The 71261-nt window shown below is 42.8% G+C and overlaps 2 protein-coding genes across 6 annotated transcripts; both read left to right on the forward strand.

The window, feature by feature from the left end:
* Nucleotides 1-13557: 13557 nt before the first annotated feature.
* On the forward strand, nt 13558-37504 carry ZFX (zinc finger protein X-linked). 5 transcript variants are annotated; one of them, XM_048288205.1, is made up of 8 exons: nt 13558-13624; nt 19365-19453; nt 19899-20465; nt 29166-29315; nt 29508-29651; nt 29742-29876; nt 32096-32236; nt 33667-37504. In XM_048288205.1, exons 2-8 carry the CDS (start codon nt 19393-19395, stop codon nt 34851-34853), a joined length of 2385 nt encoding a protein of 794 aa, XP_048144162.1. In that variant the 5' UTR covers nt 13558-13624; nt 19365-19392; the 3' UTR covers nt 34854-37504. The 5 variants fall into 5 exon arrangements, with proteins under 5 accessions (XP_048144162.1, XP_048144172.1, XP_048144152.1 ...); XM_048288195.1 differs by lacking the exon at nt 13558-13624 and adding an exon at nt 13766-13833; XM_048288215.1 differs by lacking the exons at nt 13558-13624; nt 29166-29315 and adding an exon at nt 13765-13833.
* Nucleotides 37505-58318: 20814 nt separating this feature from the next.
* On the forward strand, nt 58319-70037 carry LOC125317947 (organic solute transporter subunit alpha-like). Its single transcript, XM_048288247.1, has 8 exons — nt 58319-58539; nt 59989-60140; nt 60262-60335; nt 61751-61909; nt 64598-64709; nt 65607-65753; nt 67113-67218; nt 67701-70037. Exons 1-8 carry the CDS (start codon nt 58461-58463, stop codon nt 67886-67888), a joined length of 1017 nt encoding a protein of 338 aa, XP_048144204.1. The 5' UTR covers nt 58319-58460; the 3' UTR covers nt 67889-70037.
* Nucleotides 70038-71261: the final 1224 nt, after the last annotated feature.

Raw genomic sequence — 71261 nt, forward strand, 5'->3', positions numbered from 1 at the left:
CGCCTCGATAAATATTTCACAGAAGGCTTGTGGCATCTAAGAAACCTACCAGACCAGCACAAGTTAACAGCTACTACTGAGTCTGCTTTTATTCTTTGTTTTTATCAACATTGGCTTTCAAGGCCCTGGTTTCATGAAAATGTGGGAAGAGTAATCAATTAATACTGAAGTTTTCTCTAAGGCATTAGTACATACACACATTACTTAACAGTGTTGCATATAAATAACAGTACCTCAGCAGAAAATGATCAGTAAATGGCTGAGCAGAAACTAAAAAAGAGTAATTCTGTGATAAAGAGATAAAACGAAGAGCTTATACTTCTGCATGATGCTTATTGAGGTTCATTCTTTGAAGAAACAGCTATAAAATACCAAGAAAGATACAGTCTTTCAAAGGATGGGTAGGCTTAGACTCAACAAAAATTGTTGCACTGTACACTTTTAAAAGAAGAGGATTTAGGAAAAGTTGATTTGTAATCATACTTAAAAAGGCAGAAAGATAATGGTCCTTTAACCACTTTGGCTCTACCATGCATTACTTCAGTATTTAGGAAGGCAGCATGATGAATACATTGTGCTGCTTTAACACAAAGATGTAGGTATTTTGTGCAGTGGTACAAAGTTGAAGTGTGGTGTCAGTAGTTATTTCTGAGACTTCAGCGTGATTTGGGAAATGCCGTTTCCAGCCAAATACCAGATTTTGTTCTGAAAGGGTGAAGAACAAACTTTCGGTTAACACCTTTGCTGATTTGGTCCTAGTATATATGAAATCCAGAATCATTTTAAAATTACGTTTTTATTGCACTTGTTTTGTAGCACTTTCAAAAGTGCTTCCTTCTAGCTCACTGCTGCAGAAGGGGTTCCTACTGTTGTTCCACGCGGAGTCACGTGGATGAGCCTCCACACTGCCTGCAGGAAAGGTTTAAACTTCTGCCCCGGCCCCGTTTCCCATCAGTGCTTCTGCCAGTGTAAAGTCCCAGCTCCGCCGCTCCTGCCGTTCTGGGTCACTTCTTGCTGCCAGGCTGGGGCTAAACATTTATAAAGTTTCAAACACCTGCCCTCCCTTAATCACACCGCCACCCCAGAGCACCGACTGCTGGTTCCCAGCCCTCGCCCCCACCTGGCCGTGGCACGGCCCATGTACATCCACAACACCTCTTGCCTTTTACTGACATCACCAGAGCCTGTGGACACCACTCCTCACTCATCAGTTCTTCCATTACCACAATTCTTTTGGCAGAGTTGGCTTAACGGCTGATGTTTACTATGTTCACTTACCATAGTGCTAAAATTACTAATGTGCTCTGGCTTTGTGTAGCTGCTTTTGTTTCTGTAAAGCTACAATCTGTACATGCTCATCAAACGTTCCATACCTCTCCAGTCCATCGCAGTGGTGTAGTAAAAGTGCTCGTTTTTTACCTTCCCAGACTAAACCCAGGTAGAATAAGCATTTTTACAGAGACTTGGGTATATGGTGAATAACAGAACAGCTGTAACAGTTGAAAACTGTATATAAGTGATACAAGTATGTAAATAAGTTCTCCTTTCTTACCCCGAAAGGATTCAAAGCCAAACAAACAAGTCTCCTAACATGGGCACTATATATGCAATGAAGAGAGAACAAGTAAGCAAGAGAATTTTGTTACCAAGGAAGAGACATCTTGTTCAAGCAATTACCTCAAATATTTAAATAAATACATATCCTTCAATGTCTTTTATAAAACAAGGAACTAGAACACTGTGCTCAAACACATACGAAAACTGTTGAAATATTTTAGTTGCAGTAATGTTATATACATATTTACTTGTGTTGAGGAAGGCTTCATTAAGAAATTGCAGGCTATGTATTTATAAAACACCAACTTTCCAGTTCAAACAGTTTATTTCTAAAGCCTAGTATACTTTTTTGAATATTTCAGTACAGTTGGGGAAAAAAAAATCAAGACTCAATTAAGTCTCATGTTACACAATCCTAAGGATTCAAATGAATCAGGGCACCAGCTCTCCCTTTTTGCCTCTGTGTGGGCATTTGTAAAGAAATCCAACATACTAGACTAGATTCATTATGTTATTTAGAAAGCCCCTTTCCCTACCAAAAATTACACTTTTCTATGTTTAGTTATTTTGGTTTATTTGGTGTTCAATGAAGACCTGAAGAGTGTTTTCTCCTGCAAACGCGCCTTAAGGTTCTGTGAACTCATTTCTCTTCCTGGTTTTGCTTAATCATCTATTTCATTAGGTAATCTATTATGTATCTCAAAATACTTTGTTTGCAACATCATCCTAACTACCACACAACAAAGTCTCAGCTTTTGCAAGTTTGCACTAAAGCAGCTTTTTTTAACCTTGGCGATTAGCACTGGGCATACAAAAATAGAATAACTTTTTGTGTTTTTTCTTGGCTACAGCCAAAATGCTGTTGATATCAAAGTTTAGCAACAAGTATTTTTATTTCTTTAAATTGTCTCTCATTTATTGTTTTGGCAGTAATTGTATACAACTTAATCCTTTCAAAATCTAACATGGAGCCATACTTCACACCAGAAAGAGATATGGGGATGTAATTAGTCCTTCCACAGCAATCACAAGCATTCACATATTCTCCATATGGTTTTGGCTCCTTGCCTCTTGCCTCGTTGTCTGTTAGCACACATTAAACACCTCAGCCCAGCAAACACTGGTACAGCCTGCAAACCATGTGCTTGTGTGCTTCAGGCACACAAATTCTCCTGTTAACACTGCTGGGACCATTATGCACTTGAAGGTGAGCTTGTGCTTTGTTTTGGAAACCGAGGTCTTAAATTACTTTCATTTTTTTGAAAGCTTAATTCCTTCTTTAAATTCCTTGCTACTTCACACTGTTGCTGTTCTACCAATCTGTGTTCATGCTGGGAATTTATTTTTGCAGTTAAAACCTGACATTTGTCTTTGAAAGCATTTTGAGCCTTTGGGGAAGGTGTCTGTTTTGACACATAACATCACACGAAAGTGGACTCTTGGTACATTCCAGAGCAACCTGGCAGCTTTATGGACTGGTGAAAGCTGCTCCAGGTAGAAGCAGATCACCAGCTCCCATCCATTTAAGGGGAGTACAGTTAAAGTAGCAACAGAAGAGTTTTGCTGGAAAGAGCCCAAATAACACAGGTTTGAACTGACAAACACTAAAAATCAGTGTTGTCCCATTAAAGTCTCCCCAAAAAGAAGGTTGGTCCCTCAATGTAATGGTTTGGTTTGTAACGTCCTGCTCTCTTGTTAAACGATTTACTAGAGAAACAGGGAGGGGCTGGCACAGTCCTATTTCAAAACACAGCGCTTATACAGTCAGAGCAGAAAAGCCTCAGGGCCATCTGCAGCTCTATCAGCCAAGAGAAAAGGAACTCTTAACACTTTGAAACTTCTCTATCCTTTCTTTTTCAAGATCCATCAGTGCCGACTTCCAACAATGTATCAGGTTGAACATTTACCAGTCCTTTCACCTTTGTTACACGTATTCACCAACAATTCTAGGCCTATCTTCAGTTCAGGAGCAAATTAGGCAAATTAAATCTGATCTTACAGAATTATAGAGTAAATCATGGATCTTTTTTACGTCCGTGTCTCACCCCCCCCACCGCTGCAACCAATGAGAGTTCAAACTAAGAGATGTTATTAGAAATTGTAGAATAAATAATTAACTGTCCTACCTAATTAAAAATTCCTTTAAGCTTGCACAGCACTTAATCAGGAAGGACTAGAAATAAAATTGCCTGTGAAAGCCTTCCTTTAACAACTAAGTACTAAGAAGTCTGCTGAATATTTGTAAACCTAGACATTTCAGAGATTTCAATGCAGACAAATAACTTCTCAGTTCTCCACAGGATGCAAGGGACTCCTGCTCAACACAAGGAGCACCCTGCTGTTTAAATAGAAGATCTGTTTTCAACTTTTTTTAAGTTTAGTTTTTCAATTTACAAAAAATAAATCAACCCTTGTCTTACTTTTTTTCCTTTTTTCTTTTCCTCCTTTTTTCCCCCCTTCTTTTCCTTTCCTCTTCTCTTCCTTTTCTTTTTCTCTTTCTTTCCTTTTTTCTTTTCCTCTTTTTCTTTACTTTTCTTCTTTTTCTCTTTCTTCTTCTTTTTCTTTTCTCTACAAGGGCAAATAATCTGCATTTTGATCTGAGGCAGCTGAAAAAACTGTGTCTGGAATCTTCCAAAAAAATTCAGTTTGAGGCCAACACCCCTTAGGGAAAATTTCAGACTTGTGAAAGCTGGCAAAGTTTTACAAGCAACCGAAAACCTGCACAATGCAAAATGTCAGACAGCTTCAAAGTAAGTGACACTACACTGCACAATGCTGGTATTTTAAAGTAGAGAGGTTAGCTGAGATACATGCAGCTGTAGAGATTTCATATTGGCCTTACAACATTTTCACTGATTTAAACCTATAAGGTCAGTTCCAACCTATTGACTTTGTATAACAGAAAGAGAAAAGACAAAGAGTGAATATCTGGACCCTCTTCTGCTCTTTCTCTACAACTATTCTGTGTAGCACAGCACAGACAGACCAAACACAAGAGCCTTGCATTCCTCTTCTGGGTCCCAACAACCATGGGATTCTTTACATTGGACTCGGTTCTCTAAGATACACGATAATACTGGAATAAACAGCATGTCAGTTGGTTGTCAGCCTGGTATATCTGAACACATTTTTTAAATACTCTTTTTTTATAAGTAGGAACCATTAGAAAGTTTAAATTCAAATACATTTTTCAGACCCCAAGCAACAAATAAGATTGTCAGATCATGTTTCACTGTTCAGTTTGTGTATTTCCCACTCCTTTGCTATCCAATATCCCACCCTTATCCCATACTTGTTTCACAGATATTCCTCCAATACCTTATTTTTCAGTGTTACACAGATCTCAGTAATGTCTATGTTGAGGTTTAGTAAAATTATGTTTTATAATGCCATGAAAACCTTATTTGAAAGACTTTTGCTTTATTTAATGAGCATTTTTAATGGTAATTTCTTCAAAAGAATTTTGTGTACTAACACACGATTGTAAAGGTCAATCTTTGTTTCATTACTTCATTCGTTGCAACTAGTTTTCTCATCAAAAGGAAGTATTTCTTACAGCTTCATTCATCTTTCTTTCCCCTCAAGCCTTTGGCTCCCCAGCATTGTGGCTGCCTGTATGCACAGGCAGTTCAGTGAGCATCCCAACTCTGGTTGTCTAAATTCACCCTAGAATTGGAGACAAGGGCGTATGGCACTTTTGTCCCCAAGCAGCATGGGCTGAAGGCAGTTGGTGGATTTGTCTGCATGTGTAGTGTTGGCTGTAACGTGCCTGTCTCAGTGGCCAGCAATTTGTTGTGACAGACATCAGGCCAGATGCTACCCAAAACACAGGCACTGTGACAGCTGGGCCCCTTTCCAAGCCTTGCTTCCCAGAAACTGTATGAAGCTTCCTGACAACCAAGTTCTTTCTTCAGTTCTCTCAAGGAGCATCCTGAACACCAGCAGTAATTGGAAAAGTGCAGATGGACAGGTCAAAGCCCCTTCACAGGCTCCCAGGGGACAGTGATGGGCAGCACACCAAGCCACAGCAGTCTTGTGCAGGAGCTCCATGGTGAGGATACTGCTTGGTGGGAGCAGGTCTTGCAGCAAACCTAGGCAGTTGCTGAAGCCAGGGGACACAGCAGGTGACTGTCCTGGAGTTCTGTGTCTTCAATGAGGCAGGTAACAGAGAAGGCTGGAGAACATGCAAGCCTCTACTTGGGAGCAGCCTGCCACCAGTAATGACAAACAATGGTGTAGTGAAAGGTTCCCTGCCCATGGCAGGGGGTTGCATCCAGATGATCTTTAAGGGCTCTTCCAACCCAAGCCATTCTGGTTCTATGAAGCGTGCCTTTGGAGAGGAATGTGAGGTTATAAAGCACTTGCTGCTTGGTGCCTATGGATCACATACACTGATCAATACCTGGGCAGTTTTATAGTCTTGGGATCTCCTACCCACCAGAAAGATTAATCACGCAGGCTTCTCACTCTCCTGTCCAGCATGAATGCCAATCCCTGATTCCTCATAACATTGCGTCACAGCTTGGAGCACCTCGTGTCCTTTTGGTCTGACTGCACCTCTCCTATGCTGTGATTTTGCTTAATTCCATGATGTTGGTTCCTTGGCTATAACATGATGCAACGCTTCATACCGTGGATAAAACATCCTGTGAATTCCAGATGACTTGACCTGTTTTCACTTTTCTGTAGGGGATTTCATGGGGTTCTGCTTCACTCACTGAGATTTTGTGCATGGCCACATGCCTGTCACAGCAGACAGCAATAACCAGTGCTGCTTTGGGAGGTTCCAGCAATTCTTTTCTCACCATGATTTTTCCCCCAAGTGAGAGGAGTTAAAGAACCTCCTTTTCAGAGCCATTTCAGGCACAGAGGCTGTGATTAAATAATTTCTGATGCATTTCCTTCTGTGGGTCACAGCCCATTCATCACTGGTCTTGCATGGAAACCCTTGAGACCATCTAGCCTAGGGACATCTTTTGTGAACAACCAAGAGATAAGGAAGGACTAGTGATGGCAATACATGCTTGTGGTGGCCATAGAAAAGACCCCTTCCTAAACCAGTCAGAACAAACAACCAGGAATAGGGTGTCAGTCTGCCACTAAAGTCTTGGCAATATTTGGAAATATCAATTTATTCCCATATCTGAGAATGAAAAGAGAGAAGAGAAACAGGCATTGCTGTCTGAGAGCAAGCACCCTACCATGGACACTAGAGAACTCTACAGAATTCACCGTCTCTACAGGTTTGTACCGGGTAATTACGGTAATTTAACTTACAAACACAAACTAATGTCTGGACAATTCTTGAGAAATTCTGAATGGCGCTACAAAGACTACAAAATGGACAAGAAAATCTATTGTCTATTAAGAGCAACTAGGCCTGGGCATGTCTTGACAGAGCAAAAGAAATTATTTGAAACTATTCTTAGATAGAAAACATCAGTCCACTAGAAAGTGGGACTCCAAGAAACTGTGTTCTTCTAGATACCTCTACCTCCTTCCACTTGTGAAAGGGCAGGGGAGGATTTAAAAAGATGGCCTAATATTAATCTCTCTATGGCATAAGCCATTAAATTTCACTCACTCCTTTTTGAACCAAAGGACCTGGGCAGAAATACCAGAAAGCACCATCCAATTTGCAGATGAAGGCATTGAGGGGAGGAAGACCCATCCCATCCACTATGTTTTGCTTGTGGTCATGGTAATGGTTGATCACCATTTATCATTTAGGAAGTCAAGTCTGGTTTTTGATTGAATCTATCTTGTTTAAACTTCAGCTATCCATGTCTGTCTAGACGGAACTGAACTCCTATTACCAGGAAAGCACTATATGATTCATGTCTACTTTTTTGTTGTTGTTGGTATTAAACAGCTAAAGACTTTTTAAGCATCCAAATTATTTTATAATTCTTTGTGGCCTCTCCAGTTTTTGGTCTGTTTAAAAAACAGGACCCAGCAGATACAAACTCACTTTATTTCTACTACCTACTCCACTGTGAGCATCCCCAAAGAATACCAGCCCTTTTTGTTCCATGTGTATATGAGGCTCTTTTTGAGGAGTCTTGTGATTGCATTCCTTTTATCTTTTCTGAAGTTTCTGCTTTCCAGGATTCAGAAATATCCTCTAGGTACATTCTTTCCATTCATTAATCCTAGACACAATTTTGCACTTGGATAGATTAAGACAACTTATTTAAGTGGTTCAATTCACAAAGTAATCCACTCTGTGGAGAAACTATGGACAGTTTCTGCATTACTGTCTTTTCCTCATCACCTGTATGTACTAACTCCAGCAGCTTTGTCACAGCCACAAATAAAAACAGGAGTGACTCTACAATGACTTTTAGACCACAATGGAAGTGTTGGGCCATAACTAAGGTTCCACCTCTTTGAACAATCCAATTGTTTGGTTATTTCTGCAATGTTATATATTTCTTCACAACTGTCAGTCCATCAGCTTTTAAGCCATTTAACATATGATACTGAAAGTAAGGGAGACTTGGTGTTTGTAGTATGAAGCACCTTACCCAAGCCTGTCCATCTATACAACTCATGTGCTGAAGCTTCTCACCTACTCCAGTAATGAAGTTTGGTGTGTCTGCCAAGATCATTTTTCCCTAAGCCACACTTACTGGTACTAGTTCTAATTCTACCCTTTCATTCCTTATCGAAGAAATCCCATGTTTTCTTTTCCATTATTTTTAAAGGACTGACTTTAACATGACAGCCAGCTTATTACCCAATTCATCTTCCTCAGACAAATGGGCACTGGCTGATATGACCCTTTCTGAAGTGGCTCAAGCCTTTTGAGATTTATTGTTATAAATGAACTAACCACCTCCTCTGTGACAAAGGCAGGCAGGAGTGCATTTTAAAGCATGTAACTCTACATTTCCCTATACTTTTACTTCTCACTAGGCATTTCCTACTGATTAGTGACCTTATGAGGTCTAACAGACTTTTGCTCTGACAGCTTTTCCTTTGTTGCGCTCAATTTTAAGACTCCAGGGTTATCGAGACCTGCAGATTAAACTATCAATAGAAAGACTGCTTATCCCTCATAGTTCCTTTATTTTGGGACATATTTTTACAAGGATTCCTTTTCAGTGTAACTGTCCTGAATACACTATGCATGAAAGTCAGCAGCTACTACAGCCATGAAGTAAACCTTTATGCCACTGCTAGGAGCAATCTTGTTAATCCTCCTTATTCCTTCCTTTTTAGTTCAATGACTGCAGGTAAATATTGGTGCTCTTGCAATATTATTAACAACCAAAAGAGAACATTATGGAACATTAGATCCTTGGGTAAGATGGCAGTATTTCCTTTTTATAAACAAGTTTCAAATAAAAGCTAGAAGACAGAAAAATTATTCCAGAATTTCCATGAGAATATATTAACAGAGGACTATTCTGAGAGAAATCAGAACAATCCCCCTTCACTTTCTTTCCTACCCAACTTCCATCACTGTGGCTGCATAGGAAAACCATGAAAAGATTACTTCAGCAGGCTCATGTTTACTGTACAGTGATGTAGCCAACTCACAATGAACTCTGATTGCCAGCAGATGGGTTTGTCAAGGTCAAAAAATGGTTACTGAAACATGATCAGGTAACTGGACGGTAAAATAACTCTATTTCATCACAGATCAAGAAGCAAACACATCTCTACTTAAAGACCTTCAGTCACCAGAAAGCTGATAAACCTCAAGTTACTCTCTTATAACCTGGGACTTAGCAATACAGGAGCTACAGCTTGAGAAATGTGGGAGTGTTACTCAGCACAGTGGTGTTTGCTATGCATGGTGTAAATACCTGGAAAAGGATCTAATTAAGACACAAGTTTAAAAGGAACTGTGATTGAAAATGACTTTTACAAATTTTTATAATTTACTGACAAGTAAATTATCAGTAAGATGGATGAAAACATCAGCCATACTAACTTGGAGCTGTACCCATTTTTCATGACTCGACAGACACACACACTAACCACTTTTAAGATTGCGTAGATGGAACCTGATCACAACATTGTAATAGCCACTGTGATAAATAAATGTCCAAGTATGAAATTAGCAGCACGTATCTCCAGAACTAATTCAATGACTGCTAAGTTCAAGCATTATTTTAAGAGGACACTCAGCAAAAGCCACCAACTTAATTTGTTTTTGAGAGGAAAAAGATACAGCACAGTACCTACTCCTGAGTGACACCAAAACAAACTCCAGGGAAAAATACAAAGGAACAGTAGATCACAAGTAAAATTAGAGTTGGACTGCAAGGGCTCTGTTCACTGTACTGAGAACAACTGAGCTATTAACTTTTATATACAAGCTGTATTCTCTCTCAGGTGTACCACAACCTAACCACCAATCAAGGTCAGAAATCCTATTGCTTACAATATAGTTTTACCCTTTGCCTACTGAAGTCCAGGAAGTGCAAGTTACAATAACATTTCTGCAGGTAAGTTAACCTGTGTTGCTCCAAAGTGGTAGCAGCACACCTACGGTACCTGCAGTTTCCAAGTGTGTTCTGCCCTTGGATACCTCTGTTGGCTGTGGGAGCAGAAAGGGCTGTGAATATCAGCTGCAAGCATGGCTTCCTTCCTGGCAGCTGCACCCATGGGAGTTACCCCATTTCTGATCACACCAGCGTGTCTGTGGCCGACTGGAAACCAGAGCGGCTGGGGACAACGTTGAGGTAATGGCTTCATCAAGACAAAAATTACACAAATGACTCAAGATCTGCTGGTATCTTGCTCCCAAGTGGTAAAGAACAAGGGGGTAAATGTGAAACAGTTATATAAAGACAGGATGAATGGCTAGCCAGTCAAGAAGTTAGGATTCAGGTCTTGCAAAACATTCAGCCATTTGCCTTTAATGGCATTACAGTTTTCTGAAGATCTTCCCCTGCAATGACATGACAATTGGCTATGCTGAATCTTTGAGAGCAGTGTGCCCTGTATTCTGGATTTCCATTGCCTATGTGAATGAAAAATTGAATAAAATGTCCTTGGAACCAAAGACCTTACAGAATATAGTGCTGTTCACTGTCACTTTCTATGCACTTTACATTTGTTGGAAAACTGGCCTAGAAATTGTAAAATCATTCAAGCTGGAATTGTTCAATCAATTCTGCAGATTGTCTTGGCCAACCCTCCTACTCAGAGCACTGTCACATACAAAAGGTTGCTCAAGGCTGTGTCTGGTTGGGTTTTGAGTATCTCCAAAGTCAGAGGCTTCACAATCTCTATGGGAAACATGTTCCAACATTCCAAAGAAATTCAGAGTTTCTAAATTTCAACATAAGAACAAAGAAATAAATTTTCCCATTTACTTATCTATACTAGAGCTACCCTGCTGTTGATTATGAACTAACCATCATCTTTCTCTGCTCTTTCCCTTAACCTCTTCCATCCTCACAAAAATATTTACTTAAGACTATTTTACATTAATATCCCATATACGGTCAAGCTCAGAAAACCTTGTGAAGGTTAGTATTTTAGGACCCCTTCCTGAAACCCAGGGCTGGGCTGAGTCTACAAAAGTTTAACTACAACCTTCATGGAATTATATAAAATAAATAAACTTCTGAAATATTATGGTTCTCATTCTGTTCTCCGTACCATGGTGTGTTGGGTTCATGTGGCCAGCTCTTGCTAGCAGGGGTACTACAGGGGTGGCTTCCATGAGAAGCTGCTGGATGTCCTCCATGTCCATCAGAGCCAATGCCAGCCAGTTCCAAGATGGACTCACTGCTGGCCAAGGCTGAGCCCATCAGGAATGGTGGGAACACCTCTCTGATAACGTATTTGAGAATGGAAAAAAAATTTTTTTTGTGCAGGTGTAATTGCAGGCAGAGAAGAGCAGGGTGAGAACATGTGAGAGGAACAAGTCTGCAGACACCAAGGTCAGCAGAGAAGGAGGGGCAGGAGGTGCTCCAGGCACCAGAGCCAAGATTCCCCTGCAGCCCATGGTGCAGCCCATGGTGAAGCAGCTGTGCTCCTGCAGCCAAGGGAGGAGACCCAGGCTGGAGCAGGTGGATGCCTAAGAGGAGGCTGAGAGTCTGTGGGAGGCCCATGCTGGAACAGGCTCCTGGCAGGGACCTGTAGACCCATGGCTCAAGAGAAGCCCACGCTGGAGCAGCCTTCCTGGTAGGACTTGTGACCCTGTCGGGGACCCACACTGCAACAGGCCGTGTCTGAAGGACTGAACCCTGTGGAAGAGTGATCCAAACTGCAGCAGTTTGTGGAGAGCTGTTGCCTGTGGGATGAACTCATGCTGGAGAAGTTTATGTACAATGTCTCCTGTGGGAAGAACCCCAAATTGGAGAAGGGGAAGGACTCCTCTCCCTGAGCAGTGGCAGGAAAAACACGTGATGAACTGATCATAACCCCCATTCCCATCTCTCTGCACTGCTGGGGGAAAGGAGGTAGAGCTTGGGAAGAAGAGAGGGGGAGGGGGAAGATATTTTTAACATTTATTTTACTTCTCATTATCCTGCTCTGATTTTGTTCGTAATAAATTAAATTAATATCCCAAATTCGAGTCTGTTTGCCCTTAGGTATTTACTGAGTGATCTCCCCATGTCCTTACCTCAACTCATGAACCTTTGTTATGTTTTCTCTTCCTTGTCCAGCTGAAAAGGGGAATGACAGATCGGCTTTGGTGGGTGCCTGGCATCCAGCCAGGATCAACCCACTGCATACGGTTAAAGTTTGCAGGGTGCATGTTTATCAAACACTATACTGAAATAAACTCCAAGCATCGCCCAACTTACGTTTTATGCCTGTGTGTTAAGATACAAAAGACTAGTGCATAAAATTAGAGCAGAGTCAAAGCTGAACCAGAGGCTCATTGGCAACATAAACACTACACATTTACTGTTCACAGCCAGGTAAGTCACATTTGCATCATTTGATAAGCGCACCAGCCAATTTCCTTCCAGTTTCCTTAAACGTTAAAAACGCCTCTTGAAGAAACCTCCTCGAGGCCTGGCCCCACAATTATGCAACCTCTTTGAAGGTACCTCCTCACATCCATGAGGCTACTCACTTAATTTCTAATGCCTCGAAAACTTTAGGGTGCATCTTTAATGGATCAACAGCAATACTCTCCTTAAAAAAAACACCCACCAGCATTCTTAACTTGTAGGACAAGGATGAGAAAACACCTGTAGGCAGGGCTTGTGTTTCAACGCCAAATTATTTCCAATTTTCCACAGTCCACAAAATGCGACCCCCCCCGGCCTGGTACTGTTGTTACGTGAATGGCAGCGGCCCCCGCGGAGCGCCGTCCGTGTTCTACGTGGGGACCTGGGGTCCGGCACCGCACCCCGCTGCTTTCCGCTGTCCTTGTTCCCAGCAATTCCGGCCGGCAGCCGCGCTCCGCGCCGGGGTGACCCGAGGCCGCGCAAGCCGCGGCCCTCGGCCCGCGTCCGCCCCAGAGCGGAGCCCCCGCACCCTAAAAGCCGCTCCCCGCCGCGCAGACCCGAGTCCAAGCCCGCGGCGGGGGCGCGGAGCCTGTGGCCCGCACTCCGTGGCCGGGCCGGGCCGGGCCGCGGGCCTGGCGGCGCGCGGGGGGGCTCGCCCGGCATGGAGGGGTCGGGCGGGGAGGGGGCCCCGGGGCACCGCTGCGCTCCGGGGGCGCACGCCGAGCCCCGGGCGGAGCAGCGCGGCCGAGCCGCGGCGGAGGCGGCGGCAGGAGGAGCCGCGGGACCGAGCGCCGCCGCGCCGCCCCCGCCCCGCCACCCCGACCGCCGCCTCGCCCGCCCCGCACAGGCCCCCGGCCCGCTCGGCCGCCCCGGCCCCCGCGGGCGGGCGGGCGGCCCGAAGCGGCGGCGGCGGCGCGCTCCCTTCCGCCTGCTCCTGGGCTCTCTCGGGCAGTGACGTGACGTGCTGACGGCGGGCCCGGCCCGGGGAGCTTGGCCGCTTCCACTCAGCTCCGAGCTCGGCCCCTCCCTCCCCTCCCGCCCGCCCGCCCCGCCGCAGCCGCCGCCGCCGCCGCCGCGCTCGGCCCAGTCGCGCTGAGAGAGGCCGCGCCGAGCGAGCGCCGCCGCCCGCCACCCGCACGGTAAGAGCCGCGGGCCGGGCCCTGCCGCCCGCCCGGCCCGGGCCTCCCCCTGCCCGCACAGGCCGCGGCGCAGGCCGCGAGGAGGCCGCAGCTAGGCCGCGCCAGGGCTCCGCCGCAGGAGCGGGCCGCGGGCTCTGCGCCGGCGGGTTCCGCACGCCCGGCACGGCCCGGGGCGGCCGGGGAGGTGGTGTGAGGAACGCGGAGCGGAGGTGGGTGGCTGCGGGCCCGGGAGGAGGCGAGTGGGGCCGGTGAGGGGTCGCGGGCCCGGCCGGGGGGGGCTCGGAGGTGTCTGGAGGAGGAGACAAAATGGCGGCGCGCGGGGGGGGCGGAGGGCGCCGGCGCCATCTTGAATTAATCGCTCGCACAGCCGGGGCCCCGCGCGGGCCGGGCCGGGCGGGGCGGAGGAGCCTCGGGGCTCCGGCAGGGACCGCCCGCAGTCTCCACACCCTCCCCGCCTCCCGCTGCCACACTGCGAGGCACAGCGGAGCGAGGCGCGTTCCGGCCCGCGGCGGCTCCCTGCGCGGCCGCGCCGGGGCTGCCGGCCGGGTCCTCTCCTGCCCCGCCATCTCCTTCCTCTCCTCCGGCTGGGGATTCGGGCGGCGAGGGCTCGGCAGCGCCGGGAGCTCTCCCGCAGCCGCTTTCGCCCACTCGCCCCGTAAGCAGCCCCCTAATCCCCTTGGGGCCCCCCTTGGTGCTGGTTCAAAGATGCGCCTGGGATCGGTCATTTCCCTAATTTACGTTTCGTTAAGAATTAGTTTATTTCCTTTAGAATTACTGTCGTCTGGTGCACAACATCCCAGTGAAATCTGGAAAAAACCCGTTTCTTTAACCGGTTTCTGCAAATACCCCACTACTGAACTACAACAAAGAGGGGAATGACTTGAGGGGGGTTTTTTACGGAATTGCAATGAAAACAGCAGCACTGATTCTCGTGCCAAAGCTGAGGGAGATGCATCAAGAAATTAGCAGCTGAATGATCGCATAGTTACATTAGTAACATCGTTTTTATTTTTCTATTTCTCCACCTAGTAATAACGAGGGTTATTTTCAAGGCAGGAGTTAAATCCTATAGGAGTATTTTTTTTTTTTTTGCCTTTCGTGTGTGTGTGACCGAGAGCACTGTGCTTGTGTGTGCCTTGAGTCCCCCCCAAGTGGGTCACGTCAGGAGAGTTGTGACACTGCAGCAGTGGCGTGGACTGAGCCCAGAGCTGCCTCAGGAGCACCGCGAAGCCTCGGTGGCTCGGGGCTCTGACCCAATTGGGACATGCCAGGCGTGCCGCAATTTTTAATGGGATGCAGCAAGGCACGACGGGAATATGGTTGTGGCTGTACACTAAGTCATCCCAGCGTGGGTAGGGGCCAGCACTTGCACGTGGGGAACTTTGCTGTTTTATACCTTGATTTGTCGGAGTTTTGCTGCCTAGATATTTGGTTTAAGGCCTTATCGCAAATTAGGAGTAGGCAAAAGACTATGTTATGTATTTCTTTTTCACAATGATGACTTTTCTGAAGTTTCCCCTTTTTCTCCTTTTCCTTCCCCCCCCCCCTTTTTTTTTTTTTTTTTAACATTTTTTGGTGAGAGCAGAGAAACGGAGAGTTTCTGTGGAATATTAAAGCTGTTTTAAGGAACTCTATTTTTAAAGTTGCTCCTTCTTTAAAACATGACAGCTTGTCTATTTCTTTTTATTTTATCTTGATTACCTTGCTAGGTCTATTGAGTCAAGGATCTGTAATGTTGCAGGACTAGTGCACTGTCTGCATTGCTTCTCTTGACTGATTGTTGTCACGATCATTTTTATTTTGGAATATTATTGCTAATATAGTAATACCATTTCTTCTATGAATATGTAATTTTCCATCTGTCCTTCGGCTTGGAAATGTTACCTTGACTCACATCAGGCCAAAACCAGCCAAGTCTCTGAGTAAATAGGTAAAAATCAGTTTGTAAAAACTAACTGTATGGATGGAATTAAGTGTATTGCAGAGTTGTATTAGTTCTCAATCCATGTTAAGCTGGCATGTACCCAAGCCAAGTAAAAGGTGGAGATGCTTAGTTCTTTTCAGAGATATAAAATCTGATTCTGTGTGCCTCAGGTTTTTTTGTCACAGTGGTAGAAGAGTGTTACTGGATTTCCTGAGATTTGAACAAAGAGCCACATAGTTGAGAAGAAGTAAGTGTAGGGACATGGCCGGGCACATGCTTTTCTTTGAGAGGTTGGGTTCCCAAGCTGGAAGTGAAAAATTCATTCTGTTGGCTTCAGTGCCAGAACCGGGTCCTGAGGTAAGTGTCAGCTATAATGTTTTGGAAGGACTGAGAGGAGTTTCTGTCCTTTCTGAAATCTTGCAGGAAAATGAACTGCTGGAATTGCTTCTCAGCCTTTATGGTATGAGCTTGGGGTGCTTGCCAAGGAATTGAAGATGTTCACTGTGGTGCTTGCAAGAAGCAGCTCTGGTATTTCTCATGTCACGGAGCTGCTGTTGGTGCGCAGCCTTGTGGTGTTCCTTCCTTTGTGTGGCCTCATCTTGTGCCCCTGTGCTCGCCCTCTGCTCAGAGAAGTGAGCAGGAAGGAGCAGTGTTTTCTCATCTCCTGGTTAGAATGCTCAAACCTTGACGTGATTTCCGGAATCTTTTTGTATTTTTTTTTACTTCAACCGTAGACAAATTACTTCATGACTTTTTGGACTGCAGATTCTGATTTGGGCACTTTTATTATTTTAGGTAGTTCAGGTAATTCCTGTTTTAAATGCCTGCATCCTCTTCTGGTCCTCTCCTTGCAGCAAATTTCTATGGATGTGGGGCCTGTGCCCTTGTAGAGCATGTTTAAACTCTTTATGGTCCTGCACAGGGGTAAGAATTGAGGTACATTGATGTGTTGGCTGGGTCTGGATGCAAAAGCACATTATGAGAAACGTTATTTAGTAAGAGATTCACTGAGTGAAAGCACCAAAGTTTCTTTCTACTCTGGAACAAGCACCAAAGCAAATATTGGTTGCCTTTTTAAGACTCATACTTGAAAGCCCATGTGCCCAGGAAGTGTCTTTGGTTTGTGTGGAGCCTGAGCCTTTGTTTCAAGCACGTTTTGTCAGTGTAGATGAGACCTGGCCAGTACCGAAGAGGCCAGAGTTACACAGTGTGCAGGTGGAGGGTGTGCTGGGCTGTTACTGCTGTGAAACTGGACCTCCTGAGCACCATGGGGACATTTTGGATTTAGCATCTGTTGCCTGGAATCCAGGCAGCAGCAAGAATAACAGAGAAGAGATGGTGTCAGTGGGCACTTCCAGGAAGATGGAAAGTAGTGATGGAGACCTGCATCTAATGGGTGAAGAGGATGGGGAGAAGGACAGTGAAGGAGTGCATCCCTCACAGAGACAGTGAGGAATTTAGGGAGAAGATAGGCTAGAGAAAGTACAGGCATGAATCATAAGAAGTAGGAATTTGTGGTGGTGATGGTCAGGTGGGTGGTGAAAGCAGGAAGCAGAGAAAACGAATGCCAGTTCTTCCAGTAGCTACTGGTGAACTGACGCTTCAGGCTGGTCAGGTCGCAGCAGATCAGAGGCTGATGTGTATGATAATACAGCTCTCAAAAGCACAGGCATGAAGGGCATCTGAACTCTTCAGAGAGTTCCATCTTCTTATATGTGTATTGTCTGAGGAGAGAGGCAGTTTTATTTCTGCCAACCCTTAGTCCCCCTTTGCCTCCTACCAAAAAAAAAATCTCCTAATTGCTGATACAATCTTTGCTACAAACTGATGAATAGCAGAGGTTTGTGTGAATGATGGGAGTGTACTGTAGTTAGAAGCTGGAGGGATGAAATGAGCAGATGAGGTAATGAACATGATATTGGTGCAGGCACACAAAAAGTTGGAAAAGAAGCAACAGAAGAGAAGAAACTAAACAGTGAAGGCAACACAAAATATGACAAGATGAATAGGAAGGACATTGGTAGTAGACTGGCTGGGTGTATACTGAATAGATGGAAGGAAAGCAGGGTATGAATAATTCTTGCTTGAATTACTGTATGGGATTTTGTTATTCTGCTCTTGTTTCTGTGGCATGGCAGAAGTTGATTGCCATCAGTCAAGCTATTTCTCGCATCTGAGGCTGAGAAACAGAGCCTTTTCTTCTGCTCTTGGTTGTCAAACAAGCATTGGGTGAAGAGCTGTTCCTCTTAATAGTGGGCACTTCTGATGGAAGTGCTTGACAGTCAGAGTAATTGGAAGGCGATTTATGTCCAGTTGGATACCACAATGACTTGTTAGCACAGCTGTCTTTAAAATACAGAGGCCTTTCAGCTGAGCCTCACACAGATGCAGAACACCTCAGAAAATTATTAGTGTGCCACTGTTTTTTTTCCAATTCAATGTCTGGCTATACTTCTCCCTCAACTTCGGTAAGGGACGAGGTCCGAGTGACTGCACTGGAGTCTGGACAATGCCCCAAGGGAGAGTTCCAGAGGTGAAGAGTTGAGAAAATTTGAGCTAAAAAGTGGAGCAAGTTTAGAAAATACTTGTCCTAGATTATGGGTTTAGATTTGTGTTTTGGACTAGTTAATTTTTTCTTTTGTATAGCAGTTTCCCTGATAATGAATGTAAATGTTAGTTAATGTAATTTGGAAAGGTTATGATTCTTATGGAAACCTTGGGTAGAATCTTGATATTTTGTTTGTCTTTTGTGAAAGTATCACAGAAATGGGGAGCTTTCTGCCTGTCACTGTGAGAAATGTTTGGAGGAAGAAAAATAACATCTTCCACTTTTACAGAAACACAAGCAGAAACGTGAAGGAACGTTGTTGCCTCTTGCTCGTTCTGCACTTAGGAAAGTAGTTGGACTTAAACTTGTACTACTCCCTTGCACTTATGTTAGACTGCATTTTACCTAACTCGGTTTGCCTGAGCCTAACTGTAATGCACATATGTAAGCAGCAGAATTTAGATTGCAGTTTCACTTTTTTGCAAGTATTTTAACTTTGTGGTCTTGTTTGGTTCTTTCATTAAGAAGATTAAAATCCTAAGTCATTATGCATTGAAGAGATGTTGTTGATAATTCTGTTCAAAAATTTTGGTAGAACATGACATTTGGTAGTTTTCGAGAACTAACTTGTGATACTTACAGTACTTTGTCTTGGGGCAAGAATTTTGAAAATATTCACAGATCTAGGTTTGAAAACATATGATGTTATGCTCTGAAAGCAGTTTACATTGATGAATTCAGTTGCTGAAGTGACATAATAGTGAAGTCTTCATGACTGCCCGAGTATGAACATCAGGACATCAGAACTGGTGTGCATTTCAGATAGTGAGCTTTCTATGTTTAACTTGCCATATTGAGCCTTAATGGTTTGACAGTTCTGTATTCTTCCCCGTCCAGTAGGGACTTGAGTATGAACTTGTCTAGGCTTTGTCTTAATTTCTTTTTTTTTTAAGATGATAAGGAAATTGTATTTTCACATTCCTTTATGAGCTGCTTCTGTGTTTGTGAAGCCATACGGTGTTGAGAAACGGACCCAGAATGTTGGCCCTCACACTCTTGTTCAGACACTGGGTGTTTGGTCATCCAGAGTAGTATTGCTGGAATCCCAGACTGAGGGACCCTGACTGAAATCTGGTTCGTCTTAAAGTCCATGAGGTGCTGTGTGTTAACTTCCATGCACCAAAAATTTCAGATTTTCAGTGCATAGGCAGAGGCAACCTTCTTCATCTAATACAAGTGAAATAACCTTTCTTCTTTACCTTCTACAGACACTGTGACTGATGAGAGTTAAAGGCCATGGATGAAGATGGGCTTGAATTGCAGCCACATGAGCCAAATGCATTTTTTGATCCAACAGGTCTGTAAGGAGATAATATGTAGATGAGAGTGTTCACATTAGATGCAACTGACTGTTGTTTATTCTGCCTTTGCTTAGAAGTGCTGTGCTGCATCAATGCTTTTGTATAGAGTAGTTGCTTTTGAGTTTGGGTTGTTTTTATTACTCAGAGCAATATGAATGAGCTACTGTTCTTTCAGTCAAGTAATAGTTGTTTGGGTATTGGGGGAGAGTCTAAAAATTGCAAATCTTTTCCAGGAGAGAAAATCTTGTTCATCTTAATTATGTTAGCATCTACTGAGGGCTTGCTTTATCTACCTATCTTAATAGCTCATATGCTGTTATGCCTGTTTTACTAAATTGTAGCGTAGTGTAAAAGTTGAAGTGAAACAAATAATTTCAATTATTAACCACCTCATGTGAGACAGTTTTACCATTGAAGTGCTATTTTAATTGTGTTTTTCAGGAGCTGATGCAGCACATATGGATGGAGATCAGATTGTTGTGGAAGTACAGGAAACAGTATTTGTTTCAGATGTAGTCGACTCAGATATAACTGTGCATAATTTTGTTCCTGATGATCCAGACTCTGTAGTAATCCAGGATGTCATTGAGGATGTTGTTATTGAGGATGTTCAGTGCCCAGATATCATGGAGGAGCCAGACGTGTCTGAAACAGTCATTATTCCTGAACAAGTGCTGGACACAGACGTAGCTGAAGAGGTTTCTTTGGCTCATTGCACTGTCCCAGATGATGTTTTAGCTTCTGACATAACAGCAGAGACAATGTCTATACCAGAACATGTACTGACAACTGAGTCAATGCATGTGCCCGAAGTTGGACACGTAGAACATGTAGTTCATGATAACGTTGAAGAAGCAGATATTGTCACTGATACTCTGGGAACAGATGTTGTTTCTGAGGAAGTCTTGGTGGCAGACTGTGCATCAGAGGCAGTGATCGATGCCAATGGAATCCCTGTGGAACATCAAGATGAGAAGAGCAACTGTGATGATTACCTTATGATTTCCTGTAAGTGTGTGGGTAAAGCCATCAAAGTTCTTATGATATGGGCTTGAAATATCTGAGGGAGGGCTTAAGACAATACCCGGAGCAGAGTTTCTGTGTTTATTATTGAAATGCAGATCTCACAAATGAACTCACATGGAGGGATTTTTAGGAACATACACCAGCTAAAAGTTCTGGTGAAGCTAATGGAGAGAAACACTGGCAAATGCACATCTGATCATAAATTATTTCTGTAGCAATTTATAGCATATGAACAAAAGAGTAAGAATTCCAGTAAACCAAATGCCATATACTTAATAAGAACTGAAAGAAAATTAATGTGACAATGTTTAAAAATGCTTATATGTCCAGGTTACTAAGGTGACTACCAAGACATTAAGGAAACAAAAATATTTCATGGAAAAGAAAGAGTAAAAAACCGTGGTTTCTGAAAATCCAGTCCTTGTCTTGTTTTTTTGCTAAACCCCTGCCTCTTGCACCCCAGTTATTGTTGGATACAGACAACAATATGGTTTTCTTTGCTGTTAGGATGTGTTTTCTTCTCTTGATTAAGCAAAGGACAGAGAGATGCAGCTAACAAAAAGAGTAGCTATTGCTGCTCATAACTGGGAAGTGAATATCTTAATCTCCCTTAGGAACAGTGGCACAATGCATTTGAATTGTATTTCAGAAGACTTAAATAGAGGGTGGAGAAAAATAGAGCATATCATCAATCCTTTTTCTACTGAGGATATCCATTTGTGTGTGAACTAGAGCTTACTCTAAGTATGTTACTTATTATAGTGATTACTCAGTGCAGCACCTAGGAACATCACAGTGTCACTGCTGAACATTTATTTATTGTAGAAATAGAAAAGCCTTGTTAGGCTGGTTTGTTTAATTGCCATTTCAGGCACTTCAGTTTTGTGTGGTGTTAAACAATTCCATCGATGAGGTGTACTTCGTGCTCTGCTTCAATTACCTTTTTTCTTTTTTGGTTTTTTCCTTTTTTTTCTCCCTTTTTTCCCCTTCTTTACTTTTGGACACATTTTTGAAATGTATAATAACTTGTTTTAATTTTATGTTCTGTACTTACGAATTTTAATGTTGCTTCTCCTTACCTAGGATCACTGCATTTCTTAATTTATCATCTCTTGAGTTCCTTGAGTAACCTTGTTGCAGCCATGTTTTGAGTTTATATGAGGTACAGTTAATTCTCTATTATCTGGGAAAACAATGAAGTGGGATAATGCAAAATATGGATAACACAAAATATTGTAAATTAAACTGCAGGATTGTACTGAGGTGAAATAGGTCAGGGGATCTGTTCTGAGATTGTATTGATCCAGACTGATAAATGCACTCTTGTCTAGTGTGGTGCAGATAAAACTTTCTGATTCTGGGCCCAAGTTAAATCAGATGAAAGCAGCTCAGATGCTTCTGCACCTGCTGCATGGTTAGACAACAAACTGGATAATCTGCCTATGGATAGTTGAAGTCTGATGCTGGTGGTGATCCTCACGTCTTCCATATCCCTGACTGTAGCTCTTCAAGGCGCTGTTGCTCCTGTCTGTGCTCACTCCTGTGCAGGTTTTCCTCCTGCAGCAGAGCAGGGCCTCTGGGGCTGCTGCCGTCGAGCACTCTGCAAACCATGCCTGTGTAAATGCACATGAGAGGGATGGGTGGATGTGTGTCCTGTTCATCACTGGCAGTGGCTGAATGAGGACACAATGTCTTGGTAGAGGCATTTTGGATGATCCTTACCTAGCTGGGAAGTCTTCTTAGATGTGCCAGTTGTCAACAAGTGGTGACTGGCAGGAAACATAGGAATTTAGTTGTCACTTGTGCTGGGATACTCTCTGTTTTCAGTCATGTATTTCTGCAGTTTCATACTTTATTATTAAAGATTCTTGTAATGTACTTTGTTTAGATTCAGAACCTTAAATAAGCCAGCATTTAAAATAATCGTTACCCTACAAAATATGCATTCTTTGTGTTTAATGTTCTACAGTTCATTTTAGAGGGAAGTCCCTACTACCACCTACTGTGTTTAAAGCCTGCATAACAAGTTCTTCTGGTTGTGAAGGCAGAGTCTGGTGCTTTTCCATCAAGTAAAGGCTGTCTTGCCAAACAGTTTCTTTGTTGTATGAAAAATATTATTCGAATTAATTTTTTATTATTTTTTTTTGTTTGCATCAGCAGTGGAGGTGTTCACTGATCTGATGCCTGCCTCAGTTCTTCAGTTGAACTTAGTTTTAAAAGGTGGTCACATCAGCCAATCCTGTTTTGGATTTTTCATCCCAGCTTGTAAATTTGTATTTGCTTCTGGCAAACCTCCCTGAACTGCAGGGGCAGATGTTGGAATGTAATCTTGTCTGCCATTACAGTAGCCAAATGTTGCTGCTTCCCAGATCTGGGAGCTAGACTGTGTTCTTCAGAATGCCTTTGCCTGTCTTATTTGAAAAGCAGGGGATGACACTTCATTTTCTTTCTGTCATAGGTTTCTCTGTCTGTTTTCTTCAGTGGAAGCTGTTGTCAAAATCTTTTTGTTTTTTCCAATTTTGTAGCTCTCTTTAAGCATTTTCATTTTTGTTCCTAATGAGCTGAGTATACATAGATTTTCTTAAGATCATTTTCTTAGCTTTTTCCTGAAAATACGTGATTTGAAATGACTAATCTATGTGTACTTTTAAAAAATATTGTGTTTCTGCCTTCTTTCTTGGTTTCAGACTGGTTTGTCTTTTGAAAGAATACAGTTCTGTGGGTTTAATTCTGTGACTGTGCTTAAATGAACTCAGTATTTTAATACTTCTTTTCCCAGTTAGATTTAATTTAGCTTTGGCATTAATATGCCTTTGCTTTCTTCATTTTCAAGATAATGTTTCTTGGCGCAGCTTTGTATCACCAGTTACTTTTTGATGTACTTAAGTTTTTTCTTGGATACTTTGTCTTTGCCCTCAAGATTCATTTTTGTTCCATGATAGATTTGGGGCACATAGAGCAGAACAGAATCAGATATTCATTCAACTAAGAATGCAAACCTACTAGTTAGTAGCTTGAGAAAGATGCAAGGAGGTTCAAGAAATCTTTTTTTTTTTTTTTCTTTTACATATTCCATAACAAGCCAGTTCATGAGTTGAGTCAGGAAAGTATAAATTGTGCTGTGACTCACACTGGTACTAATTGTTTGGTAGCTTGGAAAATCATTTTTCCATAAGTGAAACAGTAGTGGTGAGATTAACTGGTGTTTGTCAAAATAAAGCAAACATCTTGCATTTACTAACCAAGGAAAGCAGTGCCCTGTGCCTGGCAATAAGATGGAAATTGAGATTTCTTTTTTTTTTCATCTGATTTCATTCCATTTGGCAAAGATAGACACCTCCTCTGGCATTAACTGATTCTATAAGATGAAAAGTTGCATTGTGATATACTCTTATCGCAGTAAGAATTGTGAGGCGCAAAAGTTTGACAAGAGGAGTCTGGAAAAAGTGAAGGGCAGCCTCACAAGGCTTAAACTGCAGCATTAAGAATTTAAATATTGGCAAAATGGCAGCTGTGTTATATCCATCCATCCATCCATCCATCCATCCATCGCCTTGCTTTTCTCTGAGTTAGACATGTCTCTTGTTTGTTTTATCTGAATTAACACATTTCATTACAGGAATCAGAACCCAGGGTAACTCAGAGAGAGAGAAAGGTTTCACCTAGGCCTATGAAAATCAATCTTTTTTTTTGTCCTTGTTGGATGTTTAAGTTGAAAGCAATGGATCTGATGAACAAGCCATGAGGTTCATGCTTTTCCTTTGGGCCACCCGGTAGCCTTTGAGTCAAGAAAGCAAAATGCTTTTAATTGCTGTCTTAGCATAAATATCTCTCTCTTTTCCCCTGGAGGTTGCTAAAGATGCAGGAAATCACATTTTTCTTTCTCAGAGGCAGAACTTGCTGCCATGCCTATGTCTGACCACTGGAGTGGCACCAACAGTTTTGCAGCTCAGGCTGCTCAGGAGGCCGCCATGAGAGGTGATGGAAATAAGAGTTACCTTGAGTGATATCTCAGAGCTGTGGCAGAGGACAAGAAGGACAGGTGTTAGATCCCAGTTTGGAGCTCAGGAATTGCACCTCTACTAGATTACTACCCTGGAGGGACCTTTAAATGCATAGGATATACTCATGTGTAAAGGATTAAAATGAAAATAGAGCAGATTTCTCTTTTCTCACAGATTAGGAAACCTGGTTTGCCATTCAAGAAGTAACTGTATGGTAAAAATAACTTCTTCAGTGGACTAGGAATTGTCTGCTGTTGAATGAAGTAGATGTTTCTATCACAAATAACTGAACAAAGTCAGGGGAATACAGAATGCTTTTAATCTATTTTAGAGAGAATAGTTAGTAATGGCCTTTTTCATTAAGAATGCTTAAATAGGGTTGTTTATTTTGTAAGCAGACAAGTATCCCATGATACACATTTTTTAGCAGCTAAGAGAACCATTTGGGAACATAAAGGCTGACATAATAGATGATTCTTGTCTAATTGCTCCATTGACACATTTTTAAGATCTGTTAAACTGGTATAGGGAGACTTTTCCTTAGGCTGTTTGTTTGGTGTGTTTTTTAGCAATGAGCAGTGGGTACTTGAAAAAGATGGAAGGTATCTTTGTGCTTAAGTGAATTTTATTTTTTTACAATCCTTTTATTTTCATAATTATTCCCATGTAGAGGAGAAATGGTAGGAAAGAGTAAGTTTAAATAGTTACAGAATCCATTAAAAATAACGGCAGTTGTATTTGCATTTTTAAATTAGAAGTTAAACACTATAAGAGTACAAAGTCTTTATCTGCCTATCCATCAAATATTTGATACAAAAAGCTAAAAACAACATTTTGGGGAAGATGTATGTATTACAGTTAAACAAAAGATGGGTCTATTTAAGCAAATCAGGATCTTGGCTTAACATTTATGCTTCTGTATGGGGAAACTGACTCCAACAGTGTTTTAAATATAGGGTTATTATCAATGCATAGGAGCTTGTTTCTGTCCCAAAAATGCCGTTGGACATGTTTTAATAGAAGGGTAGAGATACTGGAGATAATTATTCTTTGGATGTTACTAGTTTATTATATGATTTTAAAAATTAAATTTAGTATTTTCTAGGAAACAAATGCTGTCATTGTGATAGAACACATGGAATCTGTTGTTATTGTTGCCTGTATCTTTTATTTCTTTGCTTTATTCTTTATTCCTTATTCCTTTTTTTACCTGTTGGTCTCTTGTTGATTTCCTTGGAAGTGGTAACTAGACAGGTTTTAAATATGCCACTTCTTACATGTTGTGTGACAACTTTTCTCATCTGTTTGTGCTTTTAATAACAATCGTAGCATTATTTTTATATGGAAGCAATTATTGAAGTATTGGAGAAGCACATACTTATTTAATTGTTTCTTGCAGCTCATGGTATGCAAAGAGCAGGCTGCTCTAATCAGTGACGTCTGTGAAGAATCTTGGCAAACAAACCATAGACTGCATTCTTGTAATTAATGTAAAATAATACTGTGTCTAGTAATTTTTCTTTTTTTTTTTTTTAACTCTGAGATTTAGTCTGTATCCACTTGTTTACTGAATTAAAGCTACCAGCTAGTATAGGGGGGGGAAAAATCCAGACATTTAAAGTTTGTAGTGTCCAGTTCATATCTGATAAAATGGAGGCACAAGGTATGACAGCACTGGAGTAATGCTAGCCTGAACTTTTTTTCTAGCATGTGACTTGTGATTAGTTTAGTAATGCTCAGTGGCTCTACTTAAAAGGAAGTGGTCTCTTAGAAGCTTAACTAATTCTTTTAAGTAACTTTTTTGTTGTTGTTGTTAATGTCAAAGAGGATTAATATGAGAGAGTATCAGCAATAGATGGTGATTTGTGGGACCCCTCGATGGGCTACAAATTTGAATAAAAAATTAATATCATCAGAGTTCCAACTTCAAACACTGATCAGTCAAGTATTTTGGAATATAATTTTCTCTGGTTGACAGACTGAGCTACATGGAGAATGCAGAAACATTGGGCAAATGTTAAATAGAAAGCAAATTTCATAAAATGCTGCCAGAGCATCAGTGCATCAGTATAAATAAATGCTTGTGTAGCCATAGGACAAAATACCTTGGAAATGGTACTTTCTGTAATAGATATCCATTCTCTTTCACCTCGTTTGTCTTGTCCTTTGATTTTTATCTTTTTTCCTGTCTTTTTCTTTCCACCCTATTTTTCATCCTGTTACCTGTTTGTTACTATACTGCAAATATTACTGCTTGTCAAGCCCATCAGGGACTTCAGTTTTTAAATTATTACCACCTGTCAAGAGTGAATTTTTTTCTTTTTGAATGAGAAAAGTTGGCCTCATACCACCTACGCATCAATTTCCTTACAGTTTAAATGGCTCTGTTAAATAAATATTTAAACCGGTTGTTGTATTTTTAAAACAATGTTGGATATAAAGGGAATTCAGGCATAAACAAACTCTAAATTGTGTAACAATTTTTTTATAATGTTTGATAAAATAATACTTTTAATCTTGGAGAACTTATTTCAAAGCATAAATAGAGCATGTTTTTAAGACTTAGAATTCTTCTGTTGTGTGAAAGTTATCAATGGATACTTCCATATATAAATGGAGGTTAAAAACTCTGGTTTGGTTAAAAGAAATGGGTCTGTTTCACATCATGCACATAGGTTTGTTTTCCCTCTGATTGACTCAGCCATGATTTTCCTTCCTTGTGGGTATGTTCCAGCATCAGTTGATCTTGGTGGCAGACTTCCCTTTCGGCTTCAGAGGTGTAAAGTCAGTCTACACTGATTTGAAAGCCTTCCAAATACATGTGCCTGACACTGGAAACAACCGAGTTAAGGGAGAACAACTACATAAAAGTACTGTAGGAAGAAAAGCAAGTTTTCTTTTTTGTCAGAGTTCCAATGACATTTGGTATATCATGGATATGACGAAGAAGTCATGGAAGTCTGTAACTGAATATTGACACTGTGGAGCTACATTGTTAATGTGATTCCAGAGAACATCTTAAGGTTTTTACTTCTAAATGCTTTGGGGTCTCAGCTACAAGACGTTATGTTGTCCCGTGACACAAAGTAATTTTTAAAACATCCTACTGCTTGAAACAATCTGTACGGTGGCCACTGATCATGAACTTGGCATTCGAGCATTTAATGTTTTTTTCTGCTATTCTTTTGGTGAGGAGAGAGACAGATGAATTTATGTTAGTGGTTTATAATTTATTGTTGTTCATATTTTTTGTGAGTAATGATGCCTGATTGAGAAATTGTACTTAAATACAGTTGTGTTTGATACATGAGACAGAACATGTGATAGTTTATCTAATTCAAAGGCTAATTTATTGACTTTGTGGCAGGAAAATAACAGTAATAACATTTTGAGCTTTTTTTTAAGTATGTATTAAATATAAGAATGCTGAGTTTCTGAGTAGTAAAGCTATGATTTATTTATGAGGGTAGTTCGATAAGTGCTAGTAAAGTAAGCATACTTTGTGAAGTCTTTGATATGTGCTAGGCATGGTAGTTGAAAATTCTTCACCATTTATAGGGCAGTTCTTAGACTTTTATTACAAATTCCATGTCTTGTCATGAACTGAAGTCATGCATGACTCTAAGGGAGTGACAGTGAAGTCACAAATTACAAAAGTATTCTGTAATGTTAAGAATTCTTAAATAATCTCAACACTGGAGAAACTTCTGGGGCTTCTGAAAATTGGAAGATTCTCCTAAGGTCTTGAGATGCTGGATTTGATTTTTGTGAATGCATACTTAACTATTTTTTTCTTGAAAATCTCTTCTTGGTAAAGTAAGAAGGGGAGAGGTGCCCATGTACAGTAATGCCTCAAAACTCAAGTGTGTTCCTCGTAAAGCTGGTTGTCAGCCATGGGTATGTGGGAGCCTGGGCAAGTTCTGGCAGTTCAGGCTGGAGTGTGGTGCAGGTGCCCTTCTGGAGGTGGGAGAGCAAAGTCTGGGAGTACACAGGGCTGCAGCAGGAATGCAGGGCCCTGTCAGGAGGGGCACCGTGGACAGGTTTCCGGTGCTGCAGTGGCAGGTCAGCGCTCAGGCGCTGTGCTCCGCCTCCAGCTGTGGAGGCCATGAGGAGAGTGGAGGGAGGGGTTTCTTCCTGGAGGTGCCGTGCAGGTTTCCTCTCCAGCAGCTGAAAAGGCATCAGTACCAGTGCTTTGCAGGGAACCAGGTCTGACAGGCAGCAGTAGTACCACTTGCATTAGAGACAGGGTTAAGCAACAGATAATGCTTTTGAAAAGAACAATTAATAGGTTATTAGTTGCGAAGGAGAAAGCATTTAAAACTGAGAATAGGTGAAATTATGCCATAGAGTGAAGTAGTGATGTGTACTTTCTTCCTACCATCATCTTGCTGTAGATCACAGTTTCCTTATTAGCATTGCCTGGTGTGGTGCTCGTGCTTCTAGTTTTGTCACTGTAGCATTCTTGCACTTCCCCCTTAACTAGAAGATAATAGCTTGAATTTATTTTTGTGTTTACTGTCACTGTTCTCAAGGATATGAAAAAAAAATGAATGGGTAGGTTCTTTATCGCAACTTTTTAATTTTAAACTGCTTCCGAATTTGAGTAATAAATTAATAAAGTCTTTCATATATGTCTGTCTGCATATGACTGGGTAATTGTAATAACTTGTTTTTGTAGTGGATGATGCTGGTAAGATAGAACACGAAGGTTCTGCTGAAATTACCATGGAAGCAGAGTCAGAAAGTGGCTCTTGTAAAGTGGATGGCATTTGTCCAGAAGTCATCAAGGTCTATATATTCAAAGCAGATCCTGGAGAAGACGATTTAGGTAAAATACACTTGTTTGAGAATACTCCGACCTGACACTTGAAATTTTGCATGAGATTGTGGTTTCTCTCAAGTGGTCTGTAAAGACCTATGAGTATGGTACCAAAGAGTGACAAACTTCCAGTTTTTTGTGGTTTAGCATAGATTTTGGTCAAGTGTATTTAAAATATTTTGCTCTGGTCTTCCTAATTAGGGGGCACAGTAGACATTGTGGAGAGCGAGCCAGAGAATGACCACGCAGTTGGATTGCTCGATCAAAATAGCAGTATTCGTATTCCAAGGGAGAAAATGGTTTACATGACTGTAAATGATTCTCAGCATGAAGACGAAGACTTAAGTAAGTAGGTGGCTTTCCTTTGGGAACAGGGATTTTCACTTTCAGCAGTGCAACATTCCTATAATTTCTTTTTACTTCTCTTTCTCTTAGATGTTGCAGAAATAGCTGATGAGGTTTATATGGAAGTGATTGTAGGAGAGGAGGACGCGGCAGCCGCCCATGAACAGCAAATCGATGACACCGAAATTAAAACTTTCATGCCCATAGCTTGGGCAGCAGCTTATGGTAAGTAGTACTCAAAAGAATTATTCATGGTGACACTGCAGCAAAGTGTCAGGGATTGGTTTTTGGAGGGTGGTGTTGAGTATTTGTGCTTTTGTGTTTGTTTTTAGAGCTTTAGTTTAAGAATGGTTTCTTAGCATAATGAGCCTTAAAAAGAAAGAAAGAGGGAAGCTGTAAGGCAGGCTGCTTCTTGCTCCTATTTAACAGGTATTTTCCTTCATACTTTCATGATGTAAAAGGGGAAATACATGAACTTCCAGCTAAAAAATTATATCTCAAGTACATCTGTTCCTCATAGTTTTAGGACACAGTGAGAGCTGGCTTTGGAGTAGAACTGAGTATTTTTATTTGGCGGGGGGAGCAAAAAAAGGCAAGTGGGAATATGTAAGATTCAGTGTAGCAGTGAAAAGCAACACGGGGCTCTAGCTTTATTTAAGTGCTTTCTAGAAGGATCATATATATATGCGATTTCACTAATGGCAATAATTAATTGATTAATGAAAAGAAGTTGGAGGGAAACATGTTAAAATTGTAGCAGAACCCCTTGAGAGTATTTCCAGCATGCAGGACCTGGTATCTGAACACCAACTGGTGCACAAACTGATTTCCAAAACTTTTGTAAGCTTAAGACCACAATTTCATCTGGAAAAAAATGTTTCCGTATTGCCCTACTGCCCCTTTCTCCTTCTAAACAAAGCAAGGGGGTAGAGGACAAAGCTTATGTGTCTGCATGATGTGGATTGTGGTGATGGTGCCAGCAGACAGTTGTGCTGGGAGTACAGTGGGGGCTGGAATCTTGGACATAAGTCAGGAAGGGCAAGATCTCAGGGAGCAGTGTGTTTAAAAGTTACATAGGGGATGGGTGGTAGAGCACCCGAAGCCTTATCTTAGGCCATATACTGGTGAACACAGTTTGAGTGAGAAGGAAATGACATAAGCCAGTCTGAGTGGGAATTAAAAATGAAACTGAGTGAACTTGAAACAAGTTGTGTACTAAGCATTCAGTGATTTTGGAGAAGGGGGAGAAAATGAGCAGAATGTATTAAAAACAGTGAGATGGAATTGAAAGGAGAATTTAAGAATGCAGGAAACAGGGGAGTGGTTCCATTGTCCAGAGTAAGCAACCTAGTGTGCAGGGTGAGAGATGGTGGGGACAGGGAGAAATTAAGCATGAAGGCCTGAAAATGGCAGAGGAACACTTGAGCTACCATATAGATGAGACTCTTCAGGCTCTGCACATGCTTTTGCCTGGCTCTGAGTCTCCTTACATTAATCATGAATATTCTCAGCACTCTCATATGAAAGGAACAGCTATTGAGCATCTTGCACTTTGTTCCACTTGAGTCTTCCTATCTTATTTGTGTGCTTTGCTTTCACTAGGGAATGTTGGCTTTTATTGATTCAAGTAAATACTTGACCACAACATTTATGATTAAAGTTTACTTATGCCCTTGAATCACCAATGTTAAACTGATTGCCAGTAAATACCTTCTCAAATGTAATTGTAATTTTCATGTTTGTTTTACATACAGTGATACCATTTGTGTATTAAACACAAAGCTCTCTGAGGCAAAGACTGTTTCCTCCTTTCTGTTACACAACACTGAGCATGCTCTTTGTTCCCAGTAGAAAGAATTTGTAAGTGCTAAAGCATCAGGTGTATAAGTAGTGTGCGCTTTGTGTGCCACTTTATGGGCTGTGCAGAAGGATTCTTTGATTGCAGCTCCAGTTCAGAAACTTGGTGTGTGACAGACTTCAGTCAGGTGAATTCAGACATACAGAAGTGAATGAGAACTCACACACAAATGTGTTTCAGGACTGAGAAGAAAATCGGGCACAGTAAATATTGTGATATGCTATTATATGCACTAATGTTAAACATTTTGGGTATAATTAGCAACCAAAGAGATGCAAAAAATGCTGCATTTGAAGGAGAATTCTCTATGTAATGGAAAGCCATTAATTCCTGTACATTATGTACTCCTGTAAAATTAGGATAACAAAGCTAATGCTCATAATACCAAACATAATTCCTAAGTTACATAGTGAGACATTTTGCAGCTTGTGCTGTACATGATTACAGTTTGATTAAATGTCCAGATAATAGTTCATCATTTCTGTTGCTACCATTGTAGAATTTGTGCTCGAATTACCTGTAGTGTTGGTAGGTAACTTTTAAACTTAGTTGGTAGGTAATAAATTTTAAACTTATTGCTTGGTAGGTAATAATAATGATGGCATCGAAAGTCGGAATGGCACTGCAAGTGCTCTTTTGCACATAGATGAGTCATCTGGACTTGGGAGACTGGCCAAGCAAAAACCAAAGAAGAAGAGGAGACCTGAGTCCAGACAGTATCAGACAGGTGAGTATGTGGTGCCTGGCTCTACTCTCATTCCTCCAGGTGCTTGCCCATAAACAGATGCATGTGAAGTGTCTTGTAAAAAGAGGGATTTGGGGAATTACTTGGTTGACAACACTTCTGCTTTATAAATGAGTGCATATTTTATTTTACAAATTTTAAATACATGGGTAATTTGGATTGTGGCAGGTGTTTTAATGGAAACCATCTCTGACATAGGAAAAAGTCAGTATTACAGCAAAAGCTTAGAAACCTGCATACTTAACTTGCCACACCAGTTTTAATGTTTAATGTAACTTTTTTAAAGGTGATGTTAGATAAACAGTGTTCTGTAATAGTGCCTTTTAAAAACCCTTTTTGTCTTTATTGAAAATACACAGAAGAATGCATTTCATTATGTCAGCTCAGTAGGTAGCTGAAAAGTCTGAGCACTGTATATTAATGTTCAGTAGTGTAACTTCTATACCCTTTTCTGTTTTAATGGTGAAATAAAATTGTCTTGAAGTTTGTGCCTATCTTTTTCCTTTCATCTGTAAGAACGTAAGTTCTCTATGGCAAAATTTGGTTTCTGCTGTTACTGCATTACAGTCAGAATATTTATTTGGTTTGATAAAGTTAAAAAACCACACAGCTGTTTTCCTTAGTAGCCTTGCCTTAAATAATGCTAAAAGTTTCCTTCCAAATCATGACTTAACTGTAGGAGTTCTGTTTTGTTTAGCCCTGAGTTAGTAAACTGTGTAGGTTAAAGTTCTATTTCCAGCTAGTCAGTTCTCCTTATAAAACATTTTTGGAAAAGACAGCTTTTTTAACGTGCTTAGGCAAATTCAGGGTAAACAAACCAGACTGATGAGTGCAAATAATTTCCAAAGCTTTAAGGTTTCTGTGTGTGAAACATGTTCTTACTGATTCCTGCTTGGTACCTCTTCAGATTGTAGCTGTGACAGATGGCATAAGAAGGAGGTGTTAGTTTGGGGGCATCTGAATAGCAGTCAGCGGTAGGTGATTAAACTGCCAGATTAAACTTTTATCTGCAGATTTGTGGAGAGTCAAGAGAAGATCATGTGCTTTGCTTACTAGATGATATTCAGTTTAACAAGCTGGCTGCTGTTCTTTGCACCAGCCATTGGTTTCTGCGTGTATTTAATGTGTGAACTCAGTCAGAATTCTTCAAAACAGAATTATTTGAGGTCAAGAACATCTTTGGTTGTCTCCATCAAAAAACAGTGTTTCCTTTCTCTTAGTAATAAAAATGAGTGAAAGTAGTAATTCCCTCAGTTTCTTCTGCCTAACTCAGTAACAAGCTTGTTTATTGTATAGTAAAATGTATGTATCCCATCTTACTCAACAATTCATCTTATTGTTAACACCTGACATTTATTGAAGTGTAGTTTTGTTGTATAATATTGATAAAGGGTTTTTTTGTTGTTTTTCAGCAATAATCATTGGCCCTGATGGTCATCCATTGACAGTCTACCCCTGCATGATTTGTGGAAAGAAATTTAAATCCAGAGGTTTCTTGAAAAGGCACATGAAAAACCACCCGGAGCACCTTCTTACTAAGAAGAAATACAGATGTACAGACTGTGATTACACTACGAATAAAAAAATAAGTTTACATAACCACTTGGAGAGTCATAAGCTGACCAACAAAACAGAAAAGCTTATTGAATGCGATGAGTGTGGGAAAACCTTCTCTCATGCAGGAACTTTATTTACTCACAAGATGGTGCACAGGGACAAAGGAGTTAATAAAATGCACAAGTGCAAATTCTGCGATTATGAGACAGCAGAACAAGGGTTACTGAGTCACCACCTTTTGGCTGTCCACAGCAAGAACTTTCCTCACATTTGCGTGGAGTGTGGCAAAGGGTTTCGCCATCCGTCGGAGCTCAAGAAGCACATGCGGATCCACACTGGTGAGAAGCCCTACCAGTGCCAATATTGTGAATACCGATCTGCCGACTCTTCCAACTTGAAAACCCACGTAAAGACTAAACACAGTAAGGAAACGCCGTTGAAGTGTGATATTTGTTTCCAGACTTTTTCAGATACCAAAGAGCTACAGCAGCATACGCTTATGCATCAAGAAAGTAAAACACATCAGTGTTTGCATTGTGACCATAAGAGCTCAAACTCGAGTGATCTGAAACGACACATAATTTCAGTCCACACAAAAGACTATCCTCATAAGTGTGATATGTGTGATAAAGGCTTTCACAGGCCTTCAGAACTGAAAAAACACGTGGCGGCTCACAAGGGTAAAAAATTGCACCAATGCAGACATTGTGACTTTAAAATTGCAGATCCGTTCATTCTGAGTCGCCACATACTCTCAGTTCACACAAAGGATCTTCCATTCAGGTGCAAGAGATGTAGAAAGGGCTTTAGGCAACAAAACGAGCTGAAAAAACACATGAAAACACACAGTGGCAGGAAAGTTTATCAGTGTGAGTACTGTGAGTATAGCACTACAGACGCCTCAGGCTTCAAACGGCACGTGATTTCCATTCACACAAAAGACTACCCTCACCGGTGTGAGTATTGCAAGAAAGGGTTCCGAAGGCCTTCAGAGAAGAACCAGCACATTATGCGACATCATAAAGATGTTGGGCTGCCTTAAAGTCTCTTTCACAGACTTACGGCTGGAATTATAAAGGAAATTTGCCTTTCAGGCAGTTAGCTTATTTTAAAGCCAATCACCTGCGATCACACACACACAAAAAAAAAACCCACAAAAAAAATACTGTGCATTTGATTTGTTGCTGTATAAAAATAGGAATATTGCTTCTAGTTGACTTTTATACCTTTTGTTCAATAGCGTGTTCTGAATTCTATTCAGTTTGTTTAATAAATGAAGAAAAGATGGCAACAATAAAGTTGCATTTAATAAAGTAAACCCTGTCTCTTACTGAATTTTTCAACCATATAGTTTATTTAAGTATATTTATCTTACTGACCTCGTTGATACTCACAGTGTCCATGTTAATGCAGTTTTGTCGTGAATTTTAAAAATACGAAATTTCTCTTGATAAAATTGTCAGAGGTGTGTATAAAATGGGGAATTGTCATGTTGACAGTAAAGTCACTAGGGCCCACCTGATTGTCTTGTTTTTACTATACAGAATTCGTGGCAGGTTAACTATTTTCTGGTTGAGGAGTTACAAGTCTCGCTTCGTGTTTTCATTCTGGTTTCAGAAAGAAAAATACGTTAAAAATGGTTTGGGGCTGTTTTTATCTTTCCTGGGCAAATTTTAAAGTATGTGCAAATACTACATTTATTGTTCTGTGCTTCTTTGTCTTTGAAAGGTTTTGTGTGTTACAAAAGAGTTGGGTTTTTTCTGCTTTACTCCTGTCAGTGTTGGAAATGTAAAATACTCTTATTCTGTTTGCAGAGTTAACAATACATCACAACTGTCTGTATGTGCTGGTAAACGTACCCCAAACTTTATGCTTTATGTATGTTGGTATTTCTTTGAAAGAGCAGTTTGTGGTTCAAGTCACATTTTTATTGTTAGTTGTTTAAGAATAAAATTTAAGACCAAGAGATGCCTCGATTTTGGAAACCAGATATTTACAGTGAGAGCTTAAGAAGGGAATGGAGCGGAGCAGATGAGTTCATAAGGAGTAGAGATGTTGTAACGTAGATATCCTTAATAAGAAAAGTAAGTTATGAAAGATGCAGTTGTTACTAAATTGAATGTTTTTCCTGAGCCATTAGTAGCTGTGTTCAGCTGCTGTTTATTAATTAGTACAGTATCCAGAATTAACCCAGTTCTTTTAATCTGTTTATAAACAGCTGGGAGAATATTACAATTATTAGATGCAATTTTGCCACCTGAAGACTATTATAAAGTAGCGCCATATCATTTGCTAATTGCTGTGTAAATGTACCAAGCACAAAAGTCATGTACTTTAACAGCAACCGTGGAGCAAAAAACCCAAACCATTTTAATTACAGGCCAGATTTTAGGACTTGGCCCTGCTCCCCTTGCTCAAATTCCCACCCCAGCCACTGTTTCATGATGGATTGCAGAATTCAGTCCTGGCTGCCTGCCAGATTAGGATGGATTTGTAACCAACAATTCACTAATGGAAAGGCTTCAGAGCCTGGGCCAGTGTTAATTCCTGTTTCTAGGCAGGTGAACTTCCAATTGAATCAAACAGGAATTATAGTGATGGTTTTAAGTCTGGGGTGATAGGAGAGACAAAGGTTTCCTTTTTGGATGTGCATCTTCTAGGCCTTTTGTCTTGTTACCGAGCCCTGCCCCTACTGCTCATCCTTCCTGTCTCACTGTAAGCTGAAATTCTTGTCTGTAGTGTGCAGTTCAGGAGAGCCCAATGCCATGTCACTGCCTGTGTTGTAGGATGGTTTGTTCTTTCTTTGCCTGCTTGCAGTGCCCCCACACTTGCCCGGTGTGCTCTTGTGTAATATTGCTACTAGCGGGCCGTGACCCTTTAGCGTGTAATACCTGGCTGTGCTGCATTGTGCCTTCCTTGAAATCCCCGCTGAAGCCAGTGGATTTCCTACATGGCCGTAGTGTCCGTTGCCTGCTGATGCCAAACCAGATGCAGTAAAACCCAGCAGAGATTCCCACTCGCTTCTTGCAAAGTACCCGCCTGTGACTACTTTTTTTTCCTCTCTTACGTTCAAGCATTTTCTAACTGGAAACCTGGAAAGTGTACAAAATCTTCATAAATTCCCATAGCAGTGCTGAGGATTTTAGCCACTTTGAACTTTATTTTTTTAAATAAGCTGAAAGACAAAGAACACAATTTTACGCATTTTCTTTCTCTTACGTAGCCTGGAATCATACACACTTTTTTTTTTTTTTTTTTTTTTTTTTTTTTTTTTTTTTTTTAAAGCACAATGTTGAAACTTTTTTTTATAATTAAGGGTTTGGTAAAGTGGATTTTGTAAAATGTATTTGTCTGTATAAAGAGAAAATGAAATTATAGCTATTGTTAATGTACTGACATTAGTTACAGGTTAGTTTTAATTCTTAAATAATTTGCTTAGCAAATGCTATAAAATGGATGTTTCAGTTTAATGTTTAAAAAAGGTACAGATTTTTACAAGGACATAATATAAATTATTGTTCTGTAGAAAATACCCTGTTAAATATTGTATACGTCCTTCCCTCTGTACACTTTGTAAAAAAGACAAAAGAAAAAAACAAAATACATAGAACCATATAGGGATGTGTGACATTATTGTAATTGTGTACTTGATAATAACGTGAAAAAATAAAATTCAAAATATTTTCCTTTTAATGAACGTTTAGTCTATTTGATGCCAGTTCTGAGATGGAGCCTTGTTCTGAGGGACACGGTCATCTGCACTTTAACTTCCCTTCTGCTCCCTGCTCTTCGGCTCATTTTGTGTTGTACTGGGGTGGGGTAGTTCAGTCCCTGCTGTGGCTGTAACGTTCCTTTACCTGGAAGTCTGCAAAAGTGAAAGGGATGGCGGGTCTTCGAAATCCATTTTAATGCCTGGTTTTATATTAAAGAATTCATGTCTTATAAACTTCTTATAATGCCTTTGTGTTTTTCAGCAAGGTGGTTACCTACTAAGTGCTACTACACTGTCCCAAAACGCCTCACCAGACCTTGAAACAAATGAGGGGCACTGCTGTTGTTGGGACTGATTAAATGTTTCCTGGTGCCTCTTTTGCCACGTGAGCCCCAGCAGGAGCCCTGCTCCCTCCCTTCCAGCTGGGATGGGTGAGCACGATGCAGCTCAGGCAGGGAGGATACCTGAGCTGGGCCTCTGCCCACCCTCACTGCCCTGCCCAGCTTTTCCCCCCGCGGCTCCCGGTGCAGGGCAGGCAGTAGCCGGCTGGGGATTGTGGTTGTTATCCCCACTGCTCTCCGAATGCCTCAGCCCAGTTAAATTCAGTTGGCTGGTGGGAGCTCCTTTGGCAATGGTCTGTCTGGCACAGGCCATCCCACGCCGACAGCGTGCGTCACCCAGCGCCAACCCGCTGGTCCCACGATGGCAGAGGTGCTGCTGGGTGTCACTGCCCTCTGCACCTGCCTTCCAAGGGAGGAGGTGGCGTGTCTGCTGGCCCAGATACCTTCAGGACATTCACACCAGTTGATTCACTCTCACTGGTACCTTTAGGAAATGCTGACTTACTCCTCATCTCAGTTCAGCCCCACTGGCATTGGGCAACTCTTCACAGTAAGAATCTGTCACACTGCATAGCCAGCAATCTCCCTTTGATTTGGTTTGGGTTTTTGTTTTCTCCATCTACCTCGTGTTCCTCAACCACTCATCATGAAACTCTACCTTGAGTACCAGAGACATTCAGGGCACTGGAGAAGAAATGCACCCAGTTCTGGCTGCTGTGAGGAAGGGCCAGGAGCAGTTACCAGCTCTGGCCCTGTGCAAATCTGCCCCCTCTAGGATCTCCCCTTCTTCCTCCTGGATTTCCTTAGCTGTGGAAGTCCCACTGCTCTGCTGAAGGATCCTCCACCTGCCCAGGTGCCTGCAGCCCACATGGGTGATCTCCCCCTCGCTGGGACACAGTAGCAAAGGCACCCAGAGCCTGGATGCCAACCTGAGAGTTCTTTGACAGCCTTACTTGCAAGCCAAAAGGCTGTGTCACTAATTAGGAAAATAAGCAGGGTAACAGCTCACTGCAGTACCCTGGCTTGTTAAAGTAATAATTAAAACTAAATAATATATTATTAATAGGAAATACAATTAGTACATTAACAATTATGACAGGTAGAAAGCTGACCAAGGAGGGGCTGACTGGGACCAATAAGGAAGTGAGTAGAGGGGTCGGGGTGAAAAAGTGGTTGTTGATACAAAAACCTTTGATTCAGTATTTGGGAAGTTTGAAGAGGGGGTTGGTTGATTAGGCTTCCTTGAAGTGCTGAGGCAGAAAAGGCAAATGTTTTGATAGTTTATTCTTTTATAAAAGTAGCATAAGTATCAAATAAGGCTGAGGATGTTTTTTTCCAGACCTGTGGCAATCAAGAATGCCGTTAATTTCTACAGGTGGAGAGCATTTAAAAACTACAAGCACAGGTGGTTCAGAGGCCATGTACCACACAGGGTTTTGTAATATTTACTGGAAATCCACAGATTTGGAAAAAATCTGGAAAAAAGTTTGAGACTCAGCACAAGCCCAGGCAAAATCAGGATAAAGAATTATGGCTGTTAGAACCAAGTAAAGAAGGGAACATGAAAAGAGTTAAACACAACAAACACATCCCATATTTTAGTTAGAGCACGTATGCCCTAGCTTTGAACAAACTCCTCCAGAGCTGTGGTAGTGCAGGGTCATGTGCTGGGCTGTCCCTGGTGTGACAGCACAACTGTCCAGAGCCAAGCCCCTTGTACCACCACTGCTCACCCCTGCTCTACCTCTTGCCTTGTTTTCTGCTGTGGTTTAACCAGTGTTGGAGCTTCACTTTACCCAGCTCCACAGTGGAGCCAAGGGTGGGGTGTCAACAGCTTCAGACAGGCGATTCCCATTGTGGTGCTTGTCTTCCCTCACCTCCTGGCTGGGGGATGTCTGTCAGACCCACTGCCCTGAGAGGCCAATGCCCCTGTGCTGGTCAGGGGCTAAGGAGCCTGAGTGAGTCTATTTTGAGGAGCCAAGTGCTTGAGATCAGGTTTTTGATTGAAAAACTTGTGCTCTGTAATCAAAGCCCAAAACAGGTCACCAGAAAGCACCAGCCCCAAAGAGAGCATTTTCAACAGGGACCACAGAGGTGTTCCTGCCCTAGGAAGCAGAAAGCCACATTTTGAGATTTTTAAACTAAAGTCTAGCAGGTTGGCTAGAAGCTCAAAGGACAACCTACGAGCACAGTGTCAGACAGGGTCCGAAAGTCCTACCTTGTCCTATTTAGATTTCTTGGTCTTAGTTCAGTTGCTCACATCCAGGCACAAAAGCCACCTGTGACTGATTGTCTTGGGATTGCCAGGTGCTGCACAGGGCCTGAGGGGAATCTATGCATGATGGTGTGTCCAGAAACAAGTACAGATGAAAAGACACTTCATGACATACAAAAGAAGGACATAACACAGACTTGATTTTTCTCTTGCACTGGCATGAGATTTTTTTGTTAAGTCTGATACTGTAAAGTTAGCTCTAAGAAAACTGGGACATATTTTGTTTGACACAGCCCAGGAAAACAAAGAATGCTAGGATTGTATCCATTTGAAAGGATGAATCATAATTAACAAGCCCTCACAGGTACAGAAGCTGGGATGTTACAGCCAGTCAAATGACTGGCAGAGGCAGAGAATGCTAAGAATAAAGAAGTGCTTGAAACCAGGAAAGTTAATATATATTTTCTATATTTATTCTATTTTAAAATGTAATTATGGTATCATTAATACCACTTTGCCTATCTATCATGGCCCCACTAAGACAGCACTTTAGTTTCCTTACTTCTTAATCTTTTAATGCAGCAGTTTCACTGAAAAGTTTCTGGCATGTCTGGCACGGAGCAATGTGAATTCTCTGTGGGTAGTCAGAGCAACGCCAACACTTGTCCAGACTCACTGAGCTCCTTTGCAGCAATACCCAAAGCTGTCACCACACTGGACAGCTGACCAGTATCACAATAAACCTAACATGGATGCAGGAGAAAATATCCCACAGCCCAAGATTGCCATGCAAAAGATCTTCCTGTAGTACAACAAACACCTTGCAAAAAGCCCCCAGCAAGCCAGGGTGGCAATACCATCTCATGATCACTGCAGCGCAAGGGGAGCCCTGACTGTCCTCTTTTTAGAGCAGCTTGGGGCTCAGGGCTGACACCACAAATTCAGATGCTTCACATGGGCAGGCACAGAGCCTGGGAAGAATCAGAAGAAGCTGACTGCTGCTGAAAGACAAATAGCCTGTGCTGCAAGTGTCCTGTGCCAGGATTTCTGTGCAAGCCTGAAGAGAATCCTGGCGGGAGTCCAGGACTGGCTCCTGCATGAGGCCAGGGGGATGATGGAGCCATGCCACTGAGGCCAGGTAGCTCTTATCTGCAAATACAGACCAAAACCTTCTCCACAACTTGGTTATTAAGTGCCTGCTCTGGCAAGGCTGACAAGCAGAATCCTGGTTTGGCTGCTTTCCCGGGAGTCCCAGCTTGTGCTGGGTCGTGAGGCCTCCTGACAACTGCACACAGGGAGGGAACCTCTCCTCCTCTGGCTCTGGCTGGAGGGAGGGAGGGAGGGATGGCTGCTGGGCTGGAAAGAGTGGCTGAGCAGCAACTCCTTTTCTTACTAGATACTCCTTTTCTTCTTTAGGAGCTTTTGAAATGAGCTGGAGACAATGAAATGAAACCCAAGCACCAGCCTGGCCACTTGCAGAAGGTCAGTTACAGAAAGGACTGGATAAAAAGAGATTTCCTTCTTGCATCAGGGAGACAAGGAGGCTGGGAAGGGTGCACCAGCAGTTAAGCACCAGCTACATTGCATTTCCCAATGCATAAGATCCACTAAAGCAATGAGGAAGCCCTGTACTTGCAGGGCCATCTCTGGCTTCTCAGGGAGGGGAAGGACTTGATTTACCATCTGTGTTCAAACAAATACAAGTGGGAGAAGTGATGTCCCCCAGAACATACATCCATCTGTGAAATACACCAGTGCTTGAAAGACAAAAAATTTGGCAAGTGATACCTCTTCAGTATGACACAGCTCTTACTTAAAAGAAAACTAAATTAAAGTGATCTTGACTCTGAAACTTGAAAGTGATTCCAGATTACAGAGCAGCCTCTTAGAGTTGAGCTCCAAATACCTAAAAATAATATTTGTTCCCCTTCCTATTTATTTATTTATAATTTTTGGAAGAGCACCCAAGGACCTGTAATGCAAATGGCAGCTAACATGCAACTAGTCCTGACAGCTCTGCCTGTAGTAATCAGGAGGCTGGATCACTAGAAGAGCACCTCTAAAGGAGGGGATCAATGCTGAGGGCACCATGTCCATCCTTTAGTCACCCTGGTGGCTTTTGTATGGTTTGGATGCCCAGGATCCCTCCTGGGGTGCAAGATCACCCCAGCAGTGCTGGGGATACCATCTCAACCACTGCGCCCTATGCCAGCACACCCCGATGCTTCCCTGCAGGTGGGTTTTTCTTCCCCATCGCACGAGGGAGTAAATTCTTGTATCCAAAACCTCATCAGACCAGCCAGTGCTTAGCTTATTAGTACTAAGAGGTTTGTGAGTCTTAAACCAGTGATCTTATTAGCGGGACCAATATTAGGAATCTGTAGGAGTCCTGTTCCCTCTTGGGGCTGCCCAGGTTCAAGGGGCAGAAATCAAAGGGTTTCCTTTCGATTTTTGGTTGGCCTGGCCAAGATCAAGTTAAGTTCTGTTGACCAACCAAATGATGGCCGGTTCAGGAGCACACGGCTTTTCCTCCCGTCACCACAGAGGAGGCTCCATAAGCGTGTGATGGATGCTCCCGGCTGCGGAGAGTGGGTTTGAGCACCAAACCGACATTTTGAGAGCTTTGGGGAGAGGTGGTGAGGGATATCTCCAAACGAAAGGAAGACTGTGCAGCTTTCCCACCTGATGTGTGCTTAGGAAGCTTGTAGTGCTCCTGACCTGTGGTGCTCCAAAGCAAGACGCAGAAGGGGCGAGAGGCGAGAGTGGCTCCGGTGGAGCTGGAAAGCCGGCCTGCTGCAGCTCTCCCAGAGTCCCCGTCCCTCTGCGGCAGCACCGAGCTGCTCCGTGGCAAAACCCTCCCCTCCCACTGCCGCCGGAGCCCTGCGGCTCTGCCCTCGCTCGCTGCCCGGCCGGGAGGGCGGCGGGCCCGGGCCGCGGTCGGCAGGTGGCGGTGCGGGATAAGGCCGGGCCCGGCCCGCGCAGCCTGAGGGCAGGGAGCGGCTCCGCCGAGGCGGGACCGCGCCGCAAGGGGCCCCCTCCAACCCGCTGTGCCCCGGAGCCCGGCGGAGCCCGGCGGCAAAGCTGCTTCCCAGGGGCACCAGAGCCGCGGGCATCTCGGAGGGCGGGAGGGCCCCCAGGAGAGAGTCCCGCGGGCAGTGGGAGCGCCCGCCCCTCCCGGCATCAGCTGCCTTAGCCCGGGCGAAGTTAAACAGCAGGACCTGTCCTGGCAGCCAGGGGAGGGGGACCTGCCCCCACACCTCTTGCTCAGACTCAGTGTGACTGGCGTCCTGCCAAAGCCCCGGAGCCGGACAAAAGCCAAAAATGTCCACCCTGTGGACCATGGCAATGGGGGAGGAGACCAGAACGCCATCCCATGGGAAAGCAACCTCAAACCCGAGCCGCCGATTCCTCCGCGAGGAATGAGCAAAGCGAGGATGGGATTATACATTGTCTCCCTCACACAGGCAAATTCGTTCACCACAGCTATTGTTGTTACAGCGAATACCAAAAGAATTAATGATTCATCACTTAATTTCCTCTTCCCCTCCTCCCTCCACCTTTATTTTGCTTTAATAAACTGGTCTGGAGCCAACTGCAGCATCAGGTTAATAATGACTTTAAGCACCATTTATGCTGCTATGGCGGCAATTTAAATTGTCACTTTCTATTAAAAGGTCTAACTCCAAATGGGTTTAGCTGAAAGCATTGGCACTGACAGTGCAATTAAATAACGAAACTCTTTTCTTGGGATGTCAGTGCAAGCACATTTTAAATAGGGGGTCAGAAGCACCTAGCTAGTTTAAACTACAGTATAGCTTTCTAGTGAAAAACAATACCTGATGCAGGGAATTTTTTCCATGCTATGTGACAGTTTTCTTTGTGATTGTAAGAGACTTTAAAAAGTGATGTGCCAAAAGAGTCCAGCAGCCTTTGAAAACCTCTTGTCTTCACAATAAACTTGGGCAGTGCTGCAAGAGCAAAAGCCATCATTTCTCAGCAGATACACATGAAAAGATATTCATCCTAAAGGACTCTAATTTACAATCTTGATTTCCTCCAGAGAGTTCGTAAGAACAAATCACTTTACTGGGCATCCATCTGATCCTTTGTCTCTAGTTTTATGGCTTATCTTTCAGAAACATACTATGGACGGTGCACCTTGCATGTCTCACATTCTTTTTATCTATGGCTCTGGAGTAATTTATAAACCATATTGTTCTGTGGGAAAATACACTCCTGTGTATAGGATTTTTACAGCTCACCTGTGAAAATCACATCCTCAACTGGCTGCAAAACAAAAGCACTTTATTTGCAAGCTCTGTGTAGCAGCTGCAGTGCCAGTGCCAGGCTGCCCAGCCAACTCCTCCTTCGCTCCTGCTCTGACTCAGCTCTGCCTCCTCTCTGGGTCTGGCCTTTTCCTCCTGCACTGACCACAGGCTGATTCTCCTTTACCAACATCTCCTGATCTTCAACTCTACCCCACATGTTAAGCTCCTTATTCTTTTGGTATCAAATAAAAATCCTTTTGCTGCAAGAGGGAGACTCTGCTACTATTTCACATGTAGAAGGCATTTAACATCCCAATCAAATTACCCAGCTTGATTGTTATAAATCACAGCATCACAAAAACATGCTTGCTCAGCTTGTGTTGATTTTCCTTATTCCTACAGAAGAGGCAGCCTGAAAGCATGGCCCTTTGCTAGACATCAGACAGAATACCACAACTGCGATCCTCAGGATCTGTGCCTTAAACAGGAAGTTAAAAAATACCTGAACAGCTTTAATGGCTTGTATTTTAATTTTAACAGCTTTAAAGGTTCTCCAGTACATGACAGTGTCCCTTATGTTATGACTACTGTGGTTTTTCTGAAGTGCATTACATGTGCTGGGAATAAATGAGTTACCACATTTAAGCTCCCCCTGTCTCAGTTGCTACAGTTATTGCTCTGAAGGACACAGAGACACATCTTGAGATAAGTATTGGTAGGACATCTATGGATATGATATTTATGTCTACACAACTACATTTCTAGCTACAGAGAACTCTACCTTTTACCACCTCACTGAAAAGAAAAAATGCAGTGGCAGATTGATTTATGGCTGGCCCTTACAAAAATAATATGCAAGAGAATAGGATCAAAAGTCAAGTTCTTTACAGAATTATGGATGTTATTCTGTTTTGTTTTTTTTAAGAAAAGGAGAATAAGAAGAAAAATGTACTGGTATTCTGAGGAATGAAAGAAAGGAATGAAGAAAATTGTAGAAGTGAATCAAGAGTACATGCTGTTAGAACTTTTTACTTAATAATTCTGTCATCATAAATGCCACATATTTGATAAAATGAAAACTTTTCATGAGAACAACCCTGTTTTCCAGTTTCAGTGGAGCTCATATTCTGTGCAATGCCTGAACGCTGCCTCTCTCTAACATTTGTCTTCTGTTTTTTCTGTCTTCAACCTTGCTGGACACACCTGGAGTAACCTGCTCTCACTGCCCCTGCCCTGAGTAGGGGAGCAGAAGAGGTGCTCTCTGAGGGTGCTGTCTGTCCTTCGAAGTCCTCAGCCAGTCTGTAATTCCATGAAATCTAGCATGAAACGAGGTGTTTCTCCAAGACAACATCACTTGCTGTTTCCTGGGTGTCCTGCCCATGGGTGATGGGGCTGGGTAGAGAACTGGCAGTGGCACATGAAAGCGGTGAGTTCCATGGGCGCAGGCTCAGTTCTAATCTCCTGAAGTGGTTACTGATTCTGTTTTCTCAGGGGAACACTCAGCTCCACATAGTTTTATACAGGGCAATAGATTTCCAGTGGGATAGAAACAGCTGCCACAAAGGCCACCAGTGGTAGTGGGAACTGCAAGACAAAGCAAGTGAAAGCAAAGCAGACACCCCTTCTTCCAGACCTGCATGGACCAGGAGTACATGTGTGCATTTGGGAACCATGCTGAGTAGGTAACAATGCTGTGCTCTATGTCTGTTTTTAAACATGAGGCATTATACCTGACTTTTAGAAAGGAAACAGGTTTGTCAAGTGTTGCAAAAATAGCCAGGCATTATTAAAAATATACTTATGGTTTGAATACATTTTCTCCAGTATTCTAGTTTATTGGACTAAGCTGATAAAAGCCTAGTTCAGACAACTGTGAGAGTTAAACACATACATATATATGTGTGTGTGTGTGTATATGCATGTATATATGTATATATACCTCTTTTACTGTATTCTTTTAATTGTTTTGGTGGTGTGGAGGGTTTTTATCTTTAGGATATAGACCACATTTTCAGTATTTTTTGGATAAAAATGTATTTTAAAATTGGACTTTTATTTTGAGTGAAAGCTGAGATTTTTGCAGAAAATAAGACTTCAAGAAAAATTTGAATTATTAAAATATTTAATATTTAAATACCAAGTAATGTGAGGCAGAGATAACAGTGTGGCTTTTTGCAAGCATTTCATTGAATTAGTTTTACTGTCATGAATGTTTCAGTCATAGTAAACACCAAGCAATTGTTGTCTGATGTTTATACAAATTACTTCCTGGACATGCAAATGTTTGCACTGCAGAAATTGGTTCCTAAGTATTACCTGTCAGTCAGACAAGGTAACCATTTTCTGTTGTGAGACTCAAACACCTCCTCCCTACCTCCAAATACACAGCTCAACATTTGGGTGGAACTTACTCAAATTCTTGCTTCCACTTACAAAGTGAGAATGAATTGGTGGGGAGTAAATATCAGAGAAACTGTAAACTGGGTAGAACTGAGAGAGAGAGAGAAGGAAAAGAAACAAAGGGCATCAGAGAAATCTTTTTCTGAAAATTATTATGTGGGAATGACAGTTCTGAACCAGGACAGATACCATACTGTTCAGCTGTCAGCAAGGGCTGAAGGATGCTGAGGGAGCTGTGATAGCTGCTGTATGAAGGTGCTAGTCAACTCGTCAGATGCTAGAAAAGAGGAAATTGGTGGCAAGAGCAGATAATAGAAGAGGCAAGTGGAGATAAATCAGAGAGATGTTAGACTAAGGGAGAGAACAGATGCTGCCATGGGAACTGCCAAGCAAGAGTAGAAAAGCTGGCTTGGGTCTCAGATAGACCTTACACCCTGCAGCTTACACATTAACATGAACAATGTATCTTGTAAAACAAAAATATATTCTAAGAAAATAATAAAATGATGAGGGGACGAGAGAAATAGGCTATCAGGAATGCAAGAAGTAGCTGGAAATATTTAATGAATTTGTCAAGACAAGAGAAAGATGTGTTGAAAAGTCTTTCTATGGTTTAGCTCATAGTATGTTGAAATTGCTTCTGCCTTTTCAGCTTAGTTGCGGTTAAAAAGCTGCCTAAGGTTACAGTGTGAGCCATATCACTGACACACCACTGTCTCTGATGGTTCTTACATCTGAAAACTTTCCTGTTTTTTCCCAGTTTCCTCAAGCTAATAAAATTATCTCTTCCTGCAACTTTCCCTCACTAGCATGCAAAACATCTGTTTTTCTTTCTCTTTCCTGTTTTTCTTAACAATCTCTTTATAATGATCTCTGTCCCCTCAGGAAATCTGGAATATATCTATTGCATGTCCTGAGATGATGAAATGTAAGAGGAATAAGTAACAGCTGTTTTGAAAATGGTTCAAGAAATAAGGAGAAAGTGCCCCACAGTGTGGTTCCTAGTGGCCCTAAATCATCTCCTTCCTTCCTGAAACAAATGCTGATGAAATGCACCTTGATCCAGTCTGTGCATTTACATTGGGAGAGTAGTGTCCTGAGACAGGCATGGAAAGAGGCTTTGCAGGTACTCAAACAGGGTGGGCATCTGGGATGGGCTGCTGCAGCTGTCCTCACTCGTGCAGAAATGCCATGGAAATCAGCTTGCTGGCTTCAGAGTAGCCTGTAGAGATGGGGTTGGTCTCCTACTAAATGTCAGCTGCTGGCTGTGGGTAAGAGCCCAAAGCAAGTCCTGCAGGCTCGAGGTCCCAATCCTCACTAGAAACATCCTACGGATCTCTCCTTCCTCAGCCCCAGCCCTCCTTACAGAGGGAGCAGAAGTGGGATGTGCAAGGTGTACCCAAGCCAAAGGCGAGTCACCTCAATGTGTCTTTGTAGCCCCAGTCTTCCAGCAGGTCACTGTGGACCTTCTGGAAATGCAGGAGTGCCAAAAATCAGACATCTGGAGCTAGAATTTCTATTTCAGCTTGAAAGACACAATTAGGACCTTCTGAGTATCTGTCTACTGAAAGATACTGCTTTTGCTTCCTTATGGGAAGACAGGCTCTGAGTTCACCTAATGAAATGGGCATTGAGCCTTTGCCAAAGAAACCCCTCCTGAGTTGTGCCAGGTATGATGTCCTGAAAGTCCTGCTCTGCAGACTTCTGCAAACAGGAGCCCGAATCCACAGCCACTCAGGAGCCTGTGTCTCCATTCAGGATGACTATGGTGTGTGCCTACGTGTTTACTCCAGATGGAAGAGGATGACAGATTAACACTTTGAAGTAAGTAGGATGAATGTGTGCCAGGAGTAGAAGGAAACTGCACTCAGATAAAATCAAGATATGTACATAGTAGATGACAATACTCATTAGAACCCTATTCCACTTCAAATTGCTTTTCATCTCTGGCAGGTCTTTTGCAAATTCGCTTAATTTGTAATCTTCCATATCAATGGATCATGAGAATTAACAGTCAGGAGTATGTCAGTGCTGCTTAGGCAGAGCTGCACTAGAAGAAGGTGGCATTTCTGCAGCATATTTGCTTGAAGCATAATAAATAAAGCATGGCTATCAGATTCCATTCAAATGTTTGAGGAGGCAGAAGTGCAAAGAAAATGAAACTTCTAAATAAAAATGTATGTTCACTATATGATGCTCTTTGTTTATTTTTTAAGGCTGATGTGAACTTACTCTTAAATTTATTTGGTGACAACTTTTTATATTACTCCAAATTCCATTTTGCTCTTTGGACAGTCACAAATTTCCAGCTGTACCCCCTGACAGCTGCTAAGACGATGTGACAGCTGCTGATAGGATGTGATTATTTATAGTAATTTATGGCTTCTTATGCTCAAGGAGTAAGCTGATCTGAACCGGTCTTTTGGCTAATACAAATGCCAGATAATAGAGCTATCCAGACCCTCTCTGCAAACAAGGCCTTTAACCTTATACTTTGGAATAAATCATAACAGTTCTGCCCAAAAAAGTCAAACATTTGAATTTGGTTCCTATTTTTTAAAGTATTATTGAAAAGTGATACAATTCCAAATTGGATAAGCATCAGAAGAATTCACTTGTCTATTTGTGTGATGATTGAGAAACACATTAATGTTTCTTGTCCTCCTGCATCCATCTCTGGAGGGACCCTTTCCTGCAGGCAAGTGCACTTCTGCCATTGCACAGATGAAAAAGCTCAAACTCAGGCTGCTTGACTTCTAAAGAAGTTCTTGCCAAAACAAAACAGATACCACAGCTATGATGTCCTTCACTGTATTCACAAGACCGCTATTTCTGTCCAAAAGAAGATACAATGGAAACAAAACATTTTAAGAGAACAGTACCATAAACCCCCAGAGTGATACAGGTTATTCATTATCAAGGCAATATCAGCACAATGTGAGTATTTAGCTGTTTTATACTGGAAATCACAAAAAATGGCCATTCCCTTGGGAAGAACCTAATTGCTGTCTTCAATGCCTTGTTTCTCTCTGGCAGCCTGAGCTGCCCCTGCCTGTCTCTTTGAGCTAGGGGAGAGTCAGTGGAACCCAGGGGGTGACAGTGCAAGTACACCAGACACTCCAATTCCAGAAGGGAAAACCCCTCACGGGTCTCCACAGTTGGTCAGAGGTTGCAGAAACGTCCTGGGGTGCACAGAAAAGGCTACAGGGTATTTTGCAAGTTAGTGTTTCAGGGTTTTTTTCCTTTTTTGCAGAACCACAAACAATTTAGCAAGGTTTGTAAATCCTCAAGCAGGGGTACCCCCAGCCTCAAGACAAGATCTGCCCCTGGGTTTGCAGTTTTGTGTCTGGGGCACATTTCCTCAACACATGTGAACCAGAGGCACAGGTACCATTTGCACAGAGAGAGATGCACTAGAGACAGCCATGCAGCCTTTCTCTTGCTAACAAGTTTCATAATTTTCTGGTTTACTGTGACCTGTGTATTATTTCATAACATCCCAGACCTGCAGCTACCCCTGCACACTTTAGGTGCTTGTCTGAAGCCCAGCTTCCAGTTTTCATCTGCAGACAGTGCATCTTTGAGCTATTACAAATGTGTGCCTAATGTGTTTATTTGAAGCATAATTTTGTGTTTTCTCTCCAGCCAAACTCTGCTCCAGATGCTCTTGCTTCTCTACCAAACCTATTCACCTTTCCGTTTGATTCTATTTGTGTGCGAACTACAGGACAAAAATTCGAAATTGAATGCAGATGTTTGTGCTCTTCTTTCATCTTCACAATTCACTACAAACTCAGACAGTGCCTGTGGCTTTTCAGTGTTTTCTAAACCATGCATGTAGCAAGAGCTATAGCACTGAGGTAGCTTTCAAAGAGCAACAAACTGAAAACATCCTTTTTCCTGACTGTAACTTTCAAAATAAAATTTATATTAATTACTTAGAAGGAAAAAAAACCTAAACCTAAACAAAAAAAAGTAGGAGCTTCATTTTTTCACAAGCTGTGTTTACATAAAGGTAAAAAGTACAGTTTCAGGCTGTAGCACTGATTTTGTAGGTAGTGCAGGATTTCACCCGTGCCCAGGCTGTTGGCCCAGGCAGTCTCACTGCCATGGTGACTAAAGTGTTTTGCATCCATATATGTGTGCTCTTTTGTCCTTGCTTTCTGGTGGGTGCTCTGCTTGCTCCACAAAACAGTATACCCCTAGTTTTGGAGCATGTTGTGTTTTGGGTTTTAAATTATGTTACTATATTTTAATTATATTATTATATTACAGTTTTGCTGTTGTGTGTGCATGTTCTGGTTTTGGGTTCGGGTTTTTTTCCTCTTCCCAGTAATAGCAATAAAAAGGGAGCAGAAAACATTTCTGTTGTGTTATGACCTGTTGGAAGAAATGCATGATGTGTCCTGCCCAGCGCCTGACTGTTGTGAAAAAAGCAATCTGAGTCATTAAGGGCAGAATGCCTGAGATGCCCCAGTCAGATTAACATCAGTAACTTCTGGAGACCCCTGCTCTCCCCTCCAGGAACCTGCTGTAAAACATGACCTCAAGCATGGTTTTGGCTCTGCAATCCCTATTCCATAAAGAGGTCCTCAGCTTTTCTTAAAGTGTCCTGAATTAAGCTGAAAAGCAGGAATTTCCATAGAAAAAAACCCCCAAAACCAACCAACCAACCAAAAAAACCCAAAAAATCAACCCAATGAATTTGTGTCTAATTTCATCACTCTGAAGCATTGTGGTTTTATTTACATTACTTTTTTATTTTAATGATTTTCAAAATGTTTCATATTTCAAGATTTGCTTTGAACAGCAGATGCAAAAAACTCCCGTAGGAAATGTTAAGCTGAAATGTTTTTACGTAAACCGAAGTTACAAAATAGCTTCCTGACAATAAATCTTTTAAAAATCACCCCTCTTATCAGAAGCCTCCCTTCAGATGAACTGGGATTTTTGACACAAAACCTCAAAATTCTTGACAGCCCTCCTCTAGAAGCTGGGGGTTATAAATCAGGATTGAAAAGGAAAAGTCTACAGAAATTCACCCTAGAGACAGAATTTCTTAATCCTTATCTATTCCTTTTGATGCTCAAGATCTGTGAGGTTTGTCTTTGCCCATCAGTGCTCTTGGACACACATGAGATGCTCTCAGAGTGGCATTTACTTGGTCCTTAAGGCATATTTGTCTTACTGCTCATCAACACACCTTTGGGGAAAAACTTCTTCCATTGCTGAAAAGCTCTGCAATCAAATATGTGTACTTTATCAGAGCAATGGCAGGGAAAATGCACTCCCTGCCTCTACTCTTCCTCAGGATGCTGATTGTTGGCAACCCCCCTCACCACCAGTTTGGGGTCCTCATTTTATAAGGTTCTTTCAGCTCTTTGTTCTACTACGAAGTATTGTGAATTTCCTTTCTGTTGTTCTACTGACACATGCAATTGCTCCTAAGTTACTTTAAAAGGGTAAGATAGGGCAAATAATTACTCGTAACTGGAGCAAAGTGTAACAATACATCAAAAAATTCATAGTTTGATTCTGTCTCTGTATTTCTCCCCTTCATTGACTGCCAGAAATTGATCTGCTACTTTGGAAGTAAGATAAAATCAAAGCTGTTAGCTTCAGATTTAATGAAAACCTCCCTCTTTTCTCTTTTATTGCTTCTCTACTGATAAGAGTCTTTGTCTAAGCTGTCCTCTTAAGAGCACAAAAGCTTCTGGCACACCTGATAGTCTTTTTAAAGTAGAAATTTGTCCACCTGAATAAGCACTAAAATTACGATTCAGTTTTGTCATCTTAATTTATTTCATTGTAGTGACTGTATTTATTTATTTTTATAGTTGCTGTCATGATGCAGATAACAAGCAAATCCTCTCATTAATTTATTTTACAGTGATACAGGTGTTCCTTTTCTTACATTAATGAGCCACCTTCCCTGGAATGGGTAGTGTATTGCTGCTGGTTGGTGAAAAATCAACAGATTTATAGTGGAAAGGGCTGACTTGTATGCAGGTCCAACTGTATATTATGCTATCGCTGAAAAACAGGATTTAATTTAATTATTAAACATGTACATGCCTTTGAAATCTGTACAATTTTAGCTGACTTTCCTTATCTGGTTCTTATCTGGGTATCCAAACCTGTGAGAAATATGATGTGCAGTCCCCAGTCGCACTGGAAATCGATGACTTGTTTTTCTAACACAAATCTGTCCTGTTAGCTTGAACTCTGCTGAACATAATTTCTGCCCTCAGGGCAAAACTCAAAAAGTTGATTTTCCTTCCCTGTAATTTCACCCAGTTCCTCTGAATTTTCATCTAGTGCTTCATGCTTGACTAAAGCATAGCTTTGTTTTGGCAGAGCACACAGAGGGAATCTAAATTTCTTCTAAAGGGAATTGGAGATACCTCTCTTCCTGAGAGGGAATGAATTAAGTCTAGGTTTTGGCATTATTTTAAATCATCAGTTAGTATTATTTTTCCACTCATCTTTCATTTTCCTTTCCTTTCAGTGAATGTTCCTTTTCCTTATATTTATTTCGCTTTGCATTCTGTCCATCACAGGGAAAAATGAATGAAAAACCAGTTGCTTGCATTTGTATTGAAATTTTAAGCCAAGTTTAAAGACTCCTTTACACAAGTTTTTGCTGATATGATGAGTTTCTTGCATCAGTATAGATCACATCCTGTCATATAAACATAGTTGCAGGTACTTTTATAGAGCTCCCTGTGTCCACACTGTAGCAGAGGTACTGTTGAAGTTCTACCTCCTTTTCCATGAAATTGGCGTACAAATGCAGCATTTCAAATCCAGCAACAGCACTTAAAAGGATAATTACCTCTCCCATTAATGAGTGTTAAGATCCTTCTGGCATGATTCAGTTTACCACTGTATCAGTTAGCCTCCACATTGTCTTAGGCAAATGCAGTGGGAGGATGTTAAACAGTTCAAATAATTTGTCTCTGTCAAACTGTCTGATTTATCTGTGTGATTGGAGGCCCATGACCAGAACTGTCAGCAGAAGAGAATCAGATAGGTGTAGTAACCTTTCCTTCTGGTACCTCTGGAGTATGTTCATCTACAACTTAAATGCTTTACTTTTACAACAGAACCTGAAATGCCTACCTTGTTTTTTACCCTTACTTAGCAAATGCAGCTGCTCCACATATTGGTTTCTGTCCCTGGAGTTCAAAGTTGGTGGGACCCTTTCAGAATCAGCTGGAACCTTCTCCAGGTAATGTAATGACTAAAGGAATGTAAAGGTCTTGAAGTTTGTGTACCCTGCTAGGAGGTGAGTTAACCTTGTCCCAGAACTGTTTGCAGCGTTAGGTTTGTGGTTGGACTCAACCATCTTAAAGGTCTGTCCCAAACTGAATGACTCTCTGAAAGGGGCTGCATTTCCCATCTTTCCCATCTGCACTGATGATGCTGATGTCTGCTGGACTTCCCACAACCAAAATGCAATAGTCTATCGTATGTATCCTGTATAACGGAGCTTTGAGTTTGTCCCGTGAGATAACCTGCAGGATCTCCTGCTGTTCAGTTTCTGAGCCACAGCTGACATCAGGTTTCCTGTCTATAGGCTTGGTCCCCCAACATGGGGTAGAGGGGCTGTGTCACCTTGTGAAGGCCAGTATTCCTCCTTCAGGGAGACACCACAGATGGCATCAGCTCCTCTGGACCACATGCTGTGGGCCAGTGATCACAACAGGCATCCTGTTCCACAGAACTAAGAAGACCCAGTAATCCCTGCAGTGAGGCAGGTGAAAACAAAAGTCATCATAAAAATGGAAGAAAGATAAGCATCTGCAGTGCTCTTCAAAGACAAACACAAGTAGAAGCAAAGGGGCAAAGTGAAAGCAAAGGTTTCTTGAGAAGAAACAAATCTGAGTTGTGCAGTGTCTGGAAGGGGGCTGAACCACCGTCGTGGTTTGACACCGGCCCAGCGCCAGGCACCCACGAGAGCCGCTCACTCACCCTCCCCTGCCACAGCTGGGCAGAGGAGGAAAAAGGAAAAAAATTAACGAATGCTTCATGAGTTAAGGACCGGGAGAAACACTTCAAGGGTGAAACAGACTCAACTTCAGTTGCGAAGTGAATTTATTACTAAAAGAATCAGAGTAGAATAATGAGAAATAAAATAAGTCCTTAGAACACCTTCCCCCCCCAGCCCTTCTCTCCTTCCCACCGACAGCACAGGGAGACAGGACATGGGGGTTTGGTCAGTTCATCACCAAGATTTCCTTCCGCTGCTCCAGGAGAGGAGTCTTCCCCTGTGAGGCCGTGGGTCCCTCCCACGGGAGGCAGTTCTCTGTGAACCTCTCTGATGTGGGTCCACTCTCATGAGCAGCAGCCCCACCGCCCCTGCTGCAGCGTGAGCCCCTCCCACGGGCACACAGCCCTTCCAAAACTGCTGCGCCGGGGCTCTCTCTGTCCACAGGGTGCAGTGCTCCAAGGACAGGCTGCTCCAGCCTGGGAGCAGGGCACCTCTCTCCACCGGGTCTTCCACTGGATCACAGCCTCCTCCAGGCATCCACCTGCTCTGGCATGGGCACCTCCCCCACGGGCTGTGGGTGGATCTCTGCATCCCCCGTGGACCCATGGGCTGCGGAGGGACAACCTGCTGCACCATGGTCTGTACCACAGCCTGCAGAGGCACCTCGGCTCCGGCGCCTGGAGCACCTCCTCCCCCTCCTTCTTCACTGACCTTGGTGTCTCCATGTTGTTTTCCCTCACATGTTCTCACCTCCTCCTCTTCTTGGACTAGAATCCCAAAATCTTGTGACTTTGTTTTGATTTTATTCCTAAATATGTCATCACAGAGGCATCACCAACCTCTCTCATTGGTCCAGCCTTGGCCAGCAGCATGTCCATCTTCAGAGCCATCAGACATTGGCTCTGCCAGACATGGTGGGAAGCTTCCAGCAGCTTCCTCACAGGAGCCAGCTTTGTGGCCCCCCTGCTACCCAAAACCAGGCTATGCCAAACCAATACAACCACAAAGCACTCAAAAGCCCCTGGTCAACAGAGGCAGGGAACTATGTTCAGGGGTGGTTTTTATTCTGAGGAGCTGTGACAATCTCTTAATGCATCTAAATGGATCTATTTATAAACACTCTTCTATTGCTGATGGTGTTTTGGGGGTTTGTTTGGTTGGTCAGTTTTTCATGGAAAATACAATATATTGAGCTAAAACCTGGCATGGTGAAGCTGGAAGGAAAACATACTTGGGCTCATGGGAATTTGAAGGTTTTGCTGTAGAGACAGCATTTGACTTAGAGGGCAGTACAGAGAGGGCACTGCTGAAGAGCCTGAGCTAAGAAAGTGTGCACAGAGCAGCAGACCTCCAGCTGTGGCAACTGAGGAATCATGGCATACTCTTCAGTTTGATTCATTACATTCAAGTGCTGTCAGGCAAATATTGTTGCCAAGATAAAGTCCAGAATGTGAGGAAGAGGTGATGCACATTCCCCTCAGGACATATGGCAGCTTTTAAGGAAGTGGATCCAATGTTTGACCCAAAAATGGCAAACGATGTTTTTAACAAAAAAGAATCACAGTAGGTCTGTGGTTCTCTTTTTAGACTCTTTTTAGAGTGTGAGAGGCTCCAGTAGAGGAGGAGAGTAGGATGGATCCCTACAACAGCAGGTGGGAATTAATCCTTAACCTCTAAACCCCAACCTGTTAATTTTCTATAGGTTTAAGACAAGAAACTCAGCTCAGTGTATGCTGCAATATTTGTTCCAAACTGGTATTTCTGAATGGCTTAAATATGACTGTCAAATCCAAAACTGTTACTGAGTTCAAGGAATTCTTGAGTCTCTTATACTTAGTTTAAGAATGTCTTTAACACATGCATTGCCAAACCTGCCTCATTCAGAAAAAGAAATTCACAGGTAAGGGATTTTTATTTTTAGCTTTCAGGGAATATAAGGACTTGGCAACCAAATTAGCAACAGATGGGAATCCTGTTGTGTCTGCTCAGGAAGAACATTCAAAGGCCTTGAGCCATCTTTAAATCTTAGCAATCCTAATGAGGTTTTGGTCACATTTTGGAATATGTGATCACCTGAAAATAGCTGGATAAAAAAAAAATCAGGCAAACTGTGTAGAAAATGCATGGTCTGTTAAGGTCATTTCCATCTCTACTAGCAACTGTTTCTTCAGGATGAGAAAACAGACTTTCAAATAGAAAATAGGCTGGAATAGCGTTTCATGGATTTTGCCTGTATCTTTCTGCAGCTGGGCAGCAGCAGATGTGCTGGATGGAAGATGCTCTGTGCAGACTGTGACAATTGGGCAGATACCACATTCCAACAGCCAGTTACTGTCGCATCCCTTCTTGTGAAACTGGAAGGTTCTCCTGCTCACCTCTCAATGCAGTGAAAACAATGACAGCAATGCCAAGGAGGACTTGAAATAAATGACTTTGGTCTGTAAGCAATCTCTCCTGACAGTACCAGAACAGGCTGTCAGTAACCTCGTCTGTCTTGCTCCCAAATCCTGCCACCCCAGAAGGAACCTGCCTTCTCTCAGTTGAGTATCTGCTGGTGTTAGACAGTAAGCAGTCCAGTTCTCCCCTGCATCCCTGTGTTCTTGCTGGCAGAGTTTCAATGTCTGGCCTGTCCTTCCAGTAAAACCCTTGGGAATCCTGTGAAAACTGAAAGATGGCAGCTTTTACCACAAGGGCCCTTGGTGCCTAAAAACGTCCCTAAATTCCTCACCTCCCTTCTTCAATTTGTTCAACTTTCTAGAACACCACCATGGTGAAGGGAGGCCTCCATATATATTTTAGCTGTTTTGTGTCTTCCCTATTTTATCCACAAATTCCTCACAGTCCTTTGCATTTTGTCCCATGCTGGTTCATCGGCTGTCATTTTTGAGGACTATCCATCCTGCACCCAGGATCTTTTTCGTTAGCAGTAATCGCTTATCACTGCATAGGTAATTAGGACTGTCCTTCCCACCCCGGACACCATTCTGTGCTCATTGTTACAGTGTGTCCCTGTCGTTTTGTCACTCAGCGCTGTAACCATTAGGGTTAGGGATAGCCAGCTTTCAGCCCGAGTATCCCGGACAACTTGGTGGGTCACCAAATTCCAACATTTCAGTACTCATTCCCTTTTTCTGGAAACAGCCTGAAAATGCTCAGGCTGCAGAGAGAATCCTTCCAGCAGAGGAAACGTGGGAAAGTGGACAATCTCTCGGTACATTCCTACCCTCACTGTGCTCTCCTTCAGCGTCTCACCTCTTTGCAGCCAAGGTGATCGGGAAGCCTTTTGTGAAGGGCTCCATGGAAAGTCCCTGAAACTTGACCGAGCAGCTTTGCGCCCGTGCCCTGGGGCTGTGACTATGGGCCCGGGGAGGGCCGGCTGGGTTCCGCAGCAGCTCCACCGAGGCCGGGCAGAGCCGCGGAGAACAGCCGGACACAGCCGTGGCCCGTGGCCGGCGGGGTGGGCGCGCTGCCCCGGGCTCGGCGCTGCTCGTCCCGCCGTGCCGGGGCCGCCGGGCGCCAGGAGGCAGCGCGGGCTCGGTCCCTGCGCCGCCCGCCCGCCCTTCCCGGCTCGGGGTAATCATTAACCGGGCCCGGCCGCCGGCACCGCGCCGCGCATCGCCGCCCGCACTCGCCAGGGACCGGCGGCCGGGCACGCACCGACCCCGCCGCCCGTCCCCAGCCTCCGGCACCGCCAGGGCACCGCCAGGGCACCGCGCAGCCATGGAGGGCGAGGCGAACGGGACCCTGCACCCGTCCTGCGGCGCCAGCGAGCCGCCCTACTCGGAGGAGCTTCTCCGGAGTAAGTGTGGGGGCGGAGGAGAGGGGGCTGCCCGCTGCCGGGCGGCCCCTCCGCCCGCCGGACACACGGGAGCGGCCCCTGCCCGGCAGCGCCCTCGGCACCAACCCGCGGCGGGATGGCGGGGGCTGTCCCTGTCCCCGTCCCCGTCCCCATCCCTGTCCCTGCCCCGCCCGTACCCCCGTCCCCGTCCCTGTCCCTGTCCCTGCTTCTGCCTGTCCCCCTGTCCCTGCCCTGTCCCTGTCTGCCCCTTCGCCGTTCTTTCCCGGCGAGGAAATCTCCGAGCGGAGGCCGGCATTCTCCTGTCCCGGCCGATCCTCCGCCTGTCTGGGGGCCGAGCTGCCTCTGGCTTCGGGGCAGGGCGAGAGCACAGCACGGCCCCAGCCCAGGGACGCGGGTGGGGATGTCACAGAACCGGGAGCGTGGGCGGGAGCGCCGGGACCGCCCTGGACCTGCGGAACCGGGCGCTGAACCGGCCCCTGGAGCTGCCCCGGGTCCCAGGCTTTCCCCGGTGAGATCTGAGGAGTGGAGATGCCCACTAAGACGTGCGCTGCCCCGCCTGCAGCCAAGTCTGCAAGTGCCAGGGTTTTTTGAAGCAGGTTAGGTTAAAGAGGCTGGGGCAGAGGCTCTGCTTTGCCTTCAGATAGGCTGCAGGTCCGGCAGGAGTTAGTATTGATTATAAGCACGAACTTCTCCTAAATTAAGCATGACTCCACTGCGGTGGTTTCTTCTGTCTCTGGAAACACATCCCTTGGGAGAAAACGCACTTCAGCCGTTAGTTGTGGGTCAAAGTTGTTATCCGTACCCAGTGTCCATGGAGACATAAAACCTATCACGTGTGGGTAAATGTTGATATTCATAGGCAGCTTTAAGGGAGATGCAGAAAAGATTTTGGTGAAGACACCAAGTTTTATCTCAGACTAGGTATATCAATGTAATTTTCCTTACCTTCCTCATGTGCCCTAAAAAATTCCACCGAGCTTGTAGTAAATTTGCCTACCTAAGAAAGTTACATGTAACATGCCTATGAACATATGATGGAAGCAGAGAACTGAGTGAATACATATTTGCTTGTAGCCTGCCTGGAAAAGTTCCCAGATCAGGTATTTACTGTATTTATTTGTATTCTGTATTATGTATTTATTTTTGCTACATATTTACATTCACCTAAGGATATTTGCCCTGGAACCCCACCTTTCTGAAAGGGACTATTGCACAATGCTTTGAGAAGGTGAAGGCGTATTCCTCCTGTGTACTGTCTGTGGATCCTGGAAAGATTTAGTCATGAACTTCAGTAATTTGAACTGTTCTGTAGAACTGCCTGTGTAACTAGGGATGAGTGCAAGTATTTGCAGGAATAGGGCAAAGAAGCCCCTCAGAGACAGTGTTGTTACATTAATGTTTGAAATGCTTATGAAATAAATCAGAACTGTCTCTCTTCTCTCTCTGCAGGCCTTGACCTACCAGGGAAATTTCTCTTTGCAACCTTGACTCTGATGACACTCATTGCCATTCTGGTGTTTATAGAGGAAGCAGTCTACATCTACAGGAAAATCCCTTCCTCCAAAGGATCAATCATTATTTGGATTAATGCTGCAGCTCCAGTAAGTTAGCATGGAAACAATATAAAGTTCACTGTTGAAAATAGGGCTTCCCTGAAAATCCACAGGAGCCACATGAGCTTTATCTCTGCCCTTCATACAACCTTCCTCCCTTTCTCTGTAGGTGATCTCTACTACTTCATGCATTGGCATGTGGGTTCCTCGCTCAACAATGTTTACAGATTTCACAGCAGGAATGTGAGTATTCTTCCTGTTTCTAGATGTTGCTCCAAACCCCAAATTTCTTCCCTTTAAACATCTGCTGCCCTTGGTAACACAGTCATTTTGTAAATTTAACAATTCAGTAATTTTTTGTTTGAGTTGAAATCTCTTGGCAGCTCTTTTCTGGGAGGTGGAAAATGCTGAAACGGTTCCCAGTGCTACAGTCCCCTAGTGTGGGAACGTCAGTATGAAGGATCTGTGACTCACATGTAATTGATTCCTTGGATTGACAGTTGCTTTGGAGCAGCAGTCTGTCTTTCCTCTCTCTGCATGTCACGTGGAATGAGAGTCTGGCCTGTGACTTCTTCCCTGCACTTCTACTAATGATGAGCTGTGGAGGTCTATTATTAATGGTGCCAAGTGAGCCCCCGATGAGTATATCAATGTAAAATTGTTCCACGGTTGTCCTGATAAAAGCACTTTATGTGCAAGCATGACAGCTCTGGCACGCACAGAAAAGAAGGGAGAAATGTGGTCCCTGCTTTCTGGAGATGATGGCACAGCCCTGGTGGGCAGGACCAAGTAGGGGTATGCCATGGCCCTGAGCACTTCACATTTGGAGATGATTTTGGAATGCACTGCACCACAGTATCAGAAACACTCAGGAGCTGCCTCACCTCGTGTCACACTGCATTCACTAAAAGCATAGAGTAAAAGAGCAGGGACAACACAGTAGCAGGGAGCACTCTTGGCATGCAGCAGTGCGTGCAGGTAGTGCCAGAAACTTCCAACAATCCAGTCCTGTGGCACTTCAAGCATGTTTACATTCCCCCTTCTCCTTTGCCCAAGCTGCAGGCAGTGCAGAAGAGGACCTCTTTTATTGACTGGATTTCCATGTTTGGTGGCGCAATCTGTAGTTCCTGGGTAGGGTTGAGAATGTGCAGCTGGGGAAGGAGGGAGAGGTGGGGTTGCAGCAGTTGGCGCTTTGTCTGCACAGGAACCACACCCTGCCTGGGCCAGCACATTTGATGATAGCTATTTATATGAACCTAGCCATGTTTGTTGGTTGAAAGCCATATTTGAGGAGGAAGAGGACTTGTTCTAAAAAGTTCGGACTAGTCAGAACTAGATAACTTACGGAAAAATACAGCCATAATGACTGGGGCCAGGAAAGCCTGTGCTTTAATACCGACTGCCACCAGCCACCAGAGCGGCTTTGGGAAATTCCACATCTGCTCTGTGCCTTGGTTTATTCCTCTTTCAGTGAAGTTAGGGCCGTTCTGGTCCTCCAAGGTGATGGCAAACAGAAGGTGTCTCAAAGATAGAGCTGGAATTTTTGTTGATTGCAAAGCATGGGCTGTAAAAACCCTGTACAGAAGGTGGCACTGGCTGGTGCAGGCATGCAAGAGACACACACACAAGTTTAAGCTGGAATTTTCTTTCTCTCTTAGATTTTTTGCCATAGTTATCCACAAGTTCCTGATGATGATGATTAAAGAGTGTGGAGGCCAGAAGATGCTCCTCAGGAGGTTTGAAAATGGTCGCTTCACCATCAGCACCGGCCCCTGCTGCTGCTGTTGCCTCTGCCTCCCTCGTGTGCCCATCACCAGGTCAGTCACCCCTTTAAGATTTCCCAGCTTGGGAACGGCTGCTGGAATTCAGCCACCTTGGCAGGGCCAGGCTTACAGCACAGCTTCCCAAAAGTCAGTCTCAAGCCCTCTCAAGCTGTCTCTTTTAAACAGCATCATCACTTTGGGGCTGTACACCACCACTAATTTATTTCATTTTTATAATGCAGAGGTGTGTGGGAGGAGAAATTTCTACTCTAGAAAACCCAATAATTGACATTTCAGTTTCTTTTCATTCCAGAAGGGAACAAATATCTTGAGATTGGGCATTTTTCACAAGCAGAATTATCAAATGGAGGCTCTCCTGATAGAAAATTTCTCTCACTTTGCTAAAATTGAAATGTTTCATTCTGATTTTGACTTTAAAACTACTTGAGATTAAAATAATTTTTAGAACAAAAAGTAGATATAGTGCTTGTAAAGCATTGCTCTTAGTGAAATGGCATTGTCTGGTGAGGCGAAAGCAGATGTTTTCTTTTTCTAAACTTAGTATTAAAGCATCTTTGAGAAGTGGGGTAAGGATGGAGAGCTACAGGAGCCAATATACTGTAACATAAACCTGTCCTCCTTTGAGCACTGCCTGGTGGAGTTCCTCCTCTGGTTAGTGTCACCCTGTCATTTACACACCACTCCACAGCCTGGAAGCCTCATATATTTCCTGGGGCTGTGCTATTGGCACAGAGCATGAGACTGTTTCTCTCATTATAAGCAAAATCTGAGGGACTGAACGTACAAAGGAGAGTTTTCTGTGAGGGTGTAGACTTTAGTGTCAGAGGGACCTTGGAGACTTTATGATCTATTTAAAGGAAAGCATCAAACAGAACACAGCATAGCAATTTCTGATGCATTTTTAAAAACCCTGAATTTTTATTGTAATAATTCTTCATTAAACGGCCTCATTTTGTATTACAATTTAAACTTTTGTTTCCATAATTTTAGTAGAGTAACACTAAATATTTACATGGAGGGGGTACCAAGAAGAAGAGGTAGTAAAACCCATCAAAAATGTACCTTTATTTGGTTTTTTTTCCCATGTCTGTCACCCTCTGTACAGGTTGTAGTAACTGGGAGCTTGGGAGAGGATCCCCTACTCTGCCTTGCTGTTGTTTGGCCCAGTGGCAGCTTATGCAGGATGTTGGCAGCTAATACGGACTCATTTCAGGAGCTAGACAGTGCCTACTGCTGCTGGCAGGAAGGACAGCTGTCTGTTTAAAAAAAAAGGCTTTTTGCTCTGCAGAGGGGTCAGGCCTCCTTCTCCAGTGTCTGTACACTGGGAAACCCATCAGCTCTCTGCTTCTAACCTCTAGCCTTTTCCCATTGCAGGGTACCTTTTTTAAAAAAAATATTGGCAAGCTCTACGAGAGAAAAGTCAGTGTCGTGTTCCTTCCATAGGTACCTTATGGGGAAACAGGGAGCTACGCCGAGGGAGGGATTAATTCTTTTAAGAAAACATATATATCTGCAGTTCTGGGGAAAATAACAAGGTACAGATGAGGCAATGTAACAATCCATGCAATAGGGAGAGATGTGGCAGAAGAAATCTGGTGATCAATAAAGATGGGCCCACGTTAACAAGGGAAACAACTCGTGGCATTGCAGTGACTGCACTGTTTGTTCATATCTATTATTCTTTAAAGCTCTCTGGGAATAATAAATCTTTGAAAAGACACACACTGAATGGCTGGCCCATTGCAGGTCTTTCCACATGGGTTTGTGCTGTTGATAATCCTGTGGCTATTTGCTATGTTCATTGAGCAACTCCTATAATTCCTGGTTCATGGCTATATCCTTTAGCACACTAAATGGCAGCCTGTTGTCTGTGAGACATCTCTGATGGCAGTGTCAAGGGCCCAAGGAACTCCAGTGAAAAGAACACTGAAAGGATGGGAAATAATGCGTGGTAACAGACTAAAACATGGGCAGCTGTAGCAGCTTGTCCTGTGGAGGTTGAAGGAGGATTCAGGTCAGTCAGCTTTCTGCCCTCTGTTAGAAAGTTCATCTGCCCCTTTCCTGGTGGGCTTTAGTGCTAGCTGGCCGGATTACAGGCTGTGTTCTGGACCCACTTTATACTGACAGAAGTGAAGGAGTCCTGAGCTGTCCTGCTGGCCTTGTGCAATTTACCAAGTGAGAGACAGTTCTTGTCTTCTGTTCGACTACAGAGGAGCAAACCCAGGTGCTTACACAATACTCTTCATGATGCACTGAAAAAGTACCAGTCCTTTCATCTAGGTCTGTGTGATTCCCTTTCTTGATCTACCACAGGACTAGGAAGTGACTGAACAGGCTGATTTGCCCAATTTCATGGGAGAACTCAAATAATAAGGCAACAAGGCAAGAGCAAATGGCATTATTGTTCAGAAACCGGTTATGCAGCTACTGTCTCCCTGGTTGGCTTCAGGGCAGAGAAAGATATGTTTTGCCCAGCTTTGGTTAGTATGTACTTGATGCAGAGCAGAAAAAGTACTATTTTTGTAGAGACTTTATTAAATAAACATTGAGAAATTCTTGGAAAGATTTTCTAATCTTGAAGCTGTTCCTCCCCAGATTTTAGCCACATGCTACAGGAGTGGAAAAGTTCTGCAGATGACTGTATCCATAAAATGTTATTAAGGTTGCTAATAAGATCTTGGCCTATCTAATTTTTTTTTTAATTCTTTTTTTTTTGGCCAGGCAAACCCTCTTTTGGCTGAACCTGAGCACCTTTCAGTTTGCTGTCTTTCGGCCCGTGCTCATATTTTTGTCAATAGTGCTTTGGACTAATGGCAATTACGTCCTTTACAATGTAAGTAAATATTTTAATCAGAGATGGTCCACAAAACCTATAAGTTTTAGGGTTGGTGTAACTATCTTAGCCTACAAGTAAACTGTGAAATCTGGGAGCACTTCTAAGTGAGTCCTTACTGTATTCTTATGAGACCTGAAGCATATAATTTCTGCCTTCCCAGACTCTCTTGTAAAGAAACTGGGCATTGGGTGGGTTGGGCATCAGATTATGCTCCAATACATTTCCCAGTTTGTATGGTTAGAATAGCAGGACTGCAAGTTGCCCTGTGGGAGGTATCTGCCCTGTGTTTTGTAAGTTGCAGCCTTAAGAAACAAGTGTATGTACTATCATGTTAATAGGAAGCCTAATTCTATGTTTTTCAGCAAATCATGGTGATTTTTATATCTGTGTAAAATAAAAAGATAGTACTGTACTTCTGCTTTGTACCATGTAACCTGCAAGATGATGGAGAAATCAGTATCTGATAATAATTTGGAACCTCTTGGATAACTCAGACTAAAAGTAGTAGTTCTTGTTGTTGTTTCATGGTATAAAAGGAATGGCCCATCTGAGATGTCAAGCTGAATATGCTCTCATGAGCTGTTGCGCATTGCCAGGTGCTGCTGGGGTCTTTGAAAAGACACACACTGCATGGCTGGCAATTGCAGCATTGAGGGGTTGTGTCACTTGACACCTCCCCAGACTGAACACAATTCCATGCTGGTGCCTGCAGAGGAGAGGCTGTGCCAACACTCCAGTTGGTACTGGGCAGTTTCCCCATGCAAAACCCAGCAATTGCTGCTGCCATCAGCTCTCATGGAGATAGAAACAAGCATTTTAACGTCATCCAGTTCACAACTTCTTCCTGGAAACAGTAAAGTAAGGTTCTATAAGGCTATGTGATTTGTTTCTCAGTTGTCTCCCAAAGGACCTGCACTATGGATTAGCTGCTTCATTGGTGCCCTCACCCTTTTTGCTCTGTGGGCAGTTGGAATCATGTTTCGAAAAGTTAGGATTCTCCTTAAGTGTAAGAACATTATCCCAAAGTTTGCTCTTTATCAGGTGAGAACTTTAATATTTCTGGTAAGAATTTCTCTTAACTGCTGACACAACTCTGTCTCTCTAGTTCTTGCTCCTTTGTTGAAAATTTGTAGTATTTTTTCCACTAAATACACTGTGCGAAGCCGTATTTTTACCTGATTAAAGCTGTATCCCTTTGAAGCACTCTCCTTGGCTGCTGTTCAGTTTCACTTTGAGCCAATTTACTTCTAGTCTCTCAGGAGTGCTGGAGATGTGAAAGCCATGTAAAACCTATTTATCTTTAGACCACTGAAATCACAACGGTGCTTTCTGTGGGGCCTGAAGGAAGCTCTGTAGTTTTGGTATCCTGAAATGCAATGTTAAAATGCTGGTGTGGAGAGGATATGTAGCATTGTGTGGGTGGCTGTTGTTTGAACTGTTTCAGCATTCCACAATATTCTGTTTTAACGGTATTTTTCTTGGCCATTCTGCACTTCAGAAGTAGATAATAATGAAAAGACTGTCTGAGAATCATTAAATAGTAAGGAACAGAACCACAGAGGTTAGATTGAAAAAGCACAGGGACAAGGCCACCCTCTTCCACATCACTCTGAATAGAGTCCAGCAGAATCCTTGGATATGTGTCCTTCTTGAGCAGGACATACATCAAGGCTGGTGCACTAAGGTTAAGTAAATTATTAAGCACTTACAAAGGCAGTAAACAGGATGGTCACACCTGCAAAGCTGTGCTAGGGTGAATTCAGGTTTAGGATGGCAAACTCTGTTAATGTGAGGGTCTAGACTCAGGCAGTTCCACCAGCAGCTACAGAGACACTTGGATAACTCCATGGCAGTGAAGGCATCAGTAATGTGATGCACAAGTGGTGGTTCCTGAACTCAAGCTGTGAAGAGTCCCTCATACCTTCTGGCAAAGAAGCCAGTCTCATACAATTTGGGGACCACAACATCTCCCTGCTATAGCAAAAAGAGGAGACAACAGGAAAAAATGTCCTTTGAGTCTTTCTTCCTATTAAGGAGGAACATAAGCTCATGGGTCAAATTAACTGGCATTTTTAAAACACTATTGCCTATTATTCAGAGATCAGTATTATTTGAAATCCCTGCTGGGAGGTCTGTCTATAATGTACCTCCCAAATGAAGGGCTGAGAAGAAACACTTTTCAAGTCCAGGATTAATTCAATACTCCTATTCAAAGCAATAGCATCCTGACCTTAAGATGAATTCTGCAGAATGGCAGGCATCCTGCTGGTAGATGGGGGGAAGGGAGGCCAAACAAGGAGGAATGAGGCAAAAAAGGTTCTGTTATCAAAGCAGAATTGTTATGTGAACTATAAACCCCTTTCTGGTAGCTAAGGCATTTGTTTTCCCTTTCTGGTGCAGTTTATTGTCATTCTGAACCAACTGCAGACCACTATTATCAACATATTCGCTACACAAAAAATCATTCCCTGTGCTCCACCACTCTCCTCTACAGCAAGAGGATCATGTAAGTTTTTTGGGGGAAGAATGTTCTTCATTTACTCATAAAGGTACCAGTTCAGTGTTACTAATGGCAATCTCTGGTGTTTCCCCAAAATAATAATTTCCTGGGATCACTAGCTTTTGGAGAATCTCCGTTGTTACCTTAAAAATAAGAACAAAAGTTTTATAGCTGTCATGGCTGTAGAGAAGAACTTGATAATGAGAAGAGCTGGAATCATAAATGAGAAGAAAAGAAATCAACATGCATAATTACTGTTAAATCTCTTATGTTTTGGATGCATAATTTATTGCATGCTTATTGATGGGCAATATTGGAATTTTGTAACTGATTTCAGTGCTGAGTGTGAGAGGCGGGGACAGGATAGTAGAGTTTGTTCCTTTCACACAGGTGAAAATTAATAAGCCAATTATTCTTTTTTTTTGTCTGGTAGTAATTTCCCCCTTCTGGGGGCTTTTCTTTGCCTCCCTTTTTCTTTTTTTTGGCAGATATAGCCCAGCAGCTGCTCATCATGGAAATGTTTCTGATAACTGTAATCTCAAGGGTAGTCTATCGGAGAAAATACCATGACCTAGAGCCTCTGGAGTGTGCGGCTGAAGAACCCGGGGAAAAGAAGCAGCCTCCTAAGATTATCCTGAATGGTGCAGTTGTTGAAGATGGATTGCCAAAGGTTTAGAAGACTCATGTGCTCCTGTTCTGCAGGAGCTGTAAGCTCAGCTTCAGGAACCTGTATATTCTTGCACCAAAAATAGCCACTGTCCATGTCGGAACAACTTCTGGCATAAATGCCTGTGAGCTGTAGTACTGAAAGGACCAGTGAAGATAATCCTGTTGATTCTCCAGTGATGTATGCATGGTGTGAGTGTTTTCATACTGTGTAATTTACTAAGATTTTATACCATTTTATGCTGTTACTGAGCACTTGATGGTGCCAAACTGTCTCACAATACGATTTTATTTTCATTTTTTACCTATTGGAATGGCTATGATTGAGAGTTAATTCAGAGTAATTATTTTTCATCTTTTTTGACTTTTTAGAATCTTATTTCACCCTGGATTGCTGTCATATGTCCAACACGGCATTTTTCCGTGCTTCCTCCATTACAATAAATCATGTGTCACTCTGTGCCGTGAGCTCACCATAGCTAATTCTGATTTGTAAATACAATCTCATATGTTTGTTCTGAAATCCCCATACCCGTGTGGGCTCTCCACCTACTGAAACAATGATCTCTTTAGGGCGAGACTTCTTACATTCCTTGGCAATTCACCTCCTGAGTTGGTAAATACAAAATTACTGTTTGCAAATATGTCAGATGTTCTTCCTATGGATAGCAGGTTCTCTGTCACTGGCCTGGAAAAAGAAAGTGGGAGTTAAGAGTCTGGGATGTCTTCTGCCACTGGTCTGTGATGTTACTTGGTGCTTTGGCTCTCTGCTTGGAAAATGGGGATAATGATACTCAGGATCCTTGCACTGACAGTGTCTCTGAGGATGGAAGTGATTGAAAGGACTATTGGGGGTGCTGGTCACCAGCCAGCTGAACATGAGCCAGCGTGTCCCCAGAAGGCCAATGGCACCTGGCTTGTATCAGCAATAGTGTGGCCAGACAGGACCCGGGCAGGATTGTCCCACTGCGGAGGCCACACCTTGAATCTTTTGTTCAGTTTTGGGGCCCTCCTGACAAAAAGGACATTGAGGTGCTGGAGTGTGTCCAGAGAAGGGCAAGAGAACAAAGCTAGGCAGATAGAGTCACAGTATACTTTGTGTTGGAAGAGACCTTTAAAGGTCATCTAGTCCAAGCCCCCTGCAGTGAGCAGGGACATTTTCACCTAGATCAGGTTGCTCAGAGCCCCATCCAACCTGACCTTGAATGTTTCCAGGGACAGAGTGCCTGCCACCTCTCTGGGCCACCCATTCCATTATTTAAAAAAATTTCTTCCTTATATCTAGTCTAAATCTGCCCTCTTGTAGTTTAAAACCATTATCCCTTGTCCTATTGCAACAGGCCCTGCTAAAAAGGGTGTCTCCATCTTGCTGGTAGTCCCCTTTAGGTACTAGAAGGCCACAGTAAGGTGGCCTCTTCTCAGAGCCTTCTATTCTCCAGGCTGAACAGTCCCATCTCCCTCAGCCTGTCTTCATAGGTTGAAGAGCTCCAGCCCTCTCATAATTTTGTGGCCTCTCTCTGGACACACTCCAACACACAGTGGGGCTTTATTTATGTCTTACATTGACTCAAAACATTGCATTCAGTTTGGGAATTATTGGGAAATTAAATATTCTGAAAACAACTAGTGAACCACCTGAAGCAGAAATTGGGGCTGACTTAAACAAAATGCTTTCTTCTTTCTGATTGAGGTCAGAAACAATATTTTCTTTAACAGCTGAAGGATCCTGTTATAGTAGAAAACTTGAATTATTTTTGTTTTGAAATGGCTGAAGCAATTTTTATATTTAATCTTTTTTTCTAAGTAGGCAGCCTGGGAAATGAATACAGGCTCTTGAACTGCATTAATTTGAGAGAATCTGCTCTTTTCCCTTGAAAAATAATTTATGTGAAAATTTTTACTCTGCATTAGAGTCTGTGCATTAAAATTAACTGGGATCAGCTAACTTATTCTTAACATGAGAAATCTTCTTAATGTTTTTTAACATTATGACTATTAGCATATTCCTAATGTTGCTTTATAGCAGTGTAATCTAGGCCACAGGTACATACACAGGCTTGAGGAGCAATACTGAATTTCATAACAGCATTGGGGATGGTTGGCTGCAAGTTCAATCAGCTTCAAAATTGGAAAATAAAATATTTTGAGTTGGTAAGGCTTCTTTGTGTTTTCTGTAGTGATTCTTCAAGGGAATGCCTTGATGGGTGGTGTGGGAGCCCAGAGTGCAGAGAATATTTCCCTGCCTGTTTTGAAGGGTTCTACCCCCCTGGACAACACTGGTTTTGATCTTCATCTTTGGAGAAAATTGCCTACCCTCTGGGAAGAATTAGAAACAACCCTGATGTGAACTAGGTGATAGAATACTATGTAAGATTGTCACAGGGTGAAAAATTTAGAGGATTTGGGTTTGTTAATGTAGTAAATAGATAAAAGCAAAAAACTTCAAAATGGAGGATTGTTGTTGTTCTCCAAACCTTCTTCTTCTTCTACTACTCCATATTCTGCAGTAGAAGTAGTTTGGGATGATTGGATAAAGAATTCCGCAGTTCCTGTCTGCATGACTAGATGATTTATTATACATTGGTGGAAAAGTAAAAATAATGTAAGCTTTTAGTGACCATTGGTTGATTGACCTTTAAAAAAGCTGTGTAATCTTGATGATTTGGCATTCTCCTGGATTCTCTCCTTTGTGCTATGTCTGGGTCACATTAAGTGGCTCTATTTCTCTGACAAGACTTAATAAACAACAATCTGAAAGCAGAGAAGGCTGAAGGTCCCGTTTGTCTCTCGGACTCCTGGCAAAGACTCTAAAATTCTCCCCCGTCAGGGGAGGCATAATTACGGCACAGTCAGTGTCAGGTGGGATCTGTGGCCTGGACAAGCAGATCCATGTGCTGTAGCATGGAGAGTGCATTTGAAAACAGACGGAGTGTGTAAGAAGTGGCGTCTGTAGGTCCAGAGAAGGCTGCTGGGGCACAGCAAGAGCCTCCACTCATTGCTGCTGGGCTGGTATCTGCCTTATCTCTGCAGTGCCTGTTAAATATATCTTGTAAACATCAGTGTGGCCCTGATTTAGCCACAGGTATTGCTAGCTGTTATGTTTTTTGATAGTTATTTAATACTTGTTGTGACCTTCATCTGACATACTTCAGCAGTAAGATGTACTGTGGTGATAGTCAAGGAGACTTCGGATTTGGCAGCAAATCTGTTTACTATGTACAGTCATGGAGATCTCATTCCAAACATCACTTACTTACACAGAAACCTTTTCAGAGGAAAATTAGATATTTATTTTCTTAAATACACACCTAAGAGCTTCCTGAGTTACAGCTTATGTGACTGTAGCAGAATGTGTGGGCCTTATTGTTACAAATTTTGTTTTC

The sequence above is a fragment of the Corvus hawaiiensis genome, chromosome 2, assembly GCF_020740725.1.
Source record: "Corvus hawaiiensis isolate bCorHaw1 chromosome 2, bCorHaw1.pri.cur, whole genome shotgun sequence".
Taxonomy (NCBI): domain Eukaryota; kingdom Metazoa; phylum Chordata; class Aves; order Passeriformes; family Corvidae; genus Corvus; species Corvus hawaiiensis.

Excerpts from the sequence above, each read along its gene's own strand:
- ZFX (XM_048288205.1), top strand. The coding sequence starts at position 19,393 with ATGGATGAAGATGGGCTTGAATTGCAGCCACATGAGCCAAATGCATTT. Across the intron at positions 19,454-19,898 it reads TGCATTTTTTGATCCAACAG|GAGCTGATGCAGCACATATG; the intron begins GTCTGTAAGGAG and ends TGTGTTTTTCAG. Across the intron at positions 29,877-32,095 it reads AGCTTGGGCAGCAGCTTATG|GTAATAATAATGATGGCATC; the intron begins GTAAGTAGTACT and ends ATTGCTTGGTAG.
- LOC125317947 (XM_048288247.1), top strand. The coding sequence starts at position 58,461 with ATGGAGGGCGAGGCGAACGGGACCCTGCACCCGTCCTGCGGCGCCAGC. Across the intron at positions 65,754-67,112 it reads CAAAGTTTGCTCTTTATCAG|TTTATTGTCATTCTGAACCA; the intron begins GTGAGAACTTTA and ends TTTCTGGTGCAG. Across the intron at positions 67,219-67,700 it reads CTCTACAGCAAGAGGATCAT|ATATAGCCCAGCAGCTGCTC; the intron begins GTAAGTTTTTTG and ends TTTTTTTGGCAG.